Raw genomic sequence first — 72,089 nt, forward strand, 5'->3', positions numbered from 1 at the left:
CAGCTGTTTTGGGCCTGACCAGATGTCATTATTTCCCCACTCACACGTTCTTGATTCATCCTCCCGTGCTTTATCGGAGAGGACTTTTGCTGCTATTTTTCATTAATTTCTCAAGGACACCTCACACAATAGTCAATAAAGATGGCTGAATATGCTCTTGCATTTCACATAAACGCAGCTGTACATTGCGTTTTTGGATTCGGACCAAGAAGGGGGCGGACTGGACAGTCCAAACGTTCACTTTACTCATTTTCTCAATTAAATTGCAAGATACTAAAACACTGTCACTTCAAAGTCACGGCCCTCTTTTAGTCCAATTATATGTTCTGGCACTTTGCCCAACGTCCTTTACCTAATAACACAGTTGCAAAGTTATCGATGGCACACTTTCCACAAAGACACTTTGAGATGTCTTGCCGTCGTCTCGCCACTTGGCTTTTGTAACATGTGGGTGCATACTTGAGGTCCAGCATACTAATGAGCTTCAGGCTGTATTTCACTGGTTTATTGAACGTCTGTTACCAGGCTCTTCAAGGCCACTTTTCCCTGCAGACGGCAAGACCACTTAAAGTCGCACTTCGACAGAGCCAAAATGGCTGATAAAGCTCCATCGCTGGTTGTTACACAAACAACATCCAATGATAACTCTAATGGATCAATTCAGCTGTAGGGGAGTTTTATTTGTTCTTACAGTTCTCTAAATGTTGCATAAATGCAGCTTAATTGGAACACGTTGGGCCATCAGAACTGTAAATACCTAAGTTTGGTTTGCTTGCTTGTATTTTCAGCAGGATTACGTAAAAATTGTTGCCCCAATTTTCATGAAACAGATCTGAATCATGGGGCGAGAATACACAGATTATTTTTCACTGTTGGAAACATTGTGAGACACAGTATTTGGCCTTGACGGAGATCTGCACTCTCCTAGTGCTCTTCTATATTTATGCAGTATGTGTTTTACCCAGCCGGCAACCTCCGCTTCTGAAAAGTGAAGCCAAGGCTGAAGTGGCTTAAACTTACATTCTCTGTACTGTAAGTTATTTTTTTCCCAACAGATGTTAAATGGGATGTTAACATCTGGTACGGGCCGGTTAGATGTGCTCCTACTTTATATTTGGGGCCTTTGCGGGAGAAACATTTAGTGTATATTATCAGACAAAGTGGTCTGAAAGCTGTGATATGCCAGACTGGGCTTCATAACCGTCGTCCACAAAGCAATGGGTGACATCACGATGACTCCGTCCACTTCTTATATCTATGGGTTCACCTCTTTGATTGCAATCAATTCATGTCAAACAACTTGTGATCTACCTGCCAGATCTCGGGGTGCTCTGCAGCTGAGCCTGGCCTCTCGGCTTTAAGTCGACTATAATTATTGCAGCAGTTCTTTTATTTTGTCGCTTCACACATTTGCAGGGACGTCTGCATAAAAGACTCCCTGGTTTATGTCATTTGCACTCTGGAAGTCCTTGTCATTAGTTGACGCACACATCTCACTTAAATATGGACTATCGGGTGCTGAAAATGCCGATGGAGGAAAACACTTTAGCAACTTCCTCCTTATTAGTGCTTTTGAGCCTCAGCCTCACCGTGCTTCCCACAACGTTATTATACTCAGAAATGTCAGCTTTCTACTCTCACAGGGGAAAGAGTGACAGCCTCCTGCTGTCAAATGAGTTACGCTTTATGTAAAAACAAAAAAAGACTTCTGTGCCATACTTCAAATTGAGGTGGTATATTTAGAGCTTCAGGAAATGGTGGTCTTTTCACACACTGTTGAATGGGTTTGAAGAGGCATGAATTAGCTCGTCATCTGTTGCTCTGGTTAGATCTACAAACTCTTCTCGGCTGAAATCCTTTTTAGTCACGATATTTGCAATTTGTATTTTAGTCATGTTCCTGTTTACTGCTCTGTATACATAAACACATCCATACATATCCATGTTGTTTTCTGCCACAATTCAAACCTGTTTCCTACGTATTTTTTTCACTGCAAACTGTCTGCACAGTTCTGCTCAAACATCCAAAAAGGCACGCAAGAGATTTGTTGATTTTACGTTTTTTTTTTTTTTTTTTTGGCTAATTATGCTTACTGTAAGAATGATTACACCACAGTGTGCTGCACTTGCATCATTTCAACCTCAGACCACGAAGATAATAAACTGTAATCTCAGCCTAACTATGTGGTTTTGTAGCCTGTTTTTGTTTTCGTTAACCACAAGTTGCAAACTGTTTTCAAATTGCTAGTTCGTAATTTAGAGTTCAGTTTAATTGTATGGGAACATCTCTGTAGGAGAGTTCTCACATTCAAATCAAATCAGTAGATGCTACTGAGGTCGTCTTTTTAACTGAGGTAGAAGGACATTGAAAGAAAAGGATAAAACGAAAAATTAAATAACTAAATCTGGCTTCAGAAGAGCTGGATGCAGCAGTTGTTGATATTCAGGTTATCTACAAGAGGCTGATAGTAAAGGCTTGAAATAACCTGTTATCACCTTTCTCCTCCTGTTCATGTATGTGTATGTAGCTGGATACAGAGGCAGCTGACATCCTCAATGAGCTGCAGGTGAAGCTCAACACCTTCCTGGATAACTTCAGCGCCGTGTTTGCCAAGAGGTAACACACACACACACACACACACACACACACACACACACACACACACAGAGAGAGAGAGAGAGAGAGAGAGAGAGAGAGAGAGAGAGAGAGAGAGAGAGAGAGAGGAATGTATAGTCTGAACTGCAGGACTTTTTTGTTGTTGTCTAAGTTTGTCTCTGCCTTCTGTCCCTCCAGTTTCCAGACTCGTATTAATGGCTGCATGCGTCAGATGGCTGAGATCCTCTACCAGATCAAAGGCCCACCCAACCACAACACTGCAGAAGCAGACGCTGACGCCATGCTGAGGCCCCTCATGGAGTTCCTGGATGGGAAGTAAGTGAGAGCATGACAACAGTGGCTTCCTGTTAGCAGCTGCTGGCAGACGACTGCTCGAGAGGGTCCCCAACTTTTAATGTAAACTATTGTTGCTCATGAAACCACCAATTTTATGATTTTTCCCCCGTTATTTATCTATATACTTCACATCACTGTGTCAAAAATAGCTGAAGTGTGTGTGTGTGTGTGTGTGTGTGTGTGATCCAGTCTCAGTATCTTTGCTGACATCTGTGAGAAGACGGTGCTGAAGAGGATCCTGAAGGATCTGTGGAAGATCGTCCTCAGCAGCCTGGAGAAGACCATCGTCCTGCCTCAGAGCAACGACAGCCTGGTACGTCTTTTACTATCACACCGTCATCCAGCATTGCAATCTTTTAATACTGTTAGACAGTAGACAGTTTTTTTTTAAAAGATCAACATCGATCCAGCAGAACCAGAAATATGGACTTGTTTATTCCACATGTTCAGCCTATTTGTCTAAATCTGGTCCTCACAAAGATAGGAGGACAGCAGCTTGAACACAAGACAATGACAAAATAATTGATGATGATGAGTAATCCATATTCCTCTGGTTTTGCTTTCTCCTGTCCAGCTGTACACACTAATCATAGAAGGAGATTGAAAAACACACAAACAAAAACACAGTTAAAGAGGACAATATGCTGCATTCAATACAAATTACATACACTTTTTATTAATAGCCTTTTTAGTCACTTTTTCTCTGTTGATTTCCTTTTAAGGTCATTTTCAAATACCGGTATATGTTTTAGTCGCTTGGTAATGGAGCAGCAGGCAGCGACTTATGAAAACCCTTTTTGTTGGTGCGGCGATCAATAACACACAAAGTGACTGAATTCACACACAATCACATTGACATTCAACATCCATGTTTGTGTTGTTGTTGTGGTTGTTGTATCTTCCAAAAGCAGAGCTCGTGAATTTAGTGTCAGCAGCACTAAAACAATGCAAATAATGTAATAGTGGCCGTAATAGTTGCCAAAATATCATAAATTAAATATCTTAACAAGTTGACTAACAGAGCAGAATGTAATGAATGTAGGGTACTGTAGTAAATATACATATATGTTGTGTAATGTTGGATTATGTACTATATTTTATATACATGTATCTCAGCACCAGTAAGATAGCAGCTGTGCTCTGCCGCCACCTGGTGGTGGAAGCCAGCAGGTGCGTTTCTCTCTAAATGTTGGGGAAAAAAATCTTCACACCAGTTTGATTTCTTCTGCAGATATGTAAGTCATGTTGAATTACTGCACTGTGTCTTTGTGATGCACAATGTCAGCATAATCCCTCTCTCTCTCTCTCTCTCTCTCTCTCTCTCTCTCTCTCTCTCTCTCTCTGTCTCTCTCTCTCTCTCTGCAGGGCGCCCAGCTCCTCACAGCAGCAAAAGGACTGTCCAGTCTCAAGGTAACACGCAGGCCATAGAAAAGGGGCGTGGTCAGACGATTTGCGTAGTTCACCTCATGACCGGCAACCTTCCCCACGAAGGACTCTGTTGGTTCTTTGTTTTATAGTCATAATAATATACATCCGTCTGCTACTTCAGCACCGCGGACAGCGCCATGGATTTATCAATACCCAGCACACAAAGAGCTATATTTCAAAACCGCGGTCGGGGCCATAGATTCTCACTGGCACAAACTCAGAATAAGGATCAATTCAGACTAGACGAACATATTCAGCTTAACAACCCTCAACCCTGAATTGTTTTTTCTGTTGTGTTGTGTATTTTGAGTGATGTTTTTTATGAGGAAGGTTTGTCTGATGTCAGTCTGTGAACTCTGGTTGCTGCAGGGAGGTGGTGAAGCCAAAACCTTGACGCCAAAGCAGTGTATAATTATGGATGCCGGGCTGGAGACGATCAAGGTAGGTGGAGACCCTGCAAACAAAACAAACAAACAACACGGAAACTACATCCGTTGGCATTATTATACATGCAAGACGATAGATAAAAGTTGAGTAATGTTTTTTGTATTGTTCATGTCTGCTAGCATACATTAGCCACGTCCAGCGCTAGATTCTACCAAATCCTGAACACTGACCCTTTAAATGGTTCGTCTCTCACCTGCTCCATGTTTCCTCTCTTTTCTCTCAGCAATACTTCCACGCTGGAGGAAATGGGCTGAAGAAGGCATTTGTGGAGAAAAGTCCTGAGCTGGCTTCACTGCGTTACGCCCTCTCCCTCTACTCCCAGAGCACCGATGCTCTCATCAAGACCTTTGTCACCACACAACACTCCCAAGGTAACTACAGACACATGTACGGTGTAAAGGCTGGCCTTCTAGAGTTGGTGAAACAATCTTAACCTTTCTGCTCTTTCCTGTCCTCTCAGTGCATGATGGGATGGGCATCAGAATCACCGGCAATGAGAAGATTCGACCTGATAGGGGTAAGGCCACCATGCTCCGAAAGTGTCGGGGGTTCCACAGGGAAACATTGAGCTTCTTTGTCGGGTTCCTTGTGAGATAAAAGCACCTCAGTGAAATGTGGAGGTCCATGAATCTAATCCGAATATCTTTCCAAGCCGTTTTTGGACCTCAGCTTTACTCTATTAACTATCAAGGCACAGAGTTGCAGTGAATTATTGTTTCCATGTTAAAGAAAACAGGTGTAAAATTGCAATGAGATTAAATTGTAGAGTTGGTTAAAGTCAAGCTGAAATTAAAAATGCCCTTTTCACACTTTCAGATCACATTTTAAAATCAAATACAATATATTTATCTGCACTGGAAAACAAAATATGATGCATTCTTACATCAACTTGTACCAACCATTTTCACCCAATAATATCATGGCATCCATCCATCAATCTGTCTACAATGTTTAGAGAGCTAGAGAAGGTTGTGAGGGAAGATAGATGCTTTTGAAATGCTGTTTCAGCTCAACCTGTGGAGAAAAAAGAGAACTTTTTGACCAAAACTTTTAAAATCATTTCCTTGTGCATCAAACCACATGCGTCATTCTGTTGGTGTGGTTCTTAAATTATGTTGTAAATTAGAAAAAAATCTGTGTTTCTAATGAACCCAAAAAGACAAGACGTGTGTCTTTAATGTAACAAAAGGATTTTCTTTAGTTCGTCCAGAGCTGAGCAGTAAGGTAGTGTGTTACTGCAGCAGCAATGCGATGAAGATAAGAAGGAAAGCTGTTGTTAATCTGGTTTACTTGCTAACGTGGTGGTTGTGTTGTGAAGGCTCGGGGATAGAGAAGCCCATTGGAGAGGCCATTCTGCAGATCGACATGTTGCTCGGGAAGGAACGCAAAATCAGTGTCAGAGGTGAGACTCTTCAGTTCAAAATGCACAAACATTTACATTTACATCCTAAAGTTTTCACTGTGATCATAAAGCTCTTAAAGCACCGGCTTTGCATGTTTTAGCCCATTAACATCTCGTTGTTTATACCTTTATTTTACTTTTATTTTGCTATATTTTTTTACTTTATTATTTAGGTTATTTTGACCATAAGCTTTTTTTTTTAGAGATTTGGGTTAGTTTGTTTTTTTGTTTTTAGTTTTTTTTGCCTTTATTGGTAAAGTTGAAAAAAGTAAGAGAAAGAGAGTGATGGGATGCAGAAAATGAAATAAATTTCCATTTCCACTTTATTATTGTGAGGCCCTCGGAACGTTCGAGTAAATAACAAAAAAAAAAACATGGTGACATGACCTTATATATACAGTATATATATATATATATATATATATATATATATATATATATATACACACACACAGACACACACACTCACAAACTAGCAACTGTACATGTGTCAACTGACTGCTCCCTGTATTTTCTTGTTTCCCCACGTCTTCTCCTTCCAGTCATCGCAGTGAACGACATGAAGTGGCAGACATCAGGGATGTTCCGGCCTTTCGTCGACGTCTCCATGGTCGGTCCCTTCCTCGCCGACAAGAAGCGCAAGTTCACCACCAAATCCAAGAACAACAGCTGGTCGGCGAAGTTCAACGAGGCTTTCCAGTTGTGAGTTTGAAACGTGAACCCTGACAGCTGAAATGTGTTCTGTGCAATTGGAGGCTGTGTTGTAACTTCCTCTCCTGCTCCATAGCGTCCTGGGTAAGGAGTCCCCAGACTGCTACGAGCTCCAGGTGACAGCCAAGGATTACTGCTTCGGCCGGGCGGACCGGGTGGTCGGCGTGGCCGTCATTCAGCTGCGTGACGTCGCTGACCGGAAGAGCTGCGTGTGCTGGTGTCCACTCGGGCCCCGCGTTCAGACCGACGAGACGGGCCTGACGGTGATGCGCATCCTATCCCAGCGGCCGGCCGACGAGGTGGCCAAGGAGTTTGTCAAGCTGAAATCCGAAACTCGTCCTGCGGAGGAGGGCAGATGAGCAGCGGCGCTGACACGATGTCAGAGATTTGGAAAGTGTGAAGCTGGCGTGGATCAGGGTCCGGGTTTAGATTCGGGGCCACGTTGGCGTTGTCCGTTGTTTATGAGCGCTGTCATCTTCATCCTCAATAAACACAGACCAGTAGAGCCTCTGACATGGACGAGATCTTTCAGAAGACACAAGCAAAATGACTTATGGTCCCAGTTGTGGTGATTCATGCTGAACAGGAATCAATCAGCACCAATATCATAACTATCAAGCAACATACTGCATAAGGGTTTAAATCATCAGCTCAGAGGTCACAAAAGACCCGACTATTTTTTATTCTGTAGCAAACTTAGTGTGTCATCTGTTGGCATCAGAGCTGCTAATCCACAGCTTTTTACCAAACATCCATTCACTGCAATGAATGGACTCGTGTCTGTGACACTATGAGAAGACGTGAACGAGGCTCTTCAAACCGACTGGACCCGAGCAGTTAATTCTGACTATGTGAAAGATCGTGACTGAGTGTGAGTTGAGGGTGAGGTGGAGGAAGTGATCTCACATTCTTGTACCGTTTGAGCCTTTGAGGCCTTTTGACTGCAAACAGACATCGAAACCACCGTTGGTAATCCCAACACTGTTTCCCCAAAACATCACACTGGATACAAGTCATGAACCAGCGAATTAGTGTCACAAAAAGACACGTTCAAATAAATGTCACACTTAGCATGAGTTCTTAGTTTTCAACAAACAGCTGGAGCTAAATGAGCAAACGAGCAAAATGAAACAGCTTGTGGTTATTTTTTTAAAGGCTCGTGTGCTGCTTGTTTTTTTTTTTTAATTAAACATGATATAATTAAGTGCAGCACAGATCAGCTGCATCACATGTCACATCCTTTGATTCACGCCTTTTGACACTCAGCACCAGATGCATCTCGCAGAAAGAAGAAGTCTTATCTAAAGAGTGAATGTTATAAAGTTGAGACGATGACAGGAAATACTGTAGGACGGGCACATTTTGAGGAAGTGGGGATGCCATTGATGTGTGTCCAGACTGACTATATAAAAATCTGCAAAGAAAGTCGCACTGAGATATGAGTTTCAATTTAAATCATGAGTCAGCTCTTATGAATTACATTGCCTTAACAAAAATATAAGGCAGCTAGCTAATGTGGCTAGCTCACCGTCCTCAGTGAGATTCAGAGACACTTAAAACATGTACAATAGGTTTTACTACATTGACTTGACTTTTTTTTTTTTTTATTCAAAAGCAAAGAATTATGGGTATAGTAGTTTAAAGTATCTGACAGACCTCTGGTCCAAGTGCAGAGAAGTTGCACTGAGAAGAAATGCCGTGTCAGAAGTTTTAATTTAGCCCTTCTTTCTTTTTCTTTTTTTTTTTGCCAAGTGTCAAACTGTGACTGTGGACTCTGTTTACATGTCGACATGCCTGTGTTATGGAAGAAAATACCTGTTTTCATGGGTTAAACGGTGTGAACACCTTCATGGAGGAACAGAACGGGATTTTGTGTGTTACACTAATGAATTGGATGAGAACACGAGTCCTTCAGCCTTGCCGTGCATGCACAGTCACATACTGTACCGATCACATGCTTATGAATATCTGACTGGTGTTTCTGCATTAGGCGCACCACAAACTCGGACCTGGATGGAGAATAAAACATGCGGGGCAGGTTGTTCGATCCACTTTCTTGTATGTTTACTACGTGCCAAGGAACGCGAGTGTTCAGCGAGCCGTGTTCAGTCGGCTCTCTTCATGTATTTTGGGTTGTTTGCGGACAGATGTGGCTATTGTAGAAGTCCCAATTCTTACTGCACGTTTGCCAAAAACTAGCTGCACTTTGGCTCCAAACTCTAGGGGTTCTTGGTAGAAATGACAGGAGATAGTCTGGGAACTAGATTAGTGTTTTGTCTTTGGTTCTGCTGTATAAAACCCAACAAACATTTGCCTGCAGTGTAAGTGAGTTTACAATGGCCACAGCTGTAGTGACAACTGAACTCTTGCACTCCGTCCAAAACTAACTGTGGGTTTGTACTGAGCCTACGACCAGAGCATGTATTTATTGTATACAAAGTCAACTAGAATTGTGATCTTTTTCATGTATGTACTGTGAAATATGAAGATTGATCAAATGTATGTAATGTAGTTATCATTATTCTAATGTGACATATGTTGAATACACTTGTAACAATATTTTATATCTAAAATATTTATGAATCAATGCCGTGGGTCCTGTCCTTTTTCTGTCCACTTGACTCCGTCAGAACAGACATCCAATCAGACTTTCACTACATTAAAAGTAAAAAAATAGACATTCTTTAAACAGTGTTACTAATAATATAAACATTAACACAGTTGCTTTGCAGTGTGTCACCCAGAGAAGTTTATTGTTTTACAGGAACCCAGTTAAAACATTTTAAAAAAGCAGGTACATGACATCACAGTGGTGGCTGCACGGTGGTGTAGTGGGTAGCACTGTCGCCTCACAGCAAGAGGGTCCTGGGTTCGTCGGCCCAGGTTCCTTCTGTGTGGAGTTTGCATGTTCTCCCCGTGTAAGCGTGGGTTCTCTCCGGGTTCTCCGGCTTCCTCCCACACTCCAAAGTAGTGTTGTCACGATACCAACATTTTGGTACCGGTACCGGTACCAACATGTGTTTCGGTACTTTTCGGTACTTTTCGATACTTTTTCAAATAAAAAGTGAACGCAAAAAATGTCATTACTGACTTTATTTTAATAGAAAAAATTACAACAATAACATATTAATCAGCAAATAAAATAAAATACCACAAAGACAAGCTTTTCTAATGCACACAATTTTAAAAATGTTAAAATATAAATACAATAATATAATATAAAATATAATAATATAAATAAACCAGCTCTTTTTTTTTTTCTTCCAGAGCTACTTTTGTTAAGAGTGAGGGCGGTGGCGCTTGCTTTTAGCACTGAATGTGGCTTTTTTTCATGAGTTTAAATGACCTGTCGTTCCCTGAGCTCAGTGTGCAGGTCTGGGTGCTGGTCCTTTAAGTGTTTGGCGTCGGAGGTGTTTCCGCCGTTAGCCATGCATGTTTTAAACACCGTTTACACAGTGGTGCGTCGGCGTTAACTGCCTCGCTTTGCGCATTTGTTTTAAGCTAAAGTACGGCCATATCGCACTTCGCGGCGCTGGTTTGTCCGCAAGTTGCGGCGTGGTGACGGTGGCAGCAGCCATTCTCCTCTCCGTGCTTCGCTCTCTCCACTCTCTGGCGCGCGCTCTCTCCCTCTCTCTCTCTCTCTCTCTCTCTCTCTCTCTCCAAGCTTTCCTCTTGCTCCGTTTGTTGTTCCAATCTACGCTGCTCGCTAACTTGCTAGCGGTTTCCTCCGGCTTGCCTTTTATCTCTCCAAGCTGCGGCTCGCTCCTCGTCCTCACAGCTGTAGTTACAACGCGGTGACGTCACGTGGCGAGTTCGCCGCGCTGTTGCGGGCGCTGCCGTCGGCGCTGCAAGTACCGGTCCCGTCCAAATGCAATATGGTACCGTTTTAAATGCCTCAGTACCCCGGTACCAAATTAGTACCGGTATACCGTGCAACCCTACTCCAAAGACATGCAGGATGGGGATAGGTTCATTGATGACTCTAAATTGCCCGTAGGTGTGAATGTGAGCGTGAATTGTTGTCTGTCTCTACATGTTGGCCCTGCGATAGACTGGCGTCCTGTCCAGGGTGTACCCTGCCTTCGCCCAATGACAGCTGGGATCGGCTCCAGCCCCCCCGTGACCCTAAATACAGGATTAGCGGTAGAAAATGGATGGATGGATGACATCACAGTCTCTATTTCAGCAAATGTTTAGGGACTGACTCGTGAGTCTGTGGACTGCGGTTCTGAATCAGCATTTAACCGTCACAATCTTGGATTTTCGCAACCAGTGAACGGAATTGACCATATTTGGACTGCGGAGGAGCAACGGGTGGATCTGGTGAACACAAGCTGCAGCGGAAACAAAATGAACCTGCCAGTACCGTGTGCTGGAGCACTAACTACTACGAATATTGCCAGTTGGTTGGGCTGCAGTCTGCAGCACTCGGTACACTTCGTTACACGCTCACAATAAAGTGTTTTCATTGACATGATTATAATGATCACATGAACAACAAATACCAGTTTCCCATCTTTCTGGAAAATCTTTTTTTCTATTTTAAAAGACTTATGTGGAGGAAAGACTGACCAGTAAAAATATGTTTTTAGCACATAGAGTTGCTTTATTAGTACACGTGAGCAATAAAATAATAAATGGTAATGAATGAAGTACTTCATGCATAGCGATGTGTGATCGCCTGTGTTAAAATGTCATAGTTAGTCCCACATGTATATACAATTGTTAAAAATCTTGCATATGGATGAAACAAATTAAAATTGATGGAAAATAATATATTTATCACTAAATCAACCGATTCATTTATACAGACTCACTTTATTGGTTATATTGTTCTTTTCAACAGCTTCAGAAACATATTTGTCCTCAACTAATTTAAACAAATAACATAACGTGTATCAAACATCAGATGCTAGTTTGTAGATATTTGTTCTTCGTGGCGGAACCATTGTGCGGAGACAACGTTTCTTCGGTTTTAATTGATGATGGACCACAGCTGTAATTTCTAACGGAAAGTGCTTAAATTTCCGACCTGTTCAATTAAAACGGTTGTTACCGTAACGGTTAAGCTTCAGTTAGCTTATTATTGTCATTTAGCTCTTTCGTGCTATCTAACGGTAGTTAAAGTATCAGCTGGTGGTTAATAAACTTTGTTATTTATTCATTTCCAGACCTCAGTTTAAAATGTGAAAACTCAAGAAGAAACACGAGTAAAAGAAAAGACAGCAACGTGACACAAACAAAGAGAAGAGAAGATAAACGCTGTCGTTGAGCCTGAAGGTCAGAATGATGAACCTATTTTCTCTTTTATCACCCACAGATATAAAACTTTCAGTCTAAAACAGTAGATGTGACGTCATGTTGTCATTACTTGCAGTTCCAGGATGTAACCACAAGGGGGAGGCATTTTACATGCTCCACTTTTAAACTGTCTCTCTTCGGAATTTATGGGAGAAATAGGCTCATGTTGGTAGGAGAAGACAGGAATGTAACACCATCTCTACCACAGGAACAGAAGCAACCGTCTGGACCCGGATGTGTGAACAGACCGAGCTGAAAACAAGAACAGGTTGACCTGGGACCAGGACCTCAGTGGCTGGTTTCACTGGGAGCAGAGAGGCTTCAGACAGGTGAGTTCAAAAAACAAACTCATTGCTGAATGTATCTCAACACACAAGTCTCTCTTTCTGCGTTCATGTCGTGCAGTTAATGTTGTTTTTAGGTGCGTTACATGTCAGTGTGAGGAAGTTTTGTCCTCTTTTCTGGTTAATTTTAGTGGAGGAATACTTGCTTTATTTTACTCAGTGTTGTCTGTTTTTTAATAGAGTTTTACTCCCACGTGTACTTTGTTTTAAGTAAATGGAGCTAATTAGCAGTAAGTGGAAACACCTGAGTGGGTGTGCTTCTTCTACTTGAAGCCTGACTACTTTCTAAAGAAGGGATTTCGGTGCTGTGGGCAGAGAGCTCCCTCTTGTGTTCACATCACAGACAGCACTGATCGTTGGCTACACCATTAAAATGGTGAAATAATCCACCAGCACTTGGTAGAGGAGCCTGAAATATTACAGTTTCATATTTTTACCTCACTGCCACATATTGTATCTTGATAGGAAATGGTTTAAATCAGACAGATGTGTCACTTTCATAAAGACATTTAATGCAACAACAAAAAAACATCCAGCAAATTGACGACATCTTTATTTAGTTATCTTACAATTATTTTAAGTACATAATATCTTTATTATATGAAAAAGATATTTGTCAACAGAGTTTGGAAAGTCTTGACATTTTGGACATAACGGTAAGCCTTCTTTCTTTCCTTTAACAGGTTGTTGCAAAAGTCTCTCAGTGTTATTACAAATATAAATATGAAAATAATGTGAATAATCCTCTATTCTATCTGCACAATCTACATTTAACTTGTCTGGTGAGAGTGATGTATTTCCATACTGAAAACGACTTAAACATAAATATATGTGGAATGAATGTAAACGGCTTTCAAAAGAATAATAACACGTAATCAAGGAACAGATTATTCCACAAGCTTCCACATTATGACTTGAAGGAATGTTCAGTGCATGACCTTGAATTTCCATCGTCTCTAATACAAACATAGGAGGACAGAAAGCAATACATTTTCTACATTTCGGTTGTCTTCATGTCTCAAAACGGCACCAAACGTATTATTTACCTGGGGGGAAAAAACACCCATCCACAGAAAGTGGTTTTCTGTGTGTAAAGAAAAATAAATAATATGTCTCTCTTAGGCTACTTTTGGGGGCCTGTTTTAGTCATCATGGCTTTTAGGCTGGCTGTTGTAGCACTGACCGGTTATACTCGGTGGCCTGAAACTGGAAAAAACATATAAGTGAGAATTTGAAAGATGTAGCATTGCTGTCCTATAACATTGACAACTTGGTGCCTATGTTACCCACAATGCAACTCGGCCACCAACAGTTTAGTTCTGATATGCTAGCCTCTTGTTGTTGTTAAATAAATCATAATATAGACGCAGTGCAATTAAGTCCCACCCACATGGAAGGTGAAAACAATTCCTTGTTCTCCATTTACTCAATATTTTAGGCTAACTTTACTTCTTGTAGTTATTTATAGAGTGTAGCTGTATCCGTGTCTGTTTTTAAGGATTGTCTCTTAGCAACGATAAAATGTTTGAGAGAATTGGAAATGTTAAACGTGAAGCTACACCACATGGCCAAAAGTATGTGGACACCCAGATTTGATTTGTCTGAACATGGCTGAGCATTGATCCACTGCTATAACCCTTCTACAGCCTGTACTCTGGCTCCAGGCTTTAGTGAGACCACCACTGTCGTTGGGGGATGAGGTCACCGTTCCAGTTCATCTCAAAGGTGTAGGATGGGGCTGAGGGTAGAGCACCTCTGCAGGCCAGGCCAGTCCTTCTACACCAAACTGGGAACACCATTACTTCATGGCTTCATCATTGTGTGTAAAAACACTTTGTGTCCTTTCTTCAGAAAGTATACACATACTTAGATTATGTGTCCCTGCTTTGATTCACTCATCATTTATAGCTCACATATTTAACGTTTGAGCGTTCCACAAGCTGCAACACTATAAGGAAATATTCAAAACCAGACCATAAAGGGCGTCCACATACTTTGGCCATATTATGTGTCCTCCCTTTTCTATTTCGTCAATGTCCGTCAATTGGACAGTACATGAATTAGGTCATCATAAAGAAGATGAAAGGGTGAGATTTTGACCGTTTTGTGTTTTGGCAGCATGTTGCAGTTCCTGTTCAAGTCTCTCAGGCTGTGCTTACAAGTGGCGGCTAAACGTTACTGATCCGACAACGTGGAAGTGGCACATCGTGTCATCTTCTTGGTTATGATTGGCTGGTGCCCTCAGGTTGCACGTGGCTTTTGGCCGCCCCGTTGGTCTTTGGAGACTTTAGTTGGTCTGGGAGCAGGACCTCAACGCTAAAGCTGACTCTTTTGGCCTGGAAGATGCTGTAAGTGTTGTCAAACCTCAGAACATCTGGAAAAGGCAAGCAGAACCTTACTATTAACTGATGGTTAAAATGTTGGTAGCACCAGCGTGTGCTGAGCGTCGGGTTACTCACAGACGCCCGGCTGTTCGCAGGTCAGTGATCCGTCCTCGGGTACTAAGTGGGCGTTGTAGCGCTGGCTGATCACGACTTCATGCATCTGAGCCGCCTTCTTCCACTCGCCCTTCTTAGCCTTCATAAACACCCCAAAACCGATGTCTGCACTCTCAGTGGCAAACTGCCACCTACGGAGATCGGAAATGTACAAATGAATAAGGCTGAATGTTTGAGTCTGTAAATTTCTCTTATTAAAAAGAGAAGAGAGTAAAACAACTGATTCGGCTTAAATATTTTGTGTACTTCTTACTCTCTTAATAACTGAAATTAAACAGACTTGTTCACCAACTAAAACTGATTTTATCACGAAGATGAAGCTTAAGATTTTCATCACAAATTCAGCTTCATTACTGCTTTATCATTCTCTGCAACCGTGCCTGCTAAATGCATGGAACTGAAATTGTGGCATGTGTTGGCTTTGCTTGTTTTTCATAATTGTAAGTAACAACTTCCATGACTTCCATGATGCTGTTAGTTAATCAAACAATTAACTCAAGTGACAATAATATAACAGAAAAGCAGCATAGCTGACCTGAGAACGCAGCCGGGGATCAGGATCTCGTAGTCCAGCTGCTCGGAGGAACCCCGTCTGATGGTCATACACTGCTCGTAGTCCACCTTAACGTGGTCCCGCACGTAGTAGGAGGGGGGAACAGGGCCCACGTGGTGTATCTGCAGCCGAGACCATGCATAAACAGAGTTATAGATTTCATTGTCAAAAAGTGAATTATAAGAAATGGTGATAGTCTGGGGAAGGAGGAATAGGAAAAAGAGAAAGCGTCACTTACTGTGAACATGTGACATTTTCTGAATGCTTGTAATTGTATAGCTTTTGCACAAGAGTGTTTCTCTTTTCCACTGTTTATTCACATAAAAATCCAACCAATCAACTGTGTTCCCAGTACTGCACAGCGCAGTATAGGAACCAACCAACAGAGGGCAGTGATTTCACTTAATGTCAGTTAAATCCAGCAGGTGATGAGGAACACTGAGTTTAGATGACAAACGCAGTTTAGATGTTTCACACCGGTCTTCAGCATTATTATGAGGAAGGTCAGACTCCTGTGAAACCACTTCCCTAAACGTTGTGTAGAAATGTCAGATTTAACAGAACCGTTATTGGGAAACTGTTCACAGAACAAACGTGCAAAAAGAAAGGCATCACTAAAACAACAAAAGCAAAGTTATAATGGCCACAAGAGAGCCCAACTTCATCAGGCATCTCTCAGGCTGATTATTGTTGTTAGTGTTTTTTTTACTTAAATTGTGCATATTTGATTTATAAGATATGCAACGTAATAAGATGCATAAGTTAAGGAAAAACATAATGTTACACTTAAGTACGAAGACTGGAGGAAATTCCCAGGCTAGCTGTTTTTATCCCTGCTTCCAGTCTTTATGCTAAGCTAAACTAGCTGCCTGCTGGTTTAGCTTCATATTAAAATGATAGGAAGATGACTCCGTCCCAACCTAACCGAAATTATACAGTACAATGTCAAAGACACACGGGTAGCTACACTTTAAAAAAGAAAAAAAAGAAAACACTTTGAGGCTGAACATCTCAATTCCTTGAATCTTGAATGGAGTTTCTCTCTTCCTGTTCCTCATCTCTCCTGGGCCCAATTACTTATCTACAGAAACAAACGCATGGTCAGTTTGAGTATTATCTATACGTGTGACTACTGAAGCTGCTGCTCTCTGCACCTGCTGCTACGCTGCCATGCTGTTTGACAGCATCTCTCGAGCCAACCCAGTCTCATGGCAGGTCGTGAAATAGTGGTGAAATGTAAAAACATTGGGTTTTTTTCATGTCGCTCAGCATGAAAACGATGCCAAGGGATTGTCATGGTGGACACACGAGTTAAACGCATCCATGTGACTATGCAACGTCCTCGTGACGTTGTATTAAATATTTAGTAAGACTCCTTATGGGGGGGAGTCGCTAGACTTTCAACCATGACACCAGTGTTTGAGACCACGTGTCCCAAAGTGTTGTGAAGTGATTGTTTTCCTAACCCTAAGTGGTTTAATCGCCTAAACCTAAATGTATGTAGTTATTTAAGACCAAAGATGATGTTTTTCCTAAACCCAATTAACGCTTTTTAGCGTAACGTTGTCCTGACTGAAAGAATGCTCAGAACGAAACCAGTCGCTTTAAATTTTGCCGCTGTTTCACAACTGTCGTGAGACTGTGCTGCTCGTGCACAGCACTTTGACCATTTCTACGCAGTGAGGCGGGGATGCAGCGGGGGTGAAGTGTGTCTTGATTAGTTTAAGTCATTTCTCCTCTGTCATTTCCTGTGGAGTGCCATACAGGAACATTTCATCCATCATTGTCTACACACGTAGCAAAGAATCTGTTCAAGCAGGCGTCTCACAAATTGCATCCTTTTTGCATCAGTTTTATAGTTGTATAATCTGGCAGAGAGAAACTGCACTCAGCATGTGTGCAGCTGTATTGATTCATTGTGCTGGTCTAGAATAGTCCTCGGTTTACGATTGACCTGCACATTGATCACATGTTACAGTTTTCACAGCCAGTGTTGACGTTTTATAGAGAACAACTCATCCACTCTGTTCAGATTTGCAGTAAGTGTGACGCTGTGTTGTTCCTGTTCAGGCAAATTATAGATTTTGATTTTTTGACGAAGCTGGTGGGGGTGGGAGCTTCCCATTTAACCCAGTTCATGTGCACAGCACGCATAGTATAGCGAGTCGGTCTCTCTCCAGAGCAAAGCTGAAAGCTGCTGAACTACATGAGCACAGGATGCCAAGCAGTGACCGAAAAGTCAAACAGAATCCATTTGAAACCGAAGCAGCGATCTGTCGCCTGTTTGAGTTACAGGAGGGCTGATCAGCTGCTGTTGGAATCAGACTTGTATCCAGTGCAGGACTGTAATTGCATTGAGATAACAAAATGTTGATTTACAAATGTAATTCAACGTGACAATGATTTTATGTAAAAGTTTATGCCGCAATGACATGGAATTAGATGGTAGACTGCAAAATGGATAACATTTTAGTGGACGAGAATAAAGTAAGTAATTGAAGTTTGCAATAAGAGAAAACTGCATGTTATGGCTGCATCCATTGATAAAGTAATTCCATAAAAAAAGAATTATTTGAAAGCAATAAAACATCACCATAGTGACATATCGTCATTGTTTGCCATCCTGCCATTCTGTTTATTTTACTCATGCCATCCTGAAGGTGGTTGTCAATTTGCAATAAATAATCAATAATTTGAATAAATATAGAAACGGTTGGATTTGCTAAACATTTAAACCTTTTGTATATTCCTAAATTAATACTTCTTAAACATGTAATTCCAGCCTACATGAAGAGGGAATTTAAATATTCTGTTGACTACATGCTGAAAAATGTCAGCACTATAAAAAAATCACTAATACAAGATTTCACTATATATTAATCATTTAGTTGCAGATAAGAGTTTATAATATCTAACTTGCTAAACAAGTCCTTTCAGCTCACTTATAATAAATCTAAGAGGATATATATCTCCTCATGAATGTGTCTATAAACACATATCCAAGTATTATATATCTACTTGGATATGCAACGGATACTTTGTCTCCTCCAGCTCATCATCAGCCCACCTTTTAAGTACTAAAACAACCAGCACCCACGGGTGTGCAGTTTGGGTTGTTGTCCGATTGACTGACTCACCTTGGTCCGACAGCGAGGATCTCCATCAGGATCCGTCAGTTTGCCACCGTATATCGCCGGCAGCTCCTCTGCATCGATGTGCTTCAGTAAAACCTCCTGCCAGTTCGCTGCAGGAACAACAAAGAGGCGTTTCATCAGAACGTCGGGACGTCAAATCGCTTCGACCGGGTCTCTAAAATAAGAAGTGTAGCGTCTCACCCCCGAGGATATAGATCTTCTGTCTCGTGTTCTCACACAGAAAGTGCTTGACGAGGTTGTAGGCCACAGGAAAGAGTTTGGGTGCTGCAGGAGAGAAAGAACGGTTATCTGAACGTCGATCGAGTCCGGGGCTGTTCAAAAGCAGACGGAATCAGTGATTTACCTTTAATGACAAACAGCCTTTTCAGGCCTTCTGGGTAGTTGTCTTCAAACATCTGGAGGATCTGGTGACATAGAGGGACATGTAAACTGTATCTGTAGACGTTCAAACAACCTAAGTGTGTGTGTGTGTGTGTGTGTGTGTGTGTGTGTGTGTGTGTGTGTGTGTGTGTGTGTGTGTGTGTGTGTGTGTGTGTGTGTGTGTGTGTGTGTGTGTGTGTGTGTGTGTGTGTGTGTGTGTGTGTGTGTGTGTGTGTGTGTGTGTGTGTGTGTGTGTGTGTGTGTGTGTGTGTGTGTGTGTGTGTGTGTACCTCTCCATATGTTTCGATAGCAGGCTTCCATAAGTGCTTCAGACCCAGACCTTCTACGTCGTAGATCATGGTGATGGCCTCCACATTCTTCCCAAGCTGATGACAGGAAAACAGGGACAGTTTGGGCAGGCTGACAATTAATTGTAGGGTGGTTTTAATTGGTGTTTGTTCTTTGCAAAGAACAAACAAATTGTAACCTATAGACGGTAATTTCCCCTTTTGAAATCTGTGGGTTGCAGACGTCTTTTGGCTTGTAATAATTTCCCGTATGTTTACTGGTAACACTCATGACTATAACTGACGAGTAATTCACTTAAAGTGTGGTGCGACCTTCTCACGTTGGTCCATTTGATTTTCAACGGCATTAAAGGCCTTAAGGCACCAGAGGCATGATCTCTTTTAGGCAAAATGTTTGCATCAAATTTGCCACAGTAACAACACGTTTTTGGCGTCTGGCAGTCTGCCTGCGTGAAATTGTTATATAGCCTCAGTTACTGGCAGCTTTGTTATTTAGTTTAACGCTCGGAGTGAATTTTAGTCTTCCCTGGTAAACAGGAACACAGTATAATGTCTCAGGAACTGGATCTGGTCTCGGCTGCTTTTGTCAAGGTTAAAAGGAGTGATAGTTTGACGTCTTGTTTCGGACTACAGAACCTTCGCGTTACATTTTCAATGTCTCCGTGTCTTTATCCGTGTTGCTACATTACGTTTTCTCATCGTGAGATTCACGTTCTGTTTTGAAAGTAGTTAAACAGTCTGAAAAAGTAGAATCAACAGTTTGAAAAAGTATATTGACGTATAAATTACTGACACACAAAAAAATGCCCCTGTTGCTTGGAGGCATTTATAGGCAACTTTATACATTATTTCACAAGAAATATAGAAAAAGAAAAATGCCATTTTAAAAACTGAACCCAATAATCATCTGACCATCATTTTGGGAATGCGGACAATGTGGACATTCTACCTCCACGTCTGTTAACATTATTTACACCTCAGCCCAACACACATGTTAGTACCAGGTGTGATCAGGGCCACTGGATCTCTGGTCTGGGGTCTCTTACCCTCTGCGACTGGAGGCTACATTCCTTCTGCAGGGCTTCACAGTCTCTGATCTTGGACTTGATGAAGTCTTGCTTGGAGGCAGACAGGAAGAGGCCTTTAGGATCCACGGGTCCGATGACATCATACCAGATGGGACTGCCCTCACGGTCGTAACCACACATCCCTCCCGACAAATACTTCTCTATCACCTGCAAGCAGCGCCATTTTAAATGGTGTCATCAGTCGCTTAATGGAATATTTGATGTGTTTATTTGAGAAAAAAACATTTCCATCAAATGGTCGTTGAGTAGCCTGAACCGAGAGCAGGTCGTGGTTTATAATGTTGAGGGGTTTTTACCTCCGGTGGTCGCCAGTCAGTGAGTATTGTGTTGACTTTCATCTGTTTCCTGAACTCCAAATGCTAGAAGGAAAGACGAGTTTAAGTTCAGCAAAATATAGTATTAATAATATAGCGTAAGTACATTAATACACTGTTTCCCAAACTTTTTTTCTGGGGGCCCACATTTTAAAAGTCTCTTGAATAGTAAAGCAGCCATATAGAAGAGATATGTTTGATAAGTCACTAAATTTTGCTGCATGTTAATGAAAATGTGTTAAATACTTTATGAATGAGACCAAATAATGCATTTAGGTTAGTTAACAGGCTAAACTCAATCTTTTAATTTCCTCTCGTCAGTAAAAAACAAACAGAACGAGCCTTTCATATTAGATTCAATGTTATAAACATGCTACGATTATCAGAACAATGCGAACATTCAAGCTCCCTCATGTGGCTCAAAGGTGAACTGCAGTATTTTCCATTCCTAATAAAATCTCCTGTGACCTCCTCTTTGGGAATGACTGCTTTAAAACATAGTATTTGTTGTTTTTGCTTCCTTGATTATCGACATGACTCTGCTTGTACAGCTGTACATCTGCACAATGTGGTGATTTAAGTGGCTTAGGAGTTTTCAGCTGTGAAACCTGCCCCGTCAGCAGGAAGGGGATCACTTATGTACCGCTGTATAAACACTACTTTACACTCATACATGCCAACACATGCCTACAACCCCAAAGGCACCAACAAAGCGGTTTCAAATACCCGAATATGTCCGGTTATGTGTCTCTTAGTTTTGTGTAAAGTTCTTCTGCCACCTAGTGGACACAAATTAGTTAATTCAGCATCAAGTTATGTAGCTGTAAATCACTCATTTAATCCCTTTTTTTTATCTATATCTTATCTCTCTGCTGTGATGACTCAGCTTCCCCACAGCGAACAATTACCACGCTGCTCCTCTCTAATCTGCAGCCACTCCCGAGCAGATGATCCGTCCAACTGCCCTTTCCCTCACAACGCACATTCGTCACCTCGGCTTTCAATTCAGTACATGAGTTGTACTTCCTTCCTAAGAGAGGGGCGCACCTGCAGGTACTTCAGAAATGTCCTGTCCTAACATGTTACCTTTAACAGCATGGCCTCTGACTTCTGGATATTGAAGTTTCTGGCTGAAAAGCAGAAAGGAAATTGATAAGGAAGCTGAAATGATAAATACAGACAACCATGATCCATAAATATTAAATGGTCTTACAGAGGGATATTTGGAGTGGGACACTATGATTATGGTATATTCTACACTATTTATTATAATAAAACCTTAGACTGTGATGGTCTAGATATCTTTTTAAGACATTCCCTATATGGTGTCTCCTCTTCACACATGTCACAGAGGGAAATACAAAAAATATAAGGGATGTAAAACGAAAATGTGGGTATTTTAATAGCAGATTTTGCAAACCAAGACAAATGTATGCCTTTTCCAAGTACAAATGAGACTACGTTTATTCCATTCCATAAAAGAATATCTTAAAGTGAATAAAAGTTCTTGATACCCTCTTGGAATACGCATCCAAAAGACCTCCTCCACTCATATTAAAACCACTGATCCAGAACAGAGTGGACACACAGATCACTGTCTTAATACTCTATTTAAGGTGATTAGCTCTGCAGCTGACAGTCTGGTGGAAAAGCACAACAGCACTGTTGTTGTGAGGTGAGACTCACAACTTACTCCAGCAGTGGATTATACTGCACCTAATGCTCCAGTCTGGCACCATAACTAGGACATAGTGACTTACAATTACAAAAGCAGAGGACCAGGCTGTGCATTATGTTGTGATTTTGTAGCAGTAGGCCAAATAATATAAATAAGTTGCTATCTCCATGCTGTTCTTAACATAGAAATGCTTCCTATATAATACGGTTGTGTGTGACTATGTCTTTGTTTCTCACACGAATTTGACAAGATTTATCTGTAATATTTCAGAATAAATAAACCATTATCACTATCACATATTTCTGTGCTTAGAATTGCATTGTGTAATCAATGGGGGGGGGGGGGGGGGCTGTTAAACAGAGCAAAGTATGTAAGATAACAATACTGTAATTCTACAGCAACATACTGCTATAATACCGTGGTGGATATGTATGTAATGTAAAATTACAGTTTGATGCAGTAACTTACTGCTTTATCACAGTAATTTGATTCCATAACTGACTGTGACGTTCCAGTATGCAGCATTTTACAATGACTTACTGTAAGATTGGCACTTGCTTTGAAAGTAATGCAGCGAGTAGCCAAACGTACAGTCAGATATTTTATAGTGCCGTGTTCCCTCTCCAAGACTGAACACACGTAGACATTATTATCTGAATAACGCTATCTTAAGCTGCGATAAGGGTTCATAATGTAGCCAGCATACGAGGACAAACCAAGTCAGCATGTTATCTGATAACATTCAATGATACTGACAGTCCAGATCAAGGCACTTTGTGACCGTGTTGTGGATGAAAAAAGGTCGTACAAATTGTATAGTTTGTGCTTCACAGGTAGTTAAAGAAGTGGAAACGGCTAACAGGAGAGAATATGAACTGAAGCCAAAGGAAGGAAATATTTCATCATCACAGTGTCGAGGCTCCAAGCGAGATCCGTTTAGTGCTGAAAAATTCAGCTAACCTGGAAATATAAAAGAATGCAGTTCCTCAAAAGGCCCCCGGAGGCCGGCTCCAAAAGTTAATCATCGCCCCCCGTGTTAAAATGCTGAACTTTACAGCAGAAATAAACACGTTCATTCCCTGGTAGAAAAAACTGTTTTAATATTCCCATTCATGACAACAGTATTTAACTCTTCCATTTAAATTATATTAAGTTTGGTATAATTAAGGGTGTGGGCACTTTGAGTGAAGGTGGAGCTCCTCAGAGATAAATACTGTACATCCTGTTAGAGTGGGCAGATTTGGAAAATATTTGTTTAGTTGGATCCATTAAGAAGAGGAGGATCAAGAACTCCCACTGAGTTCAAGTACCTGTGTTTTACCTGGTGAACTGTAAAGTGTTTTGCTTTAAACTATCATGATGAAGTAAGTGTAGATTTCACAATGTAATGGTTGGAGAATAATGGAGTTTAGTTGGTTCCCTATGAGCCTTTCTCTCTGTGATTCTGTGCCACTGGGTACGATCTCCCAGGAAAAAGAAGGCTCCATTCATAGCACAACGTACGGGCTTAGTCGACCATTGTGCAAAAACAGCAAGAGGATAGCACTTTTGTTTTCCCCGCCAGCCATCCCCATTTACCAGAGAGCATCAGTGTAACTTTGCAGTTACTATTACCAAAAAGTTTGTTCTGATCTTCATGATTGGAGCTCAAACATGAGTGCTCACTGACTGCCCCCCCCCCCTCGGGCTACAAATCATTAACTTCAAATCAATTAACTGCACTGAGCTGCCCTCACACAGATTCCCACAGCTTGAATGAGAGTCATCTTTACATCAGTGAAAGGGAAATAACTTGATTCATTCAGCGGGTACAGAAGCCAGACAGATGCCTCATTGTCCGTGTTTGGAGCTGTGACGCTGAGGTCATTTCATAAGGCCTTCACTGCCTCGCCGAACTTCTGTGAACCGATTTTGGGGGAAACTTTGAGGGAGCTTGAGCCCGGCAGCAGAGTGTCTCCTGGCAGACGGGCTGCCGTCCGTCGTAGTGCGTCTTTAATGCGATTAGCTCGGGATTAGCCTGAAACACAGAGTGCTAGACCTCGGCTGCAGAACCAATCAGAACAAGGCCTCCTTTAATCACTCGCCTCCCATTTCCTCCAGAGCCTCAATGTGTAAACTCAACCGGGGCTTCAGCTCCTTTAACCAGTTTAACTGTAACACCTTTTTAGTTTTTAATACCACATAGAATGCAATGTACTGCTTGTTTTACGGTTTATACCGACCATGACAGCATGATGGAAACCAGTCAGGGACAGTCTACCACATTTTTTTTTCACTTCCAAGCAGTTTATGTCAATAATTTCTATTGATATAATTAATTTAATGAATGTGACCTGCACCCAGATGATCAGAAAATGAATGAATGTATTAAAATTTAAAAAATGCTTCCTAGCTACAGCAGTTGTGACACTGTTGGTGAGACTGTTTCCCCCAGTCTGATCATGCCGACTGGGAGAAAAGCATTGAACTGCCTCCTGCAGCAACAATCCACTGTCACAACAACTACAAAAACATTTCTGACTAACATTACTGCCTACAGCAGGCAAAATGAAATACTTTTAAAAAACTGAATTCATTGCTTTCTCAGACCTTAAATGACCTGCAGACGATGCGTCAACATTAACCCTAACCCGAGGAAAATCAGAATCTGGGAATCCCATTTAGCTGAATAACCAGTCACATAGCATGCTCGCTCTTTTTAGCTGTGGTTTGAGCATCGCAAATTAGGCGTGAAAACCATGTGAGTCTCTCTCAACTCCTGTAAACAGAGTGTTTACATGTGTTGCATCCCTGAGTCCCTTCACGTAATAAACCACAGCAGCAGCTTCTTTTTGCACAACGACACCAACCAGTTTTCCCTGCATGCAATGCATGCAAATGATGACAGGCAAATAATCACACATTCAAGCAAAAAGGAAAGGGATTATGGGTAGGGAAAGGTGCATGCTGTGGTTAGGGAACATTTCTCAACTCACCTCTAAGCCAGCGTAACAGGAAGTGGTCGTGCTGTGCAGGAAGTTGAGGAAGAATATCTTGTATCCGCTCTCGAAACTGTAGCCGGAGGAAGGACAGATATGATCAACTTAGTTTACATATGAGCTGAAAAAACGATTAGATACTTATTATCAGGGTAATATTTTGGTTGAAAACCAAAATATACAGCACTTTTCTTGTTTAATGCTTTACACAAATGTGTTGTTTTTTTATTACCTAAAGCTGCTGGGACTTGTGACTTTGACTAATTGTTTTACACAGTTGAATAAGACAACGGATGGCTGGAAACTTTTTTGCATCAGTAGAAAAATGGTTGAGATGAGCCACTTGAGTTTCACCAACACTAACTGATGTATGTGGACACCATGTTTTCTGTTGATTTACCTGTCAATTGACATATTTACAATGCTTGTTTGGATGGAACGATAGTCACGAAGTCACTGATATTCAGTTTACTATCATAGAAGATGAAGACAACCAGCAAAGCTGCAAGCAGGGAATTTTTGTCATGTTTGCTGAAAAAGTACCGACTCAAACTATATTTTAATGTGATGCAATGACAGCCGACACTAAGACTTCCCATTAGATGTTCAACATGTTCGCAGGGATTTGCTCCCATTCAGATACAAGAGCATGAGTGAGATGTTGGGCAGCAAAGCCTCAGAGTCTCAGTCAACATTTCAGTTCTTCCCAAAGGTTGTGGATGAGGTTGACTGTGCAGACCTGTCGAGTTTGGTCAATTGCACAGAGTTTCTGTTATGTGCAAACAGGAAGAGGCCAAACAGAACATCATTGCATGCTGTAGGATGAAGATTTAACCACAAGGCCTCGAGTGTATCCACCAAGTTATACTTACACGAAAGGAAATATACAGCAACAAACTAACAGACTTCCCCTTACGTCAAACTAAATTTAGTATTACGATGAATCACAGTGATGTGGAAGTACACTGATAACACGGAAACTACAAAGCAAGACATTTTCTAAAAGGACAGCCTTTCCTAAAGGGTTTATATGGTTCAAGCACTGGCTTAACCGGTCGGAATAGAAAGTGGTCTACATTTCTGTGTTGTGATGCTAAAGAATCTGTTTCATTTATAGAAAAACTGATGAGGCTGTAACCTAAATCCAAACAAACAAATTTAATAAATAAAGCTTGCAAAGTCCTGCACACAAAACGTCTCAACCAAAAGTTGTTAATGATGGCATATAACTGACTTATAAAGCATGTGTAAATTATTTATTAAAAATGTCAAAAATGATATTAATTACAGCTTGTAAACCCTTTATAAAGTGTGATTTATTAGAAAGAGTTGCGAGACATAATATAAATGTGTGTATATATATATATATATATATATATATATATATATATATATATGTACGTATGTATGTTACACTATTATATAATAAAATATATTACATAAAGCGCTATATTATTATCATTATCATTATTATTATTATTATAGCAACACCTACCTGCTCCAGTGCGTCAGCCTGTTTAGGACTGAGGTCTCCGACTCTTCCGCTCATGTCGGCGAACAGAAGATGCTCGACAGATAAACACGGAGCTCCTTCAAATCTAAACCCCGGACTGAGAGAGAAACGGCACCGTCACCGTGACAGGCGGGCTTCTGTCTGCAGCGCTTTGACGCTCATCCGCGGCTGCAGAGTCCTGTTATCCTCGCTGTCAGCTGCCTGCAGGTGATTTAAAAACGGCCATGGAGATGGAAGGAAAAAAAATGTAAACACGACACTCGCGAGACGCCCGAGAGCGCAACCAACCCGGCTGACTCGGCCAAAGATAGAACACTCACAAGAGCATTACCTCCGTCAAGAAAGTCCTTAGTCCTTAACACTAGTTTCTTTAACCAATAGTAGTTAATAAAAAAACAGGATATATAAACTACATTGAGATTTTATTTTTATTTTAGCACTCCTGCTCAAATGAAGCTTTGGTGGCAAAACACTGAGGGGTGGCAGTAAGAAACATTTACAAAATTGAGGTGATGAAAATGCATGTAAATAGAATGGGAAAATAAGTGATAAAAATTGATTTGAAATGAAAATGCAGTTATACATTATCAACTGATTTCATTGATGTAATTATTTTTTTTAAAGTAATGATTAAAAACAGGGCTGTTTTTTTTGATTGCCTTACATTCATCAAACATCAATAAAACAATTGCCATTTATTATTTAAGGAATGTGGCCTCCACGGTGGGAGTAACAAAACAATAATTGGAAAAGTGGGGACTAATGAAAACGCACAGTAATTAATAATGGAAGTGATGAAAATGAATGTGATTCAAAAATAGTGATATTGTCAACTAATTTTATAAAGTTGATTGACATTTTATTTGAAACAGTGCTCTGACAATCAATTTATTTTACTAAAATATAATTAAAAAACAAGTGTTCGTACTGGGAAGTGTATTTTCGGACCCGGAAATGGTAACCAACCCCGTCACTCTGTCTGGGGGTTGGTTTGAATCGTGGCTATAAAGCGAAGAATGAAGTATGGGACTGTATCCTCTCAAAATGCTATTCTTCTCTGGTTGTAGATCTCAACGGTCAAACAAACTGTAACTTTGTTAACAGAAGCACCGCAAGTATGCTAAAGCATATTTACATAAAATAAATGTTTAGATAAATGATTGTAGTTTGTTTCTAGTAATGCGTCTCTACCGGTTTGTAGACGAGATGATGATCATCCCGCTTCTTCCGGTCGGAGCCGGAAGCGGCCTTCGTTGTTTACATTCTTCCAGCTAGCTAACAGGCGAACAGAAATTCTAGCAGCTTTTTAACAATGACGACAAACCGTTGATCGGGTTTAAGTGTGTATCACCGTTTTCTGTATTTCTCCGTTGTTGTTCGGGCCATGGCTTTAGCTCGCTGCTGGTGCTGTCTCTGGGTAACGTTACCTGTCGTCCTGCTGCGGTGGCCGGGGCTGCTGGTCGCGGCGGGGCAGGTCGCTCAGGTGGAGGTTTTCCTGGAGCAGCGGCCCGTTGTCAGCGCTCTGTTCCAAGGGGAGGTGGTGCAGTCCGGCAGGGGCAGCAGGAGCTCGGGGAACCAAGAAAAGCTGGAGGGAGACCTGTTCCTGGTGGGTCGGTCAGAGGTGCTGTTGTTTTTGGACCGTTAATAAAATGGCAGTCTTGGGTGAAATGTGTGAGACTACAATAAATAAATGACAAATTGTTACAAAAAATAAGACACTAGAGCCCAGAGTAATAACATCTAATCTTCATGAACAATAGTGTATTTTGCCCAAAGTGTAAATCAACTGTACAAATACCACAGTAAATTTACATCACTGCATGTGATTTACAGTAGGCAGTAAATGGGAATGTGACATATAGATTTATAAAATACAGTGATTTTTCAGTAGAATAATATATCGTTTATACATGGCCCGTTGGAGTGGAGTGGAGTGGTTTTGTTTGAAATGAAAGTCACAAATGGCAAATAACTCTACCTGTTCTGTATAAACGTTCAGCTTGTTTTCTGTGCTCAGATTCAGGAGGACGAGGAGACGGAGATGAGCCGAGGAAACGGCGAGGAGGACACCAAAGAGCAGGAGCCGTGGATTGGGTTGGTGCCGGTGGAGATGGACGACAACAAAGCCTCCACCGGAAACCAGGAGTCCTTCACTGATGCTATGGTCAATAAAGTAAGAAGTTCCATATACTCTACACCTGTTGGTAAGGGCGTAACTTATAGCTGAACATTGGGGGGGGGTTGAGATTTCCGCCTGTGAAGCAGGTCTGAGGACATACCCCGCATGATTTCCGGCATGATTTCTCATGCTCTCATGCTCTCTCTTTTCTGATATATAGATATAGATATAAATATAAATAAAACATTTATTTCACACATATTTATGGAAACACACAGAAAATTATGAAATTATTTTTAAATGTTATACAGCTGTTCTTTGAGGGGAAATAATCAAGGCTCTAACTATGAAAAATAAAATATTATTTACGTTATGCAGATAATGCACTCGCCTGGTATGTGTGTCATGAAAACTGTGTGTGTGTGTGTGTGTGTGTGTGTGTGTGTGTGTGTGTGTGTGTGTGTGTGTGTGTGAGAATCTGACTAACTGGCTTAACCACAGCACAGCAGAAAGTAGGACTAACTTCTGTTCAGTTAACATGATTTGACTCGTGAGTGGTGGCACTGGAGTCCTAGCAGTAGCGTTCCTCCTGTTGGGAAGATACATCGTCTACCGCTTCCATCCATTGTCTACCGCTTACCCTTACTTAACATTCATTATCAATAATTATGATATCATATTGGGTGGGTTGTGGTGGCTGGTTTGGATTATTGGGTGGGTTGCTGAAAGGACACGGCAGACACGTTTTAACTTGTGAAACAACCCTAGTGATATTTGAACACGTGCAAGAAAGATTTGTTTTAGTGAAATGGCTTTCAATATGCTAATAGTGGAGGATCAACTTTGTTTTTAAAGCCATTCCAGTTTCATTTGTGTTCATGAAGTTGCAGGATTTCATCCAGTGACTCAGCTAAAATCAAAGAGGAACATTTTTTTAATTGGATTATCTATGTTTACTTTAAATTTAAAGACAGCTTCTCATTTGTAAATATTTCCAAAAATGTTGTTTGCCTTTGTAACAGATGTGGATAGGGCATGAAAGGACCCAAGGACTTGTTTTCCAGCATTTATTCTCTGCAGAAGGCAGTAATACACATGAATTGCCTTTTGTTCCTTCTCTGCACCTCTGTTCCATCAACATGCAAGGCAGCAGTGTCTAACCTCAAAATACATTATACCTTTTTTAATATTACCGTATGTTCTAAGAGCTATTTAAATTGGCAGGATATCATTGAAACTCAACAACAAATCTCCTCAAAACCATGACGAGATATTCAAAGGGAGAACAGCGACCTCTTTTGGTCAAATTAAATCAGTACGTGGATGAGAGTGACTAAACAGATAAAAAGATGGCAGGAATGTTCCACAAGGATGAATACTGTTGTACATCATGTGATAACTTATTTACTTCATGTATTTTGGTCCATGCATCCCCAGAGTGAACAAGAATTGGATTTGTTGTGTTGACTCGTTGAGACAGTCTCTCAAGCGGATTAAAGAGAGAACACAATTTTTTCTCATTGTCCATCCAGTCGACTGTGTCTCCAGTCTCTTTTCCAGTGTTTGGCTAATTTTGACATTTGGAATGCTAAGTGGTAAGATCTTGGACCTGGTAATCCTATTCCCCCTTTCTCCCTAAGGGGCACATCATTTACTCAATTTGATTCATGCTTTATTCCCTTCCCAGAGGAAATGTTTCACTATATTATCATACCTCCTAAAAATGTCACGTATTGCTAATTTTAGAACTTAAAACCTTGTAACTTGCCTGCGTTCATTTGTACTCTCCAAAAGTAATAGCTTGTTAATAATAATTTGGAAGCTAACTTTGACGACCAACAAGATTGTTTGCCTGTAGCACATAGGCCTACCTCTGGTAAACCACTACTCACCTACTAATACTCTCTTTTGTTTCATTTCCTTCCTGAGAGGCTGCTGAGCCCCTCACACGTTGGAGGGTTTCATCCCCACTCCAAAATACCACTAATACAAAGCAGAATGACTTAGTGGACTAAAGTGAGCTCCTGCATCGATACAAAACGCATATATATTTTGTATCGATCCAAGAGTGGCTTCACATGCTTTGTTTAGTTTAAAAAAAAACAAGTGAATACAGGATTTAATATGTTTCACCAGACATGAAGTGTAGAATTTGAGAGTAAAAGTAGCTCTTAATGATGTTCTTTCTATTCATCTGCAGACATTTAAACTCCACATTTATGCTCTACAGTTTAAATTCTGATTTTAGATTTAGTTAAAAAAAAAAAAAAACGTTGTTTAGTTTTAATAATACTCTCAACGTCTTTGTTTTGGACAATGTGGAAAAAAATGAGGTCCCCGACTTTGCCAGTCTCAGAACGACATTGATCATGTGTACCACACCGAGTATGAGCACACCAACTAGAATGGTGATCTCACAGACAGGGTAGTTTGCAGGATGATCAATTTCATCAGCTCTTATGGGCTCAATCAACGACGCAACGACGCATTGGACTGAGGCCTTTGATGATGGATGGTTAACCACCAGTGTCAGCGACGCAGAGTCAGCGCACTCACTAATCGTAACCCTGCTCCTACGTCACCTTTACCACCGCAGCTGACTGAGACCTGAGCTGATATACGTTCGATGGGACCTATTAATAACTCTGCGTTCTCACGCGGTATTTATACCCCTCCGACGTGCAGTCCGTTTGACTCAGGGTGCGCAATTTTCTCCACCTGCCATTTCCATGTGTGATACATTCTCCCTCTCAAGGACTCTTGCCAGATAAAGTTTCAGCTCTAAAATCGCTTTACTTTTCAAATGATCGGCTTTTTTATGATAAACGCTGACGATGACGCTGCCGCTTGGGATTATGGGTAACCGCTTATAACGCTAAGTAAAACGACTGTATTAAAATTGCACATGAAAGATCCATAAAAAAGGCACTTTCAACAGTTGTATGGCGATTGCTCAGGTGGGCTGAAAGCTTTGTCACATTTATGAGAGCCACGGCAGCTATGTACCATCGTTTAGTAGTATTGTCTGCTGGAAACAACAGCAATCACATAGTTTGGTCGTGTTGTTATGATTTAAATGTCGCTCATGGAATCGAATCCTCATCAAAACTGCCAAGGGGCCGAAGAAAATTAGCTGCAATACCATTGTCAGCCACAGCAGAGAGTCCAAGGGCTGGTGGCGCTGTTTCAATATGTAGGCTGCTGGCGAGGGAGACGGTCAAAGAGGTGTTTATGTATGAGTGCGTCCACTTCAGCGGGAAAGGTGTCGGGAAATGAATGGTGATAGTCATCAACTACTTTCAAGGATGTTTCCTGAAACACTCCTGAACCAATGTTGCTGTATTACAGGAGCATCATCTTACAATGCTCCATAAACACATCCAAGGGCGTAACTTAGAGTTGGGGGGGTGAAGCAGGTCTGAGGACATACCCCGCATGATTTCCGGCATGATTTCTCGTGCTCTCATGCTCTCTCTTTTCTCATATATATATATATATATATATATATATATATATATATATATATATATATATATATTGGGGAAAACGGTTCACATTGGTATTCCTTTATACAACAAACTTAACATGCACTCTCTCTCTCTCTCTATTAAAGATGAAGCGAGCGTTGGTCCTGGGAGCATCTGCTCTGATCATTCTGGCTCTCAACCAAAACACTGTCAGTGAGGTAAATCTCCACAAACTCAATCACCAACTCTGTCATCATAGTTTACTAAAACCCTGTCGGTCACATGCTTTGAGGGCATCTGCAGTTGTTTTGTGTGACTATGTGTGTCCAATGTTGGGCAGTTGCACTTCAGGTCTCTATCGAGAAGAGACTCTGGATTATATTGATTTCTTAAAGAAAACCTGATTGAAATATAAGCTTAATAGACACCAATTCCACGAGATGAAAAAAGACCAGGAAATTAGATCATGTTAATACTGGTCTTAGCTGCCCTGAACTCCCCATTTCTTTTAGAATTGAGTTTAAGGTTATTTTACTCACATAGACGTCGCTTGATGATAAAGCACTTCATACAATTCAAACTTTTTAACTATTAAGCTCCTAGACTCTGGATCAACCTTCTTATTTAGACAGAAATATAGTTTATGTAGTAAGTTTTTAATTATTATTTTTTTCTACATACATTTTTACTACTTTATTTTGCTAAATGTTTTTGGTTCTGTTATTGTATTTTCAAGAACTTCTTTATTGTCTGGCCCATACTATAAAGCATTTTGAGCTGCATTTTATGTACGAAAGGTGCTAAACAAATACAATTGTTGTTGTTATCATTATAATTATTATAATCAATTTTTCCAGGTCATATTTAGAACCTAAAAATCAGTTTCTGTTGTAGATGGATCTCTCTCAGGTGCTTTCCAAGCCCATCATTGTGATCCAGACGTCTGAAAATGTCACCAAGCTGATTGGAGCTCTGCTCAGGTATAGAACACTTTATTATTCATTACTGCCAACGTGGAAAAGGTTACTTTCACGTGCATCGAGTTATATAACATCATGTCGCATGCTTTCTCAATTCAAACAGTGTTTTGTGCTGCTGTTGCACATTATACCTATTTTAAGGCAATATTTCAGCTCCACCTGTGAACTGAACCTCACGACTCTTTTGTTCATTTTATGTTGTTTGTCGGATAAGTTATGTAGCTTCTTTTTGTTAGTGTAGCTATTATCACCGGTGATGAAATGGTGGTATATATTTTATTTAGCAAAAAAATATAAGGAGTATTGTTCTGGGATTGGTACCAAAACACAATCTTTATTTGCACTAAATGACAGATCTCTCCGTACAGGGGTCTTCAAGCGACAGCTAAAATCACATACAAGACAATACTACAGGACAACTTGGTGAGCTCCACAGTGTTTCTCTCAGTTGTTAGCGCCGTCTGGTGGTGAGTGAACAGATGACAGGCTGAGCTGACACTGAGCGCATGCTGCTGTGTGTTGGGCAGGGAGCCACGCTCACACTGTGGTCCAGCTGTGGGCGATCGAGAGGAGGTCGCTACGGAGAGTGGCAGGGGGTCATCTGCACGGGAGAGACCAACTCTCAGGTCCAGGTGGGGGAGCCGAACAAACACATCAACTGCCTTGTGTACACGTTTTCTTAAAGTTGCTGTAGGATTGAGGGTCATATTTTACACATCAAAGTCTACTGCATGTGTGAAAGAAGGTTTGATGCCATTTCCCCTGGCAGTCTAGGCCCTTTTAACACCAATATCACAGTTGATCATGTTTATTTAATCGTGGGAAGCCAAAATCGTGATCGCGCTTCATATTGGATTTGCTGTTCTTCTCTGTTTATGTGTAGAAGTACCTGCAGCAGCTGTGGGACACTGTCCTCCTGGTGGCGCTGATCCTCAGCACCGGAGTCATTGTTCAGGCTCGCTGGCAGTATCGGTACCACGAGCTGAACGACGACTTGGAGGTAAACTTGGTCTTTACTGACGGTCCTATATCACAGGTTAAACATTAGAAGTTGCTGAGCACATTTACTCAATAACTGTACTCGAATATTTTCATTTTCTGCTACTTAATACTTTCTAAATATTGTACTTTTTACTCCAATACATTGAATAAATACTTTTAGTTACTTTGCAGATTCAAATTAATAATTCAATAATATTGTCAAAAACATTATGATGTGTTATGTATATGATAGGACTTCATTTACAAGCTTGTCAAGGGGAATACAAAGTAACTTGTCCTGACCCTTGTGATGTCACAAGAGGCTTGGGCTGCGGTCGAATAGTCTTTCTGCTTAGGAAGGTTCCTAACTATAGAAGTGACCCGGAAGTAAACAAGTGGCCGCCATGATGAGAGCCGTTCGAATTCTCTAAATGCAAAAGATGTTCTCCAATGGTCCTTTCAGATCTCCTTTAGCATAGGATACAACGGACCTTCCTTTACATAAGGAAAGTCGTAGCAGCTTCTGGTGACATCACATCCTATTTAGATGGCACGTGATATTCTGCTGTCTTTCTTCAGCTCTTTCCGAAAAAGGATGTCCTGAAGAGAATGTTGTCCCTGAAGACCAAAACATATCGTCAGCCCAAACGGTGGTGTGACCCCTCCCAAGCGGTGGAGACGGACAACTGTGCAGTCTGTCTGGAACCGTTCAACAACAACCAGGTCAGACAACACGCCCACATACGTACCTACACGCTCTGATTTAGACTCGGATGGATCAATTCCCTGGTCGAGTTCAGGCAGCCAAGTGGAGAAGTGGTCTCTTGTGTTGTTGTCTCAGTGTCTACGGGTGCTGCCGTGTCTTCATGAGTACCACAGAGATTGTGTCGACCCCTGGCTGCTGCTGCATCACACCTGTCCTCTGTGCAAACGCAGCATCCTTGGTGAGTTCAGTTACACAACACTATCTGTTGATGATTGTCCCATGCACACAAGCATCCGTCCACACATTAGAGTTGAAGAAGTGCTATTTATACCGACCTATACCTTAGTCGCATCACTCCGACAGCAGTCATCGACAACAGTCGTCATCACAGCTGGCTGCTACGCACCGCTGTGGCGATTTTAAGTGTCCATTCCATGAATTCATCACATGTTGCTATTAACTTCTCAAAAAAATATTTACTTTTGTTATGCTATACTACGGCTTCTTATGACAGACTATACTATTAACTTTTTGTCACTTTATGACATTCATTTTTGACGGACTATACAATTACTTTTTTGTGACTTTATGACATTGGCTACTATACTAGGACAGTAATGATATAGTATTATATGAATCTTTGATGACATTTTGTGACATATTATATTATTACTTTTTATGACATTGAATGGCGTATATTTTTACTACATACTATACAGACATTCTATTAATTTTAATGAATTGTTTATTTGTCACAAAAAGTAATTAAGTCATAATATACTATGCCATAAAGTCATATTAAAGTACGTCATAAAACGTGATAGTATAGTGTGTCATTAAAGGTCATACCGGTAGTCTAGTATGCCAAAAGAATTCAGAAAAAGTCAAAGTACCGTATGTCATAAAAATGTAAAAAAGTCATAGTATAGTATATTGTAAAAAATGTCACAAAAACGTAATTGTCGAAAATAGTCATAAAAACGTCATAGCATAGTATGTTGAAAAAATGAAAAAAATAAAAATAAATGTCATTGTATAGCCACTTTAATGCAGACATATTGGAATTGTTTTCATTGTCATAGTATAGTATGTCATAGAAAAGCCAGAGTATATTTTATCAAAAACAATCATGAAAAATCCTTGTAGTCAAACAAAATGGGATAAAGTCATACTGTAGTATGTCATAAAAAAATGATAAAAAAGTCATACAAATGTCATAGTGAAGAATGTCATCAATAATGTCACATAGTCTGGTATGTCACAAAAATTCATAATATAGTATTTATTGGAATATACATATTGCAATTGTGTTGATTGATTTTATAGGACAGTGAAACAGTCAATCCTGTTACAAATAAGTTATAAAACAAAACTAAAATAACAAATAAAATGAAATGTAAATACAGTAATCTGTCAAAAAACTAATCTTATAAACAAAATTAATAATCAACGTAAAAAAATAGCCTATTACATCTCCAAAAAGGAGTGATATCAAATGTATTATTATTATTATTATTATTATTATTATTATTATTATTATTATTATTAAATCGATCATACACCATCTCTATATCTCAAATAATGAAGAACTTAATTTATCATGTAAACTCTTGTGATTGGAAGCCTATATTATTATTTTATGTCGATTCCCAACTTGGAAATGAAATAATATTAGTGACCTGACTGCCCACATTTAAGATAAAATAATCCTTTATGTCAATAAAAGTCACAGTATAGTAAGTATGTCATGAAAGGTGGTTGTATAGTATGACATAAAAAAAATCACAACAAGTCACTATAGTATGTCATAAAAAGGCACAGTGTATGTAAAGAAAAATCTGAAAACATAGTAAAAAGTCATAGAATAGTATGTCATGAAAAGTGATTGACCATTTCCCCCCCATTGTTTATGACACTGTACAAAGTATAGTATGTCATAGAAAAGCATAGTATATTAAAATAAAAAAGTCATAGTATTATGTATGTCATAAAAAGGTGCATAGTAGCGTAGAAAAAAATTATAAAAATGTGGCAGTCAGTTTCATGTGTAATATAAAATATAGTATGTCCAAAATAATGTCAGAAGTTACAGTACAGTATGTCCTAAAGTCATACTATAGTATGTAAAACATTTTTTTTTTTTAAATCATACTATAGTATGTTTAAAAACAAAGTCGGTAAATTATGCCATAAAATGTCACAAAACCTGACAAAAGGCTCTCTCCTCCAAACTTCTACAGGCAGCGTCTGCAGAGACAGTTAACGTCGTCCTCATCTCCGTTGACTCAGCAGTTCTGGAAATCAAGTCTAGTCTCTTCCTCAGTGACACTCCAGTCGCCGTTTTTTTGTCTTACCTCGCCACTTCCTCCCTCCAGCAATGGATCGGGGGAAGCAAAAATAAACTCATGACAGCAGCTGGCTGGCCGTCTGGACGGGTCAGACTTTGACATATGACCTTCAGGCGGGTGCAGCAAGTCTCAGACCTACAGTGTTGGTGTAAACACAATACTAATATGTACTGTACTGGTACTGTTGTGTGTAAACAGTACTTCTTCCTGGGATCATGTTACTGTACACTTGTGGAAATATTTGTATGTGTGATCTACAGCAGTGAAGATGTGACTCATGAGGGTGTTTGTGCTCCATGTGACAAGGACACCTTCTGCTCTGTGTCGCTGCAAACAGCAGAGCAACAAGACGTTCGGCTTTTTATCGGTAAACACTGATAACCTGAGCGAGTACTCCGATTCTCTTGTCTGCATGGACATTCAATGCTTTGTTTGTATGGAGGGTTGTTTTGTTCGACTGGTCACTTTAGGTCCAAATGATGTCAATAACCAACTTATAAACAGTTTAATGGTTTTATCTAGTATCCAAAACTCATCGTTAGCTTTGAAATGTTAGTTGTCGAGGTTCTGTGTCGGTAGCAGATGTGGAAAAAGTGTTTGCACTTGTCCTTAACATGCCTTATATGACTTAAGTATAATTTGGGACGTGTGTTTGTAGTTCCTTTCATTCTATAGTTAAGTTGTGTATGTTACAGTAGCTAATTTAGTTACAGTTTTAAACAATTGAATTGATAGAGATGTCAAACAGGTACTAATCATTTCATAGACTTCAAACCCCCTCCTTAGTTGGATATTCACCCTTCTTTGATTATTTATCTGCTTCCTTCCTTTTTAGAAATTCTACGTGAAGGAGTCGAACACAGTTCGGTTCTAATGGTCAAACGGATAAGAACTGTCCCAACAGAAGGTCATCTCATAAATGTGAAAAAACTCCTAAGTATGGCTGCACAGGTAGTAACCTAATTAACTAAAACTATTTACTTAAACACACACGTTGGATCTGGTGCAGTGGCACCCTTTTCCAGTGCTTTCCTTTTTAAAAGAATAGTTTTGGGAAGCTTTACAGGTAAGTATGTAGCTACAGCCAGCTGTGGATTAGTGAAGTTTAGCATCAAGACTGGGAACAGGTAGCTCTAGGTCACAAAAGTTGTCTACCAGCACCTCTAAAACGTTTTAAAAAGTGTAAGACTGGACTAACTGATGGCCAGGAGCAGCAATGTCCTTGAGTCTCTGCTAGTTGTTGCTCCCCACATCCCCCGAAAACCACAAGAGATCTTCTACTCTTTAGAGGTGCTGGGAGGCAGATTGTGTGACCTTTGGAGAGAGCCGGGCTCGCTGTCTTCCCAGTTTCTTTTTTGCTAAGCTAACCGAGCCTCATACTTGCAGACATGAGAGTTGCATCAATCTTCTTACTTAACATTTGGCAAGAAGACAAATTAGCTTGTTCCTCTAAATGACAAAGGTTACTTTTTGATTTAACTTTTTCTTTAAATCGTACAGTTAAAAAAAAAAAGTCAACAGTGTAAATTGGAGGTAATTTAAACTGATCATTTCTGTGCAGTCGTACCCAGAAGCATCTTAAGTGTTTCTAAAGTCTCAAATATTTTGTACTGTTAAAGGAAAACACCACTGCATTTCCATACTGAACTATGTTCTGCTCTGATGTTAGACGAGGTGATACATACCTCCCTCTCCTCTGTGCGTGCACTCAATGGCTCTTGCGGGCACTCCGCGCAGCGCTAATTTGCTAGCATGTAGCTTGTCCTTAGGATCCAAAGGGGGGTGAAGTTAGAAGCGACCAAGCACTTCCACGTTGTCCCTATTTAAATACGGTTACGTGAGTAGTTACACGACCCAAGTTTGGTTACACAAAATGAAACATGCCAATTTTTCTAAGCGGATAACAAGGATAACTATATAGTATGGCGGAATAACAACTGGAAGCACTGCGTCGGCGCAGTAATATCATCACTCAAAACATGACGGGACTAAATACCTTCTGCTTGTTTTCACAACCCTGTACGATGCACGTTATAACCATGATGTTTGATTGTTCACAAACTATCTTACTACAACCTGATGCTTCCTCAACTGTGCACAAACTATTACAGGTAGTGCAGGCGACGGCGTGCAGGTCACGTAGGTTCTATTGACGGAAGTAAGAGGGGGAGCGGAGTGATGATATTACTGCGCCGACGTCGGAGTGCTTCCAGTTGTTATTCCGCCATACTATATAGTTATCCTTGTTATCCGCTTAGAAAAATTGGCATGTTTCATTTTGTGTAACCAAACTTGGGTCGTGTAACTACTCACGTAACCGTATTTAAATAGGGACAAACGTGGAAGTGCTTGGTCGCTTCTAACTTCACCCCCCTTTGGATCCTAAGGAATATACTGGGACAAGCTACATGCTAGCAAATTAGCGCTGCGCGGAGTGCGCTCAAGAGCCATTGAGTGCACGCACAGAGGAGAGGGAGGTATGTATCACCTCGTCTAACATCAGAGCAGAACATAGTTCAGTATGGAAATGCGGTGGTGTTTTCCTTTAAAAGGGAAATTAATTTTGTCAGTGATGATTCAAACTAGAAGGATGTCAAAAACATTGTATTTATTTTGTTTGGGTTTGTTTTTTGCAATGTCAACTCCAACAGCAATTACATGTTTTTTTGTTACAAAATGCTCTGATAGATCTGTTCTCTTCTTAGAAAATAGTCTGTGCATGGCGACATGTTGGAGGTTTCCCCACAGCTAGTCCGAAAGACATGAGGCGCCTCTCGACAGCTCGTGCTTCCAAACACAACAGCATTGTCATGAGTTACTTTTACGAAGGCTGGACAACAGTGGTGTGAACTGGCTGGATGACATAGCATGCACTTGAACGCCTCATACAGAATGCGTAATACGAGCAACACAGTCTCCCACTGATGTCCAGGCTTGATCACCAGGTCAGCAATTGTTCTTCCAGCTACAGAAGGAACCAGTCTCTCCAAAATCCTGGGTGTTGCTTCCTATTATTCCTATGTTGTCTATTTGATGATGTCAAAGAAACATCTTGATAATAAATCGATTTGTTACTTGGAAAAAATAGAGGTCGTCTTCTTTGTCCTCAGTCTCAAGCTCATGCTCAGGACTTTGGTTTTTAATGAAAATGATTTGGGCCAAAGAGCTGTATGTCCTTTAGGCTCAAACAGTAGAAGCGGATGTTCAGCGTCTCAAACATGTCAAGCAGCTTAGTCACTTCTGATCATAAACACCCTGCCAAAGAAAATTGGCTAAAACTAAAGCAACTTTTCAAAAACAACTGAAACCTTCAGCGGCTTTTCCTGTGACTTTGGAACTGAGATTTGACCTTGGGGACAAATATGGCTTCCAATTTGAACCAGAACAACAGCCAAGCCCCAGTTTTTCGTTCCCCTCACTGACTAGTGCCTCCGCCACCGTCTGTTTCGGCCACCATCACACAGGTCACGAGGGGATCATGCCTTTGTTCCTCTTGCGGTCGGCCATGTTGCGGCGGTTGTGATTTGCCCCACGGCTCTTATTAGCCTCCTTCTTGCGTCTGTCCAGGAGTGTGTCCTGAGCTTGTCCTTGGCCTTTGGGTTGGCCCACAACATTATTGGGACGCTGCTCTGGTCTGAAACTGGAAGAGAAGGATGGTAAGTCCACAAAAGGTGTAGAGGGAGCCACCATAGGAAGTATTCGAACCAGTATGCAATGAGCTACAGCAGAGGGCGGCTGCAGCTTATGGCATACATAGTATACTAGCTGGCACTATTTTTATTTTATTTTTTCAAGACGATATGGAGAAAATTCAGCTGGACCGAGTGAGACTCTGCAACGTGAATCTGGACACTTCTTACCCTTTCCTTTGATGCATGGCAGCTCTTCTAGCTTCAGCCCTCTCTCTCAGCAGAGCCGGGTCCTGCACAAACTGGTCCCGGTTTACATTGTTCTGAAATACAATGGATGCATTCATTCATTAAAAAAACACTTATCAAAGCATGTCATTATAGTGGTCACACATCCATCGCTAAAGCATTTCATTTCAAAAGGTGCCATAAAAATGACCCACCCGAAACGCTTGAATATTAAAAATGTAGCTGGCGAATTGTTTAAGTCCCCACATATTGAACAACTTGTAAGGTGGTCTAAATTGGCAATTTAATCTTTCACTATTGATAACATAAACAAAAGATTGAGAAACAAGGGAAAAAATCTACATTTCTGATCAATATTAACATAATTGAACACGGAAGGTTTGTTGCGTGTTGGATCTCAATTTTACTAAGTGTAGCTTATTATAAAAGTTATCAAATTCTGACCAGCGTGCTCTCCCAAAAATGTTGAATCTGTTTCCCACATAGCTCAATCAACTCGTTCTGGATCATATGACTGCAGTATTTGGCATTGCTTGGTGCATTTTCGAGATACTCTTTTAGTTTCTCATCTCCTTTAGCGCGGTATTCCAGAAGCACCTGGAAATTACTGCGCTCATCAGTGTGGCCCCGAATGGGCAGATTTTGCTGTCCACAAACAGCGATAAGCTCAATGACTGCTTTCAGGCCATGTTTAGTGCGCTCTACTGCTTGCTCATGTGAGCGATCTAACTTGGAATAGATAGACTGGCTCTTTCCCAAAGCAACATCAACAAATTCACCTGCGCGCAGTTGGGCACTATGGTGCGCTGGAGTTGACATATGTCTGGAAATGATTTTCTTTGCGTTACTCCAGTCAGTAAGTGGCTTCGTTCTCAGAACCATGTCTCCTGATGAGAAAAGCATACAAGCTACACAAAAAACGGCATCAACGCCTTTGCTGTAACGCAGAGTGGGGTAAATGCTCTCATCAAAAAACTCCTCCGGTATTTTCCGCTGCTTCCCACATATGACTCTAGTAGGGGGTACCCACCCTCTGGGAGGCTTGAATCTTGACTGTATCGCTTTCAGTTTAACGGAGTCAGATGTCATTTTGAGTTCATTAGCCTTAACACAGCCAAGGTCATCTTCATATGCAGCAGTACTCAGCATCCTTTGCTGCTGCTGTGTGTCATGTGTGGGCTCGGGGCTTGGATCTGCACTGACGGCGGCTGCAACAACAGAAGAGGCAGAAGAGCTAGCTTACTTTGAAATGACAGTAACAAGTAATAAATAATCCATTACGCTTTTGAAGTAACTTGCCCAACACTGTTGGTGACTCTCAAATGTCCGTAGGTGTGAACCTGAGTGTGAATGGTTGTCTGTCTCTACATGTCGGCCCTGTGATAAACTGGTGACCTGTCCAGGATGTACCCCGCCTTTGCCTAATGTCAGCTGGGATCGCCAGAGCCAGAGCTAGAGAATATTCAGTGGGGTAGCCAGGGTGAGACCAGAGGTCATTTTGGGGTGGCACATAGATCTAAAAATGAAAGAAGGCATCTTGAAAATGCGGGAATATTTAAAGGCATGTACGCGCTATAACTCTACAGCAGAATAATAATATAGACAGTGGCGTTATTGTCAGATATACTTTTACTTGATCAATTTATTGCAGTGACCTATGAGTTCATTTTTTTTTCATCAAAACATAAGAGACTCAGACAGTTTTGTAATTTATTTTAAAAATTCAGATCTGATTCTTTCAATCAATCAAATAATCATTTCTGACTCATTTTGTCAGTCTGATTTCTAAAGGCCTTGCATGTATATATTGAACTCAGATTCTAAGAATAAGCGCAGGTTGGTCTCAGCTTTTGCGGTCCGCTTCAAAAAGCCCACTAACTCGGCCTTCTGCTCTAACATGGCAAAAAGTCAAAGTGCAGTGCATTTATCACAACATAACTGACACAATTGCAAATACATCACAGTGTTGATGTGCGTCGGTTTGATACGTCCCAGGTTTCTTGCTGCAGTAGAGAAAAGTTCCACCTCTAAAAAGAAACGTAGTTCCGGGCAAGAAAAAAAAGTCTCAAAAATGCAAAGAGGACCAGGGCATGGGGCGGGGATTCAGTGTAGGGTGGTGCCGGCCACCCCTGGCCACCATCCAGATCCGCGGTTGCTGCGACCGCAAGCAACCTGCGACCGCAAGCAACCTGCGACCACAACCCATGGCATGCTTTGTCATATGGACTTATTGCCTCATCTTTGCAGGTCTTCAGAAAGCTCAGTCCCGGACCTAAAATGACCAGGATGTGGTTTGTAGACACATGACTTTAGTTGCCGACTTTGAACGACACCACAGACATAGATAGTTATAACCACAGCCTTTATTGAATGTTAGCTAAACCCCATAGTTCCCAGGCATGGATATTTTAGAAATAAGTAATAAAAATAGAAAGAAAAGAAAAGGTAATCGTCAAACACTATCGGGTACATTTCCACAATTTGTTTAAGATTTTTGATAAGTGATTGTGTCCAAACATGCAGCTGTTGTTCAATTTTAAAATTCAATTTTAAGATTTGTAAATTAGTATCTCTACAGGTAAGTGATTAATGCCACTATTCGGTTTGAGCCTGTAAAACCGAAAGCCGACCTCATTCCTGCTACACGTTTAGTAGTATTGTCTGCTGGAAACAACAGCAATCACATAGTTTGGTCGTGTTGTTATGATTTAAATGTCGCTCGTGGAATCGAATCCTCATCAAAACTGCCAAGGGGCCGAAGAAAATGAGCTGCAATACCATTGTCAGCCACAGCAGAGAGTCCAAGGGCTGGTGGCGCTGTTTCAATATGTAGGCTGCTGGCGAGGGAGACGGTCAAAGAGGTGTTTATGTATGAGTGCGTCCACTTCAGCGGGAAAGGTGTCGGGAAATGAATGGTGATAGTCATCAACTACTTTCAAGGATGTTTCCTGAACCACTCCTGAACGAATGTTGCTGTATTACAGGAGCATCATCTTACAATGCTCCATAAACACATCCAAGGGCGTAACTTAGAGTTGGGGGGGTTGAGATTTCCGCCTGTGAAGCAGGTCTGAGGACATACCCCGCATGATTTCCGGCATGATTTCTCATGCTCTCATGCTCTCTCTTTTCTCATATATATATATATATATATATATATATATATATATATATATATATATTGGTGAAAACGGTTCACATTGGTATTCATTTATACAACAAACTTAACATGCATCCTCTCTCTCTATTACAGATGAAGCGAGCGTTGGTCCTGGGAGCATCTGCTCTGATCATTCTGGCTCTCAACCAAAACACTGTCAGTGAGGTAAATCTCCACAAACTCAATCACCAACTCTTTCATCATAGTTTACTAAAACCCTGTCGGTCACATGCTTTGAGGGCATCTGCAGTTATTTTGTGTGACTGTGTGTCCAATGTTGGGAAGTTGCACTTCAGGTCTCTATCGAGAAGAGACTGTGGATTATATTGATTTCTGAAAGAAAACCTGATTGAAATATAAGCTTAATAGACACCAATTCCACGAGATGAAAAAAGACCAGGAAATTAGATCATGTTAATACCGGTCTTAGCTGCCCTGAACTCCCCATTTCTTTTAGAATTGAGTTTAAGGTTATTTTACTCACATAGACGTCTCTTGATGATAAAGCACTTCATACAATTCAAACTTTTTAACTATTAAGCTCCTAGACTCTGGATCAACCTTCTTATTTAGACAGAAAAATAGTTTATGTAGTAAGTTTTTTATTATTATTTTTTTCTACATACATTTTTACTACTTTATTTTGCTAAATGTTTTTGGTTCTGTTATTCTATTTTCAAGAACTTCTTTATTGTCTGGCCATACTATAAAGCATTTTGAGCTGCATTTTATGTACGAAAGGTGCTAAACAAATACAATTGTTGTTGTTATCATTATAATTATTATTATACATTTTTCCAGGTCATATTTAGAACCTAAAAATCAGTTTCTGTTGTAGATGGATCTGTCTCAGGTGCTTTCCAAGCCCATCATTGTGATCCAGACGTCTGAAAATGTCACCAAGCTGATTGGAGCTCTGCTCAGGTATAGAACACTTTATTATTCATTACTGCCAACATGGAAAAGGTTACTTTCATGTGCATCAAGTTATATAACATCATGTCGCATGCTTTCTCAATTCAAACAGTTCATACAGTGTTTTGTGCTGCTGTTGCACATTATACCTTTTTTAAGGCAATATTTCAGCTCCACCTGTGAACTGAACCTCACGACTCTTTTGTTCATTTTATGTTGTTTGTCGGATAAGTTATGTAGCTTCTTTTTGTTAGTGTAGCTATTATCACCGGTGATGAAATGGTGTTATAATTTTATTGGAAAAAAATATTAGTATTGTTCTGGGATTGGTACCAAAACACCACCTTTATTTGCACTAAATGACAGATCTCTCCGTACAGGGGTCTTCAAGCGACAGCTAAAATCACATACAAGACAATACTACAGGACAACTTGGTGAGCTCCACAGTGTTTCTCTCAGTTGTTAGCGCCGTCTGGTGGTGAGTGAACAGATGACAGGCTGAGCTGACACTGAGCGCATGCTGCTGTGTGTTGGGCAGGGAGCCACGCTCACACTGTGGTCCAGCTGCGGGCGATCGAGAGGAGGTCGCTACGGAGAGTGGCAGGGGGTCATCTGCACGGGAGAGACCAACTCTCAGGTCCAGGTGGGGGAGCCGAACAAACACATCAACTGCCTTGTGTACACGTTTTCTTAATGTTGCTGTAGGATTGAGGGTCATATTTTACACATCAAAGTCTACTGCATGTGTGAAAGAAGTTGTGAATGCCATTTCCCCTGGCAGTCTAGGCCCTTTTAACACCAATATCACAGTTGATCATGTTTATTTAATCGTGGGAAGCCAAAATCGTGATCGCGCTTCATATTGGATTTGCTGTTCTTCTCTGTTTATGTGTAGAAGTACCTGCAGCAGCTGTGGGACACTGTCCTCCTGGTGGCTCTGATCCTCAGCACCGGAGTCATTGTTCAGGCTCGCTGGCAGTATCGGTACCACGAGCTGAACGACGACTTGGAGGTAAACTCAGTCTTTACCGACGGTCCTATATCACAGGTTAAACATTAGAAGTTGCTGAGCACATTTACTCAATAACTGTACTTTACTTGAATATTTTCATTTTCTGCTACTTAATACTTTCTAAATATTGTACTTTTTACTCCAATACACTGAATAAATACTTTTAGTTACTTTGCAGATTAAAATGAATAATTCAATAATATTGTCAAATACATTATGATGTGTTATTTATATGATAGGACTTCATTCACGAGCTTGTCAAGGGGAATACAAAGTAACTTGTCCTGTCCCTTGTGATGTCACAAGAGGCTTGGGGTGCGGTCGAATAGTCTTTCTGCTTAGGAAGGTTCCTAACTATAGAAGTGACCCGGAAGCAAACAAGTGGCCGCCATGATGAGAGCCGTTCGAATTCTCTAAATGCAAAGGAAGGTTCTCCAATGGTCCTTTCAGATCTACTTTAGCAAAGGATACAACGGACCTTCCTTTACATAAGGAAAGTCGTTCGCAGCTTCTAGTGACATCACACCCTATTTAGATGGCACGTGATATTCTGCTGTCTTTCTTCAGCTCTTTCCGAAAAAGGATGTCCTGAAGAGAATGTTGTCCCTGAAGACCAAAACATATCGTCAACCCAAACGGTGGTGTGACCCCTCCCAAGCGGTGGAGACGGACAACTGTGCAGTCTGTCTGGAACCGTTCAACAACAACCAGGTCAGACAACACGCCCACATACGTACCTACACGCTCTGATTTAGACTCGGATGGATCAATTCCCTGGTCGAGTTCAGGCAGCCAAGTGGAGAAGTGGTCTCTTGTGTTGTTGTCTCAGTGTCTACGGGTGCTGCCGTGTCTTCATGAGTACCACAGAGATTGTGTCGACCCCTGGCTGCTGCTGCATCACACCTGTCCTCTGTGCAAACGCAGCATCCTTGGTGAGTTCAGTTACACAACACTATCTGTTGATGATTGTCCCATGCACACAAGCATCCGTCCACACATTAGAGTTGAAGAAGTGCTATTTATACCGACCTATGCCTTAGTCGCATCACTCCAACAGCAGTCATCGACAACAGTCGTCATTACAGCTGGCTGCTACGCACCGCTGTGGCTATTTGAAGTGTCCATTCCATGAATTCATCACATGTTGCTATTAACTTCTCAAAAAAAGATTTACTTTTGTTATGCTATACTACGGCTTCTTATGACATACTATACTATTAACTTTTTGTCACTTTATGACATTCATTTTTGACAGACTATACAATTACTTTTTTGTGACTTTATGACATTGGCTACTATACTAGGACAGTAATGATATAGTATTATATGAATCTTTCATGACATTTTATGACATATTATTACTTTTTATGACATTGAATGGCGTATATTTTTACTACATACTATACAGACATTCTATTAATTTTAATGAATTGTTTATCTGTCACAAAAAGTAATTAAGTCATAATATACTATGTCATAAAGTCATATTAAAGTACGTCATAAAAAGTGATAGTATAGTGTGTCATTAAAGGTCATACCGGTAGTCTAGTATGCCAAAAAAATTCAGAAAAAGTCAAAGTACCGTATGTCATAAAAATGTAAAAAAGTCATAGTATAGTATAGTGTAAAAAATGTCACAAAAACGTCATTGTCGAAAATAGTCATAAAAACATGTCATAGCATAGTATGTTGAAAAAATGAAAAAAAAAAATGTCATTGTATAGCCACTTTAATGCAGACATATTGGAATTGTTTTCATTGTCATAGAAAAGCCATAGTATAGTTTATCAAAAACAATCATGAAAAATCCTTCTAGTATGTCAAACAAAATGTGATAAAGTCATACTGTAGTATGTCATAAAAAAATGATAAAAAAAGTCATACAAATGTCATAGTGAAGTATGTCATCAATAATGTCACATAGTCTGGTATGTCACAAAAATTCATAATATAGTATTTATTGGAATATACATATTGCAATTGTGTTGATTGATTTTATAGGACAGTGAAACAGTCAATCCTGTTACAAATAAGTTATAAAACAAAACTAAAATAACAAATAAAATGAAATGTAAATACAGTAAGCTGTCAAAAAACTAATCTTATAAACAAAATTAATAATCAACGTAAAAAAATAGCCTATTACATCTCCAAAAAGGAGTGATATCAAATGTATTACTATTATTATTATTATTAAATTGATCGTACACCTTCTCTATATCTCAAACAATGAAGAACTTAATTTATCATGTAAACTCTTGTGACTGGAAGCCTATATTATTATTTTATGTTGATTCCAAACTTGGAAATGAAATAATATTTGTGACCTGGCTGTCCACATTTAAGATAAAATAATCCTTTGTCAATAAAAGTCACAGTATAGTAAGTATGTCATGAAAGGTGGTTGTATAGTATGACATTAAAAAAATCACAAAAAGTCACAGTATAGTATGTCATAAAAAGGCATAGTGTATGTAAAGAAAAATCAGAAAACATAGTAAAAAGTCATAGAATAGTATGTCATGAAAAGTGATTGACCATTTTCCCCCCCATTGTTTATGACACTGTACAAAGTATAGTATGTCATAGAAAAGCATAGTATATTAAAATAAAAAAGTCATAGTATTATGTATGTCATAAAAAGGTGCATAGTAGTGTAGAAAAAAATTATAAAAATGTGACAGTCAGTTTCATGTGTAATATAAAATATAGTATGTCCAAAATAATGTCAGAAGTTATAGTACAGTATGTCCAAAAGTCATACTATGGTATGTAAAAAACATTTTTTTTTTTTAAATCATACTATAGTATGTTTAAAAACAAAGTCAGTAAATTATGCCATAAAATGTCACAAAACCTGACAAAAGGCTCTCTCCTCCAAACTTCTACAGGCAGCGTCTGCAGAGACAGTTAACGTCGTCCTCATCTCCGTTGACGCAGCAGTTCTGGAATTCAAGTCTAGTCTCTTCCTCAGTGACACTCCAGTCGCCGTTTTTTTGTCTTACCTCGCCACTTCCTCCCTCCAGCAATGGATCGGGGAAGCAAATATAAACTCATGACAGCAGCTGGCTGGCTGTCTGGACTATGGACGGGTCAGACTTTGACATATGACCTTCAGGCGGGTGCAGCAAGTCTCAGACCTACAGTGTTGGTGTAAACACAATACTAATATGTACTGTACTGGTACTGTTGTGTGTAAACAGTACTTCTTCCTGGGATCATGTTACTGTACACCTGTGGAAATATTTGTATGTGTGATCTACAGCAGTGAAGATGTGACTCATGAGGGTGTTTGTGCTCCATGTGACAAGGACACCTTCTGCTCTGTGTCGCTGCAGACAGCAGAGCAACAAGACATTTGGCTTTTTATCGGTAAACACTGATAACCTGAGCGAGTACTCCGATTCTCTTGTCTGCATGGACATTCAATGCTTTGTTTGTATGGAGGGTTGTTTTGTTCGACTCGTCACTTTAGGTCCAAATGATGTCAATAACCAACTTATAAACAGTTTAATGGTTTTATCTAGTATCCAAAACTCATCGTTAGCTTTGAAATGTTAGTTGTTGAGGTTCTGTGTCGGTAGCAGATGTGGAAAAAGTCTTTGCACTTGTCCTTAACATGCCTTATATGACTTAAGTATTATTTGGGACGTGTGTTTGTAGTTCCTTTCATTCTATAGTTAAGTTGTGTATGTTACAGTAGCTAATTTAGTTACAGTTTTAAACAATTGAATTGATAGAGATGTCAAACAGGTACTAATCATTTCATAGACTTCAAACCCCCTCCTTAGTTGGATATTCACCCTTCTTTGATTATTTATCTGGTTCCTTCCTTTTTAGAAATTCTACGTGAAGGAGTCAAACACAGTTCGGTTCTAATGGTCAAACGGATAAGAACTGTCCCAACAGAAGGTCATCTCATACATGTGAAAAAACTCCTAAGTATGGCTGCACAGGTAGTAACCTAATTAACTAAAACTATTTACTTAAACACACACGTTGGATCTGGTGCAGTGGCACCCTTTTTCAGTGCTTTCCTTTTTAAAAGAATAGTTTTGGGAAGCTTTACAGGTAAGTATGTAGCTACAGCCAGCTGTGGATTAGCGAAGTTTAGCATGGGACTGGGAACAGGTAGCTCTAGGTCACAAAAGTTGTCTACCAGCTGTCTTCCCAGTTTCTGTTTTGCTAAGCTAACCGAGCCTCATACTTGCAGACATGAGAGTTGCATCAATCTTCTTACTTAACATTTGGCAAGAAGACAAATTAGCTTGTTCCTCTAAATGACAAAGGTTACATTTTGATTTAACTTTTTTTTTAAATCGTACAGTTAAAAAAAAAAAGTCAGTGTAAATTGGAGGTATTTTAAACTGATCATTTCTGTGCAGTCGTACCCAGAAGCATCTTAAGTGTTTCTAAAGTCTCAAATATTTTGTACTGTTAAAAGGAAAATGTATTTTGTCAGTGATGACTCAAACTAGAAGGATGTCAAAAAGATTGTATTTATTTTGTTTGGGTTTGTTTTTTGCAATGTCAACTCCAACAGCAATTACATGTTTTTTTGTTACAAAATGCTCTGATAGATCTGTTCTCTTCTTAGAAAATAGTCTGTGCATGGCGACATGTTGGAGGTTTCCCCACAGCTAGTCCGAAAGACATGAGGCGCCTCTCGACAGCTCGTGCTTCCAAACACAACAGCATTGTCATGAGTTACTTTTACGAAGGCTGGACAACAGTGGTGTGAACTGGCTGGATGACATAGCATGCACTTGAACGCCTCATACAGAATGCGTAATACGAGCAACACAGTCTCCCACTGATGTCCAGACTTGATCACCAGGTCAGTAATTGTTCTTCCAGCTACAGAAGGAACCAGTCTCTCCAAAATCCTGGGTGTTGCTTCCTATTATTCCTATGTTGTCTATTTGATGATGTCAAAGAAACATCTTGATAATAAATCGATTTGTTACTTGGAAAAAATAGAGGTCGTCTTCTTTGTCCTCAGTCTCAAGCTCATGCTCAGGACTTTGGTTTTTAATGAAAATTATTTGGGCCAAAGAGCTGTATGTCCTTTAGGCTCAAACAGTAGAAGCGGATGTTCAGCGTCTCAAACATGTCAAGCAGCTTAGTCACTTCTGATCATAAACACCCTGCCAAAGAAAATTGGCTAAAACTAAAGCAACTTTTCAAAAACAACTGAAAACTTCAGCGGCTTTTCCTGTGACTTTGGAACTGAGATGTGACCTTGGGGACAAATATGGCTTCCAATTTGAACCAGAACAACAGCCAAGCCCCAGTTTTTCTTTCCCCTCACTGACTAGTGCCTCCGCCACCAGCTGTTTCGGCCACCATCACACAGGTCACGAGGGGATCATGCCTTTGTTCCTCTTGCGGTCGGCCATGTTGCGGCGGTTGTGATTTGCCCCACGGCTCTTATTAGCCTCCTTCTTGCGTCTGTCCAGGAGTGTGTCCTGAGCTTGTCCTTGGCCTTTGGGTTGGCCCACAACATTATTGGGACGCTGCTCTGGTCTGAAACTGGAAGAGAAGGATGGTAAGTCCACAAAAGGTGTAGAGGGAGCCACCATAGGAAGTATTCGAACCAGTATGCAATGAGCTACAGCAGAGGGCGGCTGCAGCTTATGGCATACATAGTATTACTAGCTGGCACTATTTTTATTTTATTTTTTCAAGACGATATGGAGAAAATTCAGCTGGACCGAGTGAGACTCTGCAACGTGAATCTGGACACTTCTTACCCTTTCCTTTGATGCATGGCAGCTCTTCTAGCTTCAGCCCTCTCTCTCAGCAGAGCCGGGTCCTGAACAAACTGGTCCCGGTTTGCATTGTTCTGAAATACAATGGATGCATTCATTCATTAAAAAAACACTTATCAAAGCATGTCATTATAGTGGTCACACATCCATCGCTAGAGCATTTAATTTCAAAAGGTGCCATAAAAATGACCCACCCGAAACGCTTGAATATTAAAAATGTAGCTGGCGAATTGTTTAAGTCCCCACATATTGAACAACTTGTAAGGTGGTCTAAATTGGCAATTTAATCTTTCACTATTGATAACATAAGCAAAAGATTGAGAAACAAGGGAAAAAATCTACATTTCTGATCAATATTAACATAATTGAACACGGAAGGTTTGTTGCGTGTTGGATCTCAATTTTACCAAGTGTAGCTTATTATAAAAGTTATCAAATTCTGACCAGCGTGCTCTCCCAAAAATGTTGAATCTGTTTCCCACATAGCTCAATCAACTCGTTCTGGATCATATGACTGCAGTATTTGGCATTGCTTGGTGCATTTTCGAGATACTCTTTTAGTTTCTCATCTCCTTTAGCGCGGTATTCCAGAAGCACCTGGAAATTACTGCGCTCATCAGTGTGGCCCCGAATGGGCAGATTTTGCTGTCCACAAACAGCGATAAGCTCAATGACTGCTTTCAGGCCATGTTTAGTGCGCTCTACTGCTTGCTCATGTGAGCGATCTAACTTGGAATAGATAGACTGGCTCTTTCCCAAAGCAACATCAACAAATTCACCTGCGCGCAGTTGGGCACTATGGTGCGCTGGAGTTGACATATGTCTGGAAATTATTTTCTTTGCGTTACTCCAGTCAGTAAGTGGCTTCGTTCTCAGAACCATGTCTCCTGATGAGAAAAGCATACAAGCTACACAAAAAAACGCCATCAACGCCTTTGCTGTAGCAGAGTGGGGTAAATGCTCTCATCAAAAAACTCCTCCGGTATTTTCCGCTGCTTCCCACATATGACTCTAGTAGGGGGTACCCACCCTCTGGGAGGCTTGAATCTTGACTGTATCGCTTTCAGTTTAACGGAGTCAGATGTCATTTTGAGTTCATTAGCCTTAACACAGCCAAGGTCATCTTCATATGCAGCAGTACTCAGCATCCTTTGCTGCTGCTGTGTGTCATGTGTGGGCTCGGGGCTTGGATCTGCACTGACGGCGGCTGCAACAACAGAAGAGGCAGAAGAGCTAGCTTACTTTGAAACGACAGTAACAAGTAATAAATAATGCATTACGCTTTTGAAGTAAATTGTCCAACACTGTTGGTGACTCTCAAATGTCCGTAGGTGTGAACCTGAGTGTGAATGGTTGTCTGTCTCTACATGTCGGCCCTGTGATAAACTGGTGACCTGTCCAGGGTGTACCCCGCCTTTGCCCAATGTCAGCTGGGATCGCCAGAGCTAGAGAATATTCAGTGGGGTAGCCAGGGTGAGACCAGAGGTCATTTTGGGGTGGCACATAGATCTAAAAATGAAAGAAGGCATCTTGAAAATGCGGGAATATTTAAAGGCATGTACGCGCTATAACTCTACAGCAGAATAATAATATAGACAGTGGCGTTACTGTCAGATATACTTTTACTTGATCAATTTATTGCAGTGACCTATGAGTTCATTTTTTTTCATCAAAACATCATAAGAGACTCAGAGACAGTTTTGTAATTTATTTTTAAAATTCAAATCTGATTCATTCAATCAATCAAATAATCATTTCTGACTCATTTTGTCAGTCTGATTTCTAAAGGCCTTGCGTGTATATATTGAACTCAGATTCTAAGAATAAGCGCAGGTTGGTCTCAGCTTTTGCGGTCCGCTTCAAAAAGCCCACTAACTCGGCCTTCTGCTCTAACATGGCAAAAAGTCAAAGTGCAGTGCATTTATCACAACATAACTGACACAATTGCAAATACATCACAGTGTTGATGTGCGTCGGTTTGATACGTCCCAGGTTTCTTGCTGCAGTAGAGAAAAGTTCCACCTCTAAAAAGAAACGTAGTTCCGGGCAAGAAAAAAAAGTCTCAAAAATGCAAAGAGGACCAGGGCATGGGGCGGGGATTCAGTGTAGGGTGGTGCCGGCCACCCCTGGCCACCATCCAGATCCGTGGTTGCTGCGACCGCAAGCAACCTGCAACCACAACCCATGGCATGCTTTGTCATATGGACTTATTGCCTCATCTTTGCAGGTCTTCAGAAAGCTCAGTCCCGGACCTAAAATGACCAGGAAGTGGTTTGTAGACACATGACTTTAGTTGCCGACTTTGAACGACACCACAGACATAGATAGCTATCACCACAGCCTTTATTGAATGTTAGCTAAACCCCATAGTTCCCAGGCATGGATATTTTAGAAATAAGTAATAAAAATAGAAAGAAAAGAAAAGGTAATCGTCAAACACTATCGGGTACATTTCCACAATTTGTTTAAGATTTTGATAAGTGATTGTGTCCAAACATGCAGCTGTTGTTCAATTTTAAAATTCAATTTTAAGATTTGTAAATTAGTATCTCTACAGGTAAGTCATTAATGCCACTATGTGAGGGAAACGTGTATATTGTAATTGAGCTAACAAATGTTAGGGCATTACATTCATTCAATTGATTCAGCATTTAATTCTTTCAACTCATTCAAATTTTATTTTTCATTAGAGTTGAAGATTTGAGCCTGTAAAACCGAAAGGAGACCTCATTCCTGCTACACTGAACACAGAATGCTGCTGAGCTGTTTTTATTTCATGACTGGAACAAAGCAGATATAGTTTTATAAACCAGGCTGCTTGAAGTCATACATGCTTAAAATCATACTTCAACCGAGAAATAGTGACGGTGACAGGGAGTAAATGCACAAGACAGTTAGAATAAAAGCATGCAATGTTAAAATCAGGCAATATAAAGTAGGCTTAATCCATCAAGTGTCAAATATAAAAGCACACTTAAAATGGTCCTTTCTGCTCTGTGACTAACACTCTGTGGTAATCTGGTCCCAGGCAGTGTTTTCATAGGCATAACTGTGCATTTTACTGCTGTAGATGGTTAAGGTTGTCCTGATTTAACTCCAAACTGTTTACTCTACACTCTGCAGCAATGCTGCAACTTTTTTTTTTTTCATCATCACATGCAACTTTTCGTGAGCTTCAGAAAAACAGCATTGCATTGCATATATATATATATATATGCGTTTTGTATCGATCCAAGATTGGCTTTACATGCTTTGTTTAGTTTAAAAACAAACAAGTGAATACAGGATTTAATATGTTTCACCAGACATGAAGTGTAGAATTTGAGAGTAAAAGTAGCTCTTAATGATGTTCTTTCTATTCATCTGCAGACATTTAAACTCCACATTTATGCTCTACAGTTTAAATTCTGATTTTAGATTTAGTTAAAAAAAAAAAAAAAAACGTTGTTTAGTTTTAATAATACTCCCAACGTCTTTGTTTTGGACAATGTGGAAAAAAATGAGGTCCCCGACTTTGCCAGTCTCAGAACGACATTGATCATGTGTACCACACCGAGTATGAGCACACCAACTAGAATGGTGATCTCACAGACAGGGTAGTTTGCAGGATGATCAATTTCATCAGCTCTTATGGGCTCAATCAACGACGCAACGACGCATTGGACTGAGGCCTTTGATGATGGATGGTTAACCACCAGTGTCAGCGACGCAGAGTCAGCGCACTCACTAATCGTAACCCTGCTCCTACGTCACCTTTACCACCGCAGCTGACTGAGACCTGAGCTGATATACGTTCGATGGGACCTATTAATAACTCTGCGTTCTCACGCGGTATTTATACCCCTCCGACGTGCAGTCCGTTTGACTCAGGGTGCGCAATTTTCTCCACCTGCCATTTCCATGTGTGATACATTCTCCCTCTCAAGGACTCTTGCCAGACAAAGTTTCAGCTCTAAAATCGCTTTACTTTTCAAATGATCGGCTTTTTTATGATAAACGCTGACGATGACGCTGCCGCTTGGGATTATGGGTAACCGCTTATAACGCTAAGTAAAACGACTGTATTAAAATTGCACATGAAAGATCCATAAAAAAGGCACGTTCAACAGTTGTATGGCGATTGCTCAGGTGGGCTGAAAGCTTTGTCACATTCATGAGAGCCACGGCAGCTATGTACCATCGTTTAGTAGTATTGTCTGCTGGAAACAACAGCAATCACATAGTTTGGTCGTTTTGTTATGATTTAAATGTCGCTCATGGAATCGAATCCTCATCAAAACTGCCAAGGGGCCGAAGAAAATTAGCAGCAATACCATTGTCAGCCACAGCAGAGAGTCCAAGGGCTGGTGGCGCTGTTTCAATATGTAGGCTGCTGGCGAGGGAGACGGTCAAAGAGGTGTTTATGTATGAGTGCGTCCACTTCAGCGGGAAAGGTGTCGGGAAATGAATGGTGATAGTCATCAACTACTTTCAAGGATGTTTCCTGAAACACTCCTGAACGAATGTTGCTGTATTACAGGAGCATCATCTTACAATGCTCCACAAACACATCCAAGGGCGCAGTGGCGCCGCCAGGATTCAATTTCAATGTACGCACAGAAACGGCAAATGCAACAACAAATGGAAAAATACTTTTTTAAGACAAAATCTAATGTTTTCAGTATCAGTGAAATCAGTAGTGTATATCATGGTGATAGGCCCCGGTGCAAATATTTTTTTAGTGCCCTGCACTCCACGCGCACGCACACACACGCTTGGACACACACGCACAGTACGGTATGATAACTCTCCCGGGCCGGGGAGAGAGACATGCATCGGCTCGGCCCACAGTGCTCAGCAGCAGAGAGGTGACGAGACTAGAGCCGAGCTGTATTGTGTAGTGGAGAGGGGCCAACACACGCTATGCGCAATTGCGCACACACGCGCGATCGTCTCAAATGCGGCTGCGTCTCTCCAGGTCACTGTGTGAGAGAAAGAAAAGCTCTGACTTGCTTGGGCAGACGTTGTTTGGTGTCACCCGCTGATTTGCATAATTTAAATATCTAGCCCGCTGAATCTTCCAATCCGGCCCCGGTTCAGCACCATGGACAGTGCACTGCAGACCTGCAGCATTTGTTTTCATCCAAACGTTGCAAACGTGGTCGGGATTTGTAGAAGACATCTATGGTGCTCACTAGCCTATGCTGTTCCTATAAATAAATGCACTATAAATGTTATGCACCTGGCCTAGGGGTGCCAGGCTACACAACAAAAAAAGGTGGGAGACAAGTTTTCCAAACAAATTAAGTGTTTATTAAATAAACCAATTTAAGTGTTCAAATCATGATTCAAAATATGGGATGTGGGAGTCAGTAAATCAGTAGTGTAGAGTGTATATGCATGAGTGGATTATGTGTGTGTGTGTGTTGTTTCAACAGAAGTGTTGAAAGGTGTGCATGGCTGCGGAGCTGAATAGGAAATGAAAAGAACAGAGGGAAGGACTGGGGAAGCAGGCCCTTATAAGGCGTTGGCACCCGGGCCCAGGTGCACGCCAATTGAGGCCAATCAATGATGTCACTGCTCCCCAGTCCTAGAAACAATTAGAAAACAGATGAAATAGGGGACAAAGCAAACAACCAACCAACCATAACCAATAAACATAGAACCTAAGAGTGAACAACAAACTACTATAAGACACAATATACAGGGAACCGTCACCCCCCCCCCCCCCCCCCCATAAAGACGGGGTCCCAAAGGGATCACCGGCAACCCATTTTACATTAGATAAATATACTACCTACTCTCTACCATACCAAACCTCTACTCCAATGGCCGCCTGCCCACTGTGACAGGCCTCCACCCCAGCACCCGGATCCAAGGAAGCACTTTAAGGGGTGTAAGACCGACAGAGGTAAAAAAGGACCAACGGAGACCGGACCTCAGTCATGAGGAGCCCGTGACAGCGCATTGGCCACCACGTTCTCCGTCCCTTTAACATGACGAATGTCCAGGGTATAGGATTGCAGGAACAGTGACCATCTTATCAATCTCTGGTTTGGACACTGCAAAGAATGTAAGAAAGTCAGAGGGTTATGGTCTGTATAAATAACCAGGGGGGTACTACCGCCCACATAAACATCAAAATGTTGTAAAGCTAAAATCAAAGCCAATGCTTCCTTTTCAATGACCGAGTAATTTAGCTGGTAAGAGTTGAATTTCTTGGAATAGAAGCTAACAGGTTTATCTATGCCCAGGTTGTCCTCTTGCATTAGTACGGCCCCCGCCCCCACATGACTAGCATCAGTGTAGACTTTGAACGGTCTGTCTAAGCGGGGAGCCGCAAGAACCGGAGCAGTACACAAGAGCTTTTTAGCCTGCTCAAATGCTTCTTGGCAAGCTGGTGACCAGAGAAACTGTTCCTTAGCCTTCAGCAGGTTAGTGAGAGGTGCCACAACTGTCGCAAAATTCCTACAGAAACTACGATAGTAACCTATCAGACCAAGGTAACGCATGAGCTCTTTCTTTGTCGTTGGAACTGGATATTGCGCCACTGCCTGAACTTTGGCACCCACAGGACACACTTGGCCCTGCCCAACCACTCGACCGAGGTAGGTCACAGTCGCCCTTGCAAACTCACACTTCGCAAGATTGACTGTGAGCCTAGCCTCCCTCAAGCGATTGAACAGTTCCTGAATGCGTTCCAAGTGACTCTCCCAGTTGTCTGAATAAATTACAACATCGTCCAAATACACTGCACACCCCGGCATATCCCAAATCACTTGATTCATCAGCCGCTGAAATGTAGCAGGTGCATTGCGAAGTCCAAACAGCATGACCTTGTAAGAATAAAGACCATTAGGTGTTATGAAAGCGGCAATCTCACGTGCTCGTGCTGACAGAGGTACCTGCCAGTATCCCTTCAATAGATCAAATTTACTCACAAACTTTGCAGAGCCCACCTGATCAATACAATCTTCCATTCTGGGAAGTGGAAAAGAGTCGGGTTTAGTGACATTATTCACTTTACGAAAATCAGAACAAAAACGGAATGTTCCGTCTGGCTTGGGAACCAAAATACAAGGTGAAGCCCAACTGGATGCACATGGCTCTGCAATGCCATTTGTTAACATGTAATCAACCTCGGCTTCCAAATAATTACGTTTATCTGCATTTACCCTGTAAAACCTCTGTTTTATTGGTTTCGCATCACCAATGTCAATGTCATGTTCGATTAAATGAGTACAACTCGGTGTATCACCAAATAAGCATGGAAACTCCTGGATTAATGCCGCCAGTTCCCTCCGGCCTGTTGCAGGTAAATTAAACAGTGTATCGAGGCATGCAAGCGCCTCTGAATTTTTTAGACGACCATGCACCAATGCTGGATCTGGTGTACCCAACCCATCTTCTTCTACCTCCTGACTGGGAGACAAGACCGGAACTGCCATGCAAACTGCATGAGCCAAGCCAACCTCTGGCCACACACACACACACACACACACACACACACACACACACACACACACACACACACACACACACACACACACACACACACACACACACACACACACACACACACACACACACACACACACACACACACACACACACACACACACACACACACACACACACACACACACACACACACACACACACACACACACACACACACACACACACACACACACACACACACACACACACACACACACACACACACACACACACACACACACACACACACACACACACACACACACACACACACACACACACACACACACACACACACACACACACACACACACACACACACACACACACACACACACACACACACACACACACACACACACACACACACACACACACACACACACACACACACACACACACACACACACACACACACACACACACACACACACACACACACACACACACACACACACACACACACACACACACACACACACACACACACACACACACACACACACACACACACACACACACACACACACACACACACACACACACACACACACACACACACACACACACACACACACACACACACACACACACACACACACACACACACACACACACACACACACACACACACACACACACACACACACACACACACACACACACACACACACACACACACACACACACACACACACACACACACACACACACACACACACACACACACACACACACACACACACACACACACACACACACACACACACACACACACACACACACACACACACACACACACACACACACACGTCTCAGAAGTGCATGAATAATAAGGTTTAAGCAAGTTCACATGGCAAAGTTGGGTTGGTCTCCTACGTTTAGGTGTTGAGATAATGTAATTTTGCTCAGAGATCTGCTTTACTACAGTATGTGGACCTGAGAATTTTGCCTGAAAGGGTGAAGTAACAATAGGAAGTAAAGCCAACACCTGGTCTCCAGGGCTAAACAACCGGAGCTCTGCTTTAGTGTCATACAACTGTTTCATCTTATCCTGGACTGATGCTAACTTTTCCTTAGCCAACAACCCAGCTGTGTAAAGCCGATGGCGGAAACCATTAACATAATCAATCAAATTTTTTGGAGGCTGTGCCTCTATCCAATCGCCTGACAGTGCCGCCAAAGGACCTCTTACTGTACGAGCAAAAACCAACTCATTTGGACTAAACCCTGTGCTCTCCTGTGTTACCTCTCTAGCAGCAAGCATCAGCCAAGGCAGACCCTCTTCCCAATCTTTTCCCAGCTCTGTGCAGTAGGCGCGCAAGATAGCCTTTAGCGTTTGGTGAAATCGTTCCAAAGCCCCCTGACTCTGTGCATGGTATGCAGAGCTTTGATTGTGGCGCACACGCAACTGCTTCAGACACTGGGAAAACATGAGAACAGAAATTGGATCCCTTATCAGATTGAATGACCTTAGGAATCCCAAAAATAGAAATAAATTGAGAAAGAGCACGCACAACTGACCTAGTGGTAATAGTACGCAGAGGATACGCAGCAGGATAGCGAGTTGCCTGGCACATTACTGTTAACAAATACACTGCTCCATATTTTGAGCGTGGTAGAGGACCTAGTCTATTATCAGATGTTCAAACGGCTGGCTAATGGCCGGAATGGGATACAATGGTGCTGGTTTCAACTTCTGATTAGGTTTGTCAGTTAACTGGCATGTATGACAAGTTTGATAAATGCTGACACATCTCTCTTCATACGAGGCCAAAAAAAATGCCTAAGTAGCCTATCGTAAGTTTTTCTCACACCAGCATGTCCAGATTCATTATGTGCTACTTTTAACACTGACTGGCGAAGTTTCTCTGGCAACACAACCTGGAACACTGGTTCACCCACAAACCTTCCTTCATGTGGCAGCCATTTTCTCACCAACAAGGAGTCCTGCAGAAAATACCCACAAGCACTGTCAAACAGCTCCTCCTCTGGCCGTACCAATGGAAATATCTCCTTCAGAGAGGCATCAGGCTGCTGTTCCTCAACCAGATCTGAACGAGTTATGGACAATGGAAAATCAGAAAGAGGTATTGAAAACTTTTCAGATACTTTAGTCTTAATTGAATCATTTGAATGAGATTTCTCTTTTAACTTAGCCATTGCACGGGTCACCGCACACGCTGTAAAAACCTCTGGGAAGTCACGTTCACATTCATCAGCTTCCCCCGTTACCAAGGGAACAGAGGTCACCACTGCCGGCGGCGGCGGGACCCCAGCCCAAACCTTAGCACCCACCAGATCATTGCCCAGGATCAGCGTCACACCTGGAATAGGCAGTGCTGGGCGCACAGCAAGCTTTGCTTCTCCCTGGAACAGTTCACATTTTAGGAGAACATTATGCAAGGGAACCAACAAAATATTCATGTCTATGCCCCGGATAGGAACCTTGTCACCAGTGTCAGAAACATTAGTCAAAGGGAGAACACCAGCTTGAATGAATGAATCAAAAGCCCCAGTGTCCCTCAAAATAGTTACTGGTACTTCTTCCCCACCCTGCACCAAAGACACAGACCCCTGCATGATAAATGGACGGTAAGAACTCAGAGCTACAACCGATGTATCCTTATTTGGACCGAAAGTAGGTGTAACACAAGTGGACACCGGACGAACTGGAGCGGCCGTAGCAGCCCCTTTTGGTTGCCAATGACCTGCCTTAAAATTTTTAGCCCCAGGAGAATTTAACATGAAGCAATCTTTTTTCCAGTGCCTGGTTTGTGACAGTAATTGCAAACCTTCCCCGGGTCACGCACATCACTACTGCTGTTGATGTTAGCTTTGGAAACGACAGGAAGAGGTTTGTTAAATCGGCCATGCGACTCACTGGCAGCAACATAATTGCCACCGCCCGCTTTAAACTCTCCACGGTGCGTTAAGACGAAGTCATCAGCGAGCGCCGCTGCATCTGCTGCGTTGCGTGCTTTCTGCTCACTGATATAAGTTGCCACACGAGCAGGGACAGAATTTTTGAACTGCTCCAAAATCATCAAATCATGTAAGCCTTCGAAACCTTCCACCTCCGAGGCGCTACACCAGCGGTTAAAGTTTGTAGTCAAATCACGTGCAAATTCCAAATTACTTTGTTTGTCCTGTTTCTTCCAAAATCGAAACCGCTGCCTATATGCCTCAGGAACGAGTTCGTATGACTTCAGCACCGCCGCCTTAACACGGGCACACTTTTGACTGTCAGCCACATTCATAGCCAAAAACACCTCTTGCGCCCTACCTGTTAAGACGCACTGCAGCATCAATGTGCGCGCCGAGTCAGGCCATTTACATACCTCTGCCACCCTCTCGAACATGGCAAAGAATGCCTCAGGATCACGTTCGGAAAACTTGGGTACCAGAGGTAGATTGCCATTAATGTCAAACCCCCCTGCGGACTGTTCTGCAGGTTCTGAAGACACTTGTGCAGCCGCTGAAATCTTACCATCTCCTATCAAGTCCAATCTATTTTGCTCTACCTGCAACTTAGCCTGTTCTGTCTGCTGTTTCATTTTTTCAATAGCATACTCATTATCTAGCCTAAGTTTTTCCTGATCAGTTTGTAATTTAGCTTGCAAAATGATTAATTCTTTTTGTTGGTCGAACGTCAACCCATAGCTGCTGGTGAAGGCACCGCCGTTGCGACCCTTACTGCGGAAGCAAGAGACGCCTCTTCTTTCTTATCCCGTTCCTCAGTTGAAACCCCTGTACCAAAAAGCTCTCTTTTCAAGACTTCCAACAATGTCTCCTTTAACCTTTTATCACTCGGTTCAATTTGAAATCCAAATCGATCTGCAATGTTAAGCAATTGGTCTTTGGTGCATTGATTTAAGAGCTCCACAGAGGGAGACTGAACAACCTCATCTACTGTCACCATCCTGGGTATTGTGCGCTTTAAGAGCCTCCTAGCCAGGGTGCGAGTTACGGGGGAGCAGGGGGAGCCATGGCTCCCCTGGTGGCCACCTGAGCTCCCCTGGAAACATGATTTGTGAAATTTGGGGGGAGCTCTAAAATATTGATATGATTGCCAAATTAATTATATTTTGGCCATGGTTTTCCCTCAAAGGTGTAAAATAAGAGAAATACAATTGTATTTTTAGTTCGTGATTCATGAAAAAAGTGTTGCCTGCTTGCACGTCGGAGGCGCTTGAAGCGTGGGGGCGCTGCCTGCAGGCCGCAGCTTCATGGTTGGTGCCGCTGGCTGCTCTTATCGCGTGTTTGGCTCTGTGTACAGCTATAGCCTATAGCCTTATAGGCTATAGCCCATGTGATGTATGATGTGATGATGATCGATCGGGTGTTTCATGTAAATATTGTACATAGACCTATGGTGTGCGTGCAACGGATTTTCTCTTTATAATAGGCATATGCTGTTGCTATTAATGACAGGATCAGCATTTAAACTTTGCCCCCCTCCAAAAAAAAAAATGATCGCCCGCCCCCAGCCCCGGCTCCCCCGGACACCGTGGTATAACTCGCACACTGCTCCTAGCTGGCAAAAAAAATTAAAAAAAAAAATTAAGAAAACAAGCAAAATACAATACAAGTGCCCCTCTAGCCTATATAAACCCCAGCTAACTCCACCCTCTTCGTGTGCCGGTTGCGGTGGATTCCTATGCACTGAAGGCCACCGCAAAGGCCTAGCTCATACCAAAGGAGAGGAAGGGCAACCAGTAACTGGCGACCCGCATGCCCCCCTTAGCCGTGCCCCCGAGTCGAGATATTCAATACGAACCTCTCGCTACTGCCGCACCTGACGCACCTAGCCACCCCCCGGCCTAAACCCGCAAGCTATTTTTACCCAGGCAGCTAAGTGCACCTACCAGGGACACTCGTATTAAACAATAAGAGTACAAAATTAGAAACCAGCCAGGCAATTTTTATTTTAACTTAGCTGCACAACTACCAGGAATAAACAACTCCCCAACCGCACAAAATGAACCAAACAGCTACTGTACTGTAACTGAAATAACCAAACCTAACCAAATTAACTCAAATCCAAACAGATTAATTCAACTCATAGCAATTAACTGCATCTCCCCAAAGTCCGAATAACAAGCATGTACCATTGCTTTGTCTACTCACCGGACTGTTGACCAAATAATGGAACGAAGGAACCCCCCGAAAAGATTCCCAAATGACGTCACTCCATTCACAAAACCACAGTGTGGCACAAACCAATACAGGAGGGAGAGTAAATTGACGCTCCAAACTCACTGCACAAACAAATGACTTCTTACGGACGAGCCCCCATTTTGTTATGCACCTGGCCTAGGGGTGCCAGGCTACACAACAAAAAAAGGTGGGAGACAAGTTTTCCAAACAAATTAAGTGTTTATTAAATAAACCAATTTAAGTGTTCAAATCATGATTCAAAATATGGGATGTGGGAGTCAGTAAATCAGTAGTGTAGAGTGTATATGCATGAGTGGATTATGTGTGTGTGTGTGTTGTTTCAACAGAAGTGTTGAAAGGTGTGCATGGCTGCGGAGCTGAATAGGAAATGAAAAGAACAGAGAGGGAAGGACTGGGGAAGCAGGCCCTTATAAGGCGTTGGCACCCGGGCCCAGGTGCACGCCAATTGAGGCCAATCAAACAACCAACCAACCATAACCAATAAACATAGAACCTAAGAGTGAACAACAAACTACTATAAGACACAATATACAGGGAACCGTCACAGTAGAAGACTTGTATGGTGCTCACTAGCCTATGCTGTTCCTATAAATAAATGCATCTCTGTGCAGAGCGGGATATAGGCTGTGAAAAAGTGATCCCAAGTCCCCGCTTTCCCGCTAAGCAGAGGGAGAGAGAAATTACACAGAATACAGATGTTTAAAAGTAATAAAATATCAAAAAATATCAACAAGAAACGACTCTAATCAATTCCATAATTCAAAGTAGATTTTTACTCAAGGAAAAAATGAAGATCAGTTAGGCTTTATTCAGTCACTTCACAGAAACACAGATGAAAACAGCCCAGCAAAACATTATGGTGACGGCGCACCAGAAACACATGGTTAAAAGATAACACACACTAGGCTACTAATGTTGTACTAATGTCTACCCGCATGATTTCCGGCATGATTTCGCATGCTCTCATGCTCTCATGCTCTCTCTTTTCTGATATATAGATATAGATATAGATATAAATAAACAACATTTATTTCCCACATATTTATGGAAACACACAGAAAATTATGAAATTATTTTTAAATGTTATACAGCTGTTCTTTGAGGGGAAATAATCAAGGCTCTAACTATGAAAAAAAATATATTATTTACGTTATGCAGATAATGCACTCGCCTGGTATGTGTGTCATGAAAACTGTGTGTCTGTGTGTGTGTGTGTGTGTGTGTGTGTGTGTGTGTGTCAGGGTGCGAGTTACGGGGGAGCAGGGGGAGCCATGGCTCCCCTGGTGGCCACCTGAGCTCCCCTGGAAACATGATTTGTGAAATTTGGGGGGAGCTCTAAAATATTGATATGATTGCCAAATTAATTATATTTTGGCCATGGTTTTCCCTCAAAGGTGTAAAATAAGAGAAATACAATTGTATTTTTAGTTCGTGATTCATGAAAAAAGTGTTGCCTGCTTGCACGTCGGAGGCGCTTGAAGCGTGGGGGCGCTGCCTGCAGGCCGCAGCTTCATGGTTGGTGCCGCTGGCTGCTCTTATCGCGTGTTTGGCTCTGTGTACAGCTATAGCCTATAGCCTTATAGGCTATAGCCCATGTGATGTATGATGTGATGATGATCGATCGGGTGTTTCATGTAAATATTGTACATAGACCTATGGTGTGCGTGCAACGGATTTTCTCTTTATAATAGGCATATGCTGTTGCTATTAATGACAGGATCAGCATTTAAACTTTGCCCCCCTCCAAAAAAAAAAATGATCGCCCGCCCCCAGCCCCGGCTCCCCCGGACACCGTGGTATAACTCGCACACTGGTGTGTGTGTGTGTGTGTGTGTGTGTGTGTGTGTGTGTGTGTGTGAATCTGACTAACTGGCTTAACCACAGCACAGCAGAAAGTAGGACTAACTTCTGTTCAGTTAACATGATTTGACTCGTGAGTGGTGGCACTGGAGTCCTAGCAGTAGCGTACCTCCTGTTGGGAAGAAACATGGTCTACCGCTTCCATCCATTGTCTACCGCTTATCCTTACTTAACATTCATTATCAATAATTATGATATCATATTGGGTGGGTTGTGGTGGCTGGTTTGGATTATTGGGTGGGTTGCTGAAAGGACACGGCAGACACATGTTTTAACATGTGAAACAACCCTAGTGATATTTGTACACGTGCAAGAAAGATTTGTTTTAGTGAAATGGCTTTCAATATGCTAATAGTGGAGGATCAACTTTGTTTTTAAAGCCATTCCAGTTTCATTTGTGTTCATGAAGTTGCAGGATTTCATCCAGTGACTCAGCTAAAATCAAAGAGGAACATTTTTTTAATTGGATTATCTATGTTTACATTAAATTTAAAGACAGCTTCTCATTTGTAAATATTTCCAAAAATGTTGTTTGCCTTTGTAACAGATGTGGATAGCGCATGAAAGGACCCAAGGACTTGTTTTCCAGCATTTTTTCTCTGCAGAAGGCAGTAATACACATGAATTGCCTTTTGTTCCTTCTCTGCACCTCTGTTCCATCAACATGCAAGGCAGCAGTGTCTAACCTCAAAATACATTATACCTTTTTTAATATTACCGTATGTTCTAAGAGCTATTTAAATTGGCAGGATATCATTGAAACTCAACAACAAATCTCCTCAAAACCATGACGAGATATTCAAAGGGAGAACAGCGACCTCTTTTGGGCAAATTAAATCAGTACGTGGATGAGAGTGACTAAACAGATAAAAAGATGGCTGGAATGTTCCACAAGGATGAATACTGTTGTACATCATGTGATAACTTATTTACTTCATGTATTTTGGTCCATGCATCCCCAGAGTGAACAAGAATTGGATTTGTTGTGTCGACTCGTTGAGACAGTCTCTCAAGCGAATTAAAGAGAGAACACAAATTGTTCTCATTGTCCATCCAGTCGACTGTGTCTCCAGTCTCTTTTCCAGTGTTTGGCTAATTTTGACATTTGGAATGCTAAGTGGTAAGATCTTGGACCTGGTAATCCTATTCCCCCTTTCTCCCTAAGGGGCACATCATTTACTCAATTTGATTCATGCTTTATTCCCTTCCCAGAGAAAATGTTTCACTATATTATCATACCTCCTAAAAATGTCACGTATTGCTAATTTTAGAACTTAAAACCTTGTAACTTGCCTGCGTTCATTTGTACTCTCCAAAAGTAATAGCTTGTTAATAATAATTTGGAAGCTAACTTTGACGACCAACAAGATTGTTTGCCTGTAGCACATAGGCCTACCTCTGGTAAACCACTACTCACCTACTAATACTCTCTTTTGTTTCATTTCCTTCCTGAGAGGCTGCTGAGCCCCTCACATGTTGGAGGGTTTCATCCCCACTCCAAAATACCACTAATACAAAGCAAAATGACTTAGTGGACTAAAGTGAGCTCCTGCAGCGGTTCACAGACTGCAGCCAAGACGAGAAAGTTGGCTGAATAGGGGACACTGGTCTGAAACAAGGCGAGGAGTTTGGCCAACAATGACGCAGTCTGCATCTGATCCTAGCTGGATTCGAACCGGTGAATACCGGGCCTGAGTCTCCTGCGCGTGTGCATTGTGCACTTATCAGGGATAGAAATGTAAAAAGGGTTGTGTATCCTGTCATGACTTTTTTTTTTACAATCTACAGTAGTAGGCTCTAGCTCTATTGATTTCAATATGAATACCTAAAGTTACTGTATTTCTATTATAAAATGTATTGCACCATGAGCTATAACTGCAACATTATATTGTACTTTTGTTAGCCTTAAGCCTAGCTCAGTCATTATGCCATACCACATCACCTCCTGTAATGAGCTGCATTGAACACAAGAAGATATTGAGAACACAAATCCATATTTCCTTTTATTTTGGCGAAACGTAATACAAAAGTAATGTAAAAGTAGTGTAATGCCTTACAATTCAAAGCAGGGGGGTAAATTGGGTATGGCAAGGTATGGCAGCTGCCACACCTTGGCTCCAGGGGAAAAATGTAAATATTCGTTTTTTTTAATACATTTATGGAATTACTCTGTGTCAATTTGTATTGATTAATCTATTATTTAATACATATAAATTAACTACAAGTGAAAATCAGAACAACACAATCGGTTTCTCTAGATATTATCTTTCCCAACACTTGTATCCCCCCTCCATATCTTGAAATGTGGTATCTCCCAGCCCCCCCTGACGAGACGACGGAGGTCAGAGCTGGGTCATTATTGTTATCGCGTTTTTGTTTTGCTAAGCTAATTAACTAAAATGAAAAGGAAGCAGATAACTTTAGAATCTTTTTTATATAGAAAAAAAAGAAGAGAGTCAGGTGATGGGTCCAATGTTTCCCCAGCAGGGGAGGGAGGAGGACCAGGTAGTGAAGGCGGGATTCAGGCTGTTAACGAAGCTGTTAGCCACTCAGCACCCTCTTCTCCCTCCCTCCCTCCCTCCCTCTCCTCTTTGCATTTGGACTTTAACGGTTTTAAGTTGACCTGGTATGTTCACGTGATATTGTTGCAATTACATAGTGAATGAAGTGAACAGAATGAGTGAAATTGTGTTTGTCAGAAAGGCTATTACTGCTCTCTAACCCTGCCGCTGGATGCGTAACGGCACATTTGACTGAATTGATTGATTAACGTGCGTAGTTAAGTGTTTGTGTCCATAGTTATGTTAGCGGGATGTGAGTGAGACTGTGTGGCATGAGCAAGGAGATAAAGGTTGCGACAACGCCACCTGCGGCAGTTTCACCCGCAGGAAATCCTGAACTTCTAACAGTTCTTCATGTAACTAAGACACACAGGTTCGAAATACCACAGGGGCGAGAGACGGTTTCAAATAAGGAGAATACTTTATTAAACAAAAATAATTAACCAAAATCCCCCACAATATTACTAATAATAATAGTCACAAATGTTAGCACTGGGCAAGGATAAAAAAACAGTTAAGGGAGAGGGCGGGGGCTTACCAGGCGGCAGGGACAAATCAAAGTAGAAGGGTCCTTAACTTAGAACACCTGTGACACTACACTCACACATCAAACGAAAGAAAAGGAAATGGTGAAGGGGACCACCACCAGGAACTGGACTGCCGCCTCTGGGCCACCGCACCTAACCAAACACGAAACAAACAATTAAAACATGCCAAAAAGTGCTAAACAAGACTGGTGGGGAGGAAAAGTAAAGGGTTCAACACAAAAATACAAAATACTAAATAATGCAAAATAATCAATTCCAATAATCAATAACACCAATCAATGAATCAATAATAATCAGCCTCAATGAGAGGATGACGATCTTAATTGAGGAGCCCGGTAACCAGGCCAAAGTTGGCTCAGCGACTCTCGGTCGCATTCAACTCAGAATAAAAGAGTCGGTAAATCATGCGCCGGCGTCACCCGGCAAGCCAGACGCGTCCACAATGTATTAAAGAGAGGGAGCCAAAACAGCAGCGCAGATCCAGGGAACGGTGGCTGGATACGCGCCAGTGGATAACCAAGGCCTCACTCTGAGCTACATTACCGCTCCAGAGCGACGGGAAAGGGACACGCTGCGCGTCAAATCGCCCAGCAAAAGGAGCAAGCAATCGCACCCAGGAAGGGCTTCTGGCGGAGCGATGCGTCCTCCACAGCCCCAGCAGCCGGTTACGCTGAACGATGAGGATTGCACACAAACAACCACGCTGGCCACACCGAACGGCCCAGTCCCCACGGGGAAGCGGAAGAGAGAAAAAAGAGAGGACCGGTGTGCGCACCTGTATATATCAAGTGCCCCGCCCCTCAACTAATGCACTCAGCGGATTGACATAGTGCCCCATAATGATAAGGAGGGAGACGACCTGTCACATCTACCCCCCACTTTTGCATCGTCGGCCCGACGATGGACAGAAAAGAAACTAGCTCCAAGGCCTGAAAATGGCAACCTGGGCATTTAACACAGGATCTAGGCCGCGGCTAGCAGGATTGTTTCGGCTAACTGGCTGAGGGAGATGATAGACGTTAGGATGGTGGCCAGCTTTAGCACGAGCTGTCCTACGCAATGCCTGCTGACTAGTACTTGGCTGGTCAGTTGGGGACAACGATGAGGCTGGTGGTGAGGCACTCTCAGGTGCTGGAGATGTTGCCGGAACGTGGCTGACGACCCTAGGGGTCACAACAGGGGAGCCTGTAGGACAGGGGGCACCTGGGGCAGTTACAGGTGGCAGACAGGATGATTCTGAGACCAGGAACCACTGTTCACTGTCACTGGAGGACTCACCATCCAGTGCTGCCGGAGCAGGTAGAGATGGCGACCTTGGTGGGGGGTCGGCAGCTTCAGGCTGAATTACAGCCTTCAGCATTTCTCGATGCACACTCCGGACCTTGTGCGGGGCACTCACAGGGGCCACAGTGTAAACTGCTCCTTCGCCGACAGGGGCTTTCACAACCTGATACACCACCGAACTCCAGAGATCTTGGATTTTCTGGTGCCCCCTAATGCTGTGGTCCCGCAAGTAGACCAGCTGTCCCACTACAAGTGGGGCCTCCCGGACCCGCTGATCATGCCGCTCTTTCCGTCGGCCAGCAGCAGCCAACACCCTCTCACGGGCCCCGTCAAAAGCCACTCTGAGCCTGGCCTGGTGCTCGGCCACCCAGTCCTGCACCTGGCCTGGTACTGGGTCCTGGACACGTCCCAGAAGAAAATCTATGGGAAGACGAGGCTCCTGTCCAAACATGAGGAGGAATGGCGACTCACCAGTGCCCTGATGAGGGGTCGTGTTATAGCAGTAGAGCACTTGTGGCAGACAGGCAGCCCAATCACGCTTCCGGAAACCTGGAAGGGTCCGAAGAAGATTATGTAGAGTTCGATTAAAACGCTCGCACTGACCATTACCCGCCGGATGGTACGGGGTAGTGCGGGATTTAGTAACACCGTACATCAGGCAGAGCTGGTGGATCAGCGAACTCTCAAAACTTCTTCCTTGATCTGAGTGCAAACGGCTCGGGACACCAAATTTATAAAACCATTCAGAGATCAGGGCTTGAGCCACGGTGGGGGCCCTTTGATCTCGAGTGGGGATGGCCACCGTAAA

The 72,089-nt window shown here is 41.6% G+C and overlaps 3 protein-coding genes and 1 long non-coding RNA gene across 10 annotated transcripts in view; 2 read left to right on the plus strand and 2 right to left on the minus strand.

The window, feature by feature from the left end:
• LOC311023727 (protein unc-13 homolog B-like) overlaps positions 1–9,520 on the plus strand; it is an 81,968-nt gene extending 72,448 nt beyond the window's left edge. The window contains 10 exon segments of the mRNA XM_084025716.1: positions 2,528–2,616; positions 2,794–2,931; positions 3,142–3,265; positions 4,318–4,362; positions 4,750–4,821; positions 5,051–5,198; positions 5,288–5,344; positions 6,146–6,229; positions 6,772–6,931; positions 7,017–9,520. Coding sequence (XP_083881842.1) covers positions 2,528–2,616; positions 2,794–2,931; positions 3,142–3,265; positions 4,318–4,362; positions 4,750–4,821; positions 5,051–5,198; positions 5,288–5,344; positions 6,146–6,229; positions 6,772–6,931; positions 7,017–7,299 — 1,200 coding nt within the window. The 3' untranslated portion in view covers positions 7,300–9,520.
• A 3,596-nt stretch (positions 9,521–13,116) lies between these two features.
• On the minus strand, positions 13,117–27,242 carry LOC311023785 (SEC14-like protein 2). Its single transcript, XM_084025836.1, has 12 exons — positions 27,013–27,242; positions 25,515–25,590; positions 21,948–21,991; positions 20,844–20,906; positions 20,506–20,694; positions 19,442–19,537; positions 19,135–19,195; positions 18,972–19,055; positions 18,774–18,880; positions 15,619–15,758; positions 15,045–15,214; positions 13,117–14,959 (listed from the first exon to the last, which is right to left on the minus strand). Exons 1-12 carry the CDS (start codon positions 27,064–27,066, stop codon positions 14,808–14,810), a joined length of 1,236 nt encoding a protein of 411 aa, XP_083881962.1. The 5' UTR covers positions 27,067–27,242; the 3' UTR covers positions 13,117–14,807.
• A 1,030-nt stretch (positions 27,243–28,272) lies between these two features.
• Positions 28,273–49,765, plus strand: LOC311023670 (RING finger protein 215-like). Of its 7 annotated transcripts, none has more exons than XR_014598226.1 (11): positions 28,273–28,651; positions 29,048–29,203; positions 32,763–32,834; positions 33,511–33,596; positions 33,965–34,019; positions 34,124–34,228; positions 34,480–34,596; positions 35,157–35,300; positions 35,419–35,521; positions 37,524–38,768; positions 38,819–39,117. XR_014598226.1 is itself a non-coding variant. In XM_084025659.1 (10 exons), exons 1-10 carry the CDS (start codon positions 28,415–28,417, stop codon positions 49,509–49,511), a joined length of 1,095 nt encoding a protein of 364 aa, XP_083881785.1. In that variant the 5' UTR covers positions 28,273–28,414; the 3' UTR covers positions 49,512–49,765. The 7 variants fall into 7 exon arrangements, 5 of the variants coding, with proteins under 5 accessions (XP_083881785.1, XP_083881782.1, XP_083881783.1 ...); XR_014598227.1 differs by having other exon boundaries at positions 37,524–37,998; positions 38,467–39,117; XM_084025659.1 differs by lacking the exons at positions 32,763–32,834; positions 33,511–33,596; positions 33,965–34,019; ... (4 more) ...; positions 37,524–38,768; positions 38,819–39,117 and adding exons at positions 44,763–44,834; positions 45,508–45,593; positions 45,965–46,019; ... (3 more) ...; positions 47,427–47,529; positions 49,489–49,765.
• A 1,543-nt stretch (positions 49,766–51,308) lies between these two features.
• Positions 51,309–52,431, minus strand: LOC311022962. Its single transcript, XR_014598161.1, has 2 exons — positions 52,351–52,431; positions 51,309–52,129 (listed from the first exon to the last, which is right to left on the minus strand). It is a non-coding gene; the product is annotated as an uncharacterized lncRNA (long non-coding RNA).
• Positions 52,432–72,089: the final 19,658 nt, after the last annotated feature.

Source organism: Eutrigla gurnardus (genome assembly GCF_963514095.1).
Source record: "Eutrigla gurnardus genome assembly, chromosome: 13".
Classification (NCBI taxonomy): domain Eukaryota; kingdom Metazoa; phylum Chordata; class Actinopteri; order Perciformes; family Triglidae; genus Eutrigla; species Eutrigla gurnardus.

What these genes read in the sequence shown, in the direction of transcription:
- LOC311023785 (XM_084025836.1), bottom strand. Translation starts at nt 27,066, where the DNA reads ATGAGCGGAAGAGTCGGAGACCTCAGTCCTAAACAGGCTGACGCACTG. An exon ending in CCTGTTACGCTGGCTTAGAG is followed by an intron (nt 21,992 to 25,514) that starts GTGAGTTGAGAA and finishes TCTGCTTTTCAG; the next exon opens with CCAGAAACTTCAATATCCAG. An exon ending in GTAGCCTCCAGTCGCAGAGG is followed by an intron (nt 19,538 to 20,505) that starts GTAAGAGACCCC and finishes TCCTGTCATCAG; the next exon opens with CTTGGGAAGAATGTGGAGGC.
- LOC311023670 (XM_084025656.1), top strand. Translation starts at nt 28,415, where the DNA reads ATGGCTTTAGCTCGCTGCTGGTGCTGTCTCTGGGTAACGTTACCTGTC. An exon ending in TCCTGGTGGGTCGGTCAGAG is followed by an intron (nt 28,652 to 29,047) that starts GTGCTGTTGTTT and finishes TTCTGTGCTCAG; the next exon opens with ATTCAGGAGGACGAGGAGAC. An exon ending in AGACCAACTCTCAGGTCCAG is followed by an intron (nt 46,229 to 46,480) that starts GTGGGGGAGCCG and finishes GTTTATGTGTAG; the next exon opens with AAGTACCTGCAGCAGCTGTG.